We start from the raw sequence: 68,828 nt of genomic DNA, 5'->3' as shown, positions 1-68,828 counted from the left end.
AGCTGAGCAAAACTATGCAAAGCAAGCTAAGTAACTTGCTATTAGCAATTCAACTAGATAAACGAGGATTGAAAGAATTATATATTTACTTATTTGGGTTTTTTTGTTTTTCTTTTTTCTTTTTCTTTTTATTTTATTTTTTTTATTGAAAAAAAATTTTCCGCCTCCTCCCCGCCTCCCATTTCCCTCCCCCTCCTCCCGACCCCCTCCCCCTCCCCCCACTCCTCTTTTCCTCCCTCTCCAATCCGAAGAGCACTCAGCGTTCCTTGCCCTGTGGAAAGTCCAAAGTCCTCCCCGCTCCATCCAGGGCTAGGAAGGTGAACATCCAAAATGTCTAGGCTCCCACAAAGCCAGAACCTGAAGTAGGATCAAAACCCCGTGCCATTGTCCTTGGCCTCTCATCAGCTCTCATTGTTCGCCATGTTCGGAGAGTCCGGTTTTATCCCATGCTTTTTCAGTCACAGTCCAGCTGGCCTTGGTGAGCTCCCAACAGATCAGACCTACTATCTCAGTGGGTGGGTGCACCCCTCGTGGTCTTGACTTCCTTGCTCATTTTCTCCCTCCTTCTGCTCCTCGTTAGGACCTTGGGAGCTCAGTCCGGTGCTCCAGTGTGGGTCTCTGTCTCTATCTCCATCCATCGGAGCCACCTAAGGGTTGGCAAGAGACTTGAACCTGGGGTGGCTACCAGGTGCCCAGGGCAATGTCCCCAGTTAGTTCCTTGGGCAGCTGAGGATAGGGAACCTGAAATGACCCTATCCTATAGCCATGCTGATGAATATCTGGCATATTTACTTATTTGATTACTTACTTGCATGCCTGTGTATGTAAGTTTTTACATGTTTGTGTGTGTCACGTGTATGAGACTACCCATTTGTGGGCTGACAATGAGTGTGTAGGGGATTGAGCTCATGTCCTCTGGATGAGCAGAAAGCATATACAAGCCAGAATCTCAACACAAGTTGAGTTGTAGAGACCCAGTCCTAGTCAGTAAATTACACTGCCTTCCTGGCTCTAACAGCTGGCTATTCATGGTCATTGGATATTCGCCATAGGAAAAAATGCCTGCAAAATAAATGTAAATTATGAAAGCACACATACACAAACAGATCTATTTACAAACCACATAAAAATGTAAGTGATGTAGCATATGCAAAGTGGAAATGATTGTTTTCACTTAATATTCTGTCATTGTTATTTTGCTGTATCATCACAGTTGGAAATTGAATCATTTAAATTTTTACTCAGAAGGCAAAATATCATATCTGATTTTTGATTGGTTTAGTAAATATATTTTGACTCAGACTTTATGTGTGGCTTTATCTATTTTGAAAACAGGGATTTAATCTTTTATATACTTTTTAGGGGGATTCTGTGTATTCGTTACTAATTTTAAGAAATCATCATCAATTAGGAATAATGCAAACTTCTCTTGACCATATTTGCAAATATTTTCTAAAATTTAAAAGTTTAGATGATTTTTTATTGTGTATAGATACACAGCATAATGTTAGTGTGGCAGACCAGACAGCACATGTTTACAATTCTTCTACTCAGGAGGCCATGGCAGAAGGATCACATGCTGAAGACAGCCCTGCCTACACAGTGAGCTACAGATAAACCTAGGCCACAGATTTATCATACTGAGGTGACTACTGGTTATACAACCTAAGACAATGAATGTCTGTCTTCTAAAGTCTATTAGCTGCCAACAGCTCAGCAAGGAGTGGTAGGATCTAACCGCCCCCAATACATAACAAAGACAGCCTTGTATGTGTCCTGTTCAGAAACTGAAGCTGTTAAGATGATGTTGGCCAACGTGGTTTTATTCTTTGGCTATAACATTTCAAAGCCATTTTCTATATCCAAGTTCTTATATTCTTCTTCTTTTTATTATCCTCCTCCACTTTATCTATTTCTTCCTCTCTTTTTTCTTCTTCCCCCAACTCTCTATTCCCTGAACCTTACAGGAAGTAATGTATATGTTATGCTTGACACTCAAAAGTCACTATTTCACAGCAATCTGATTGGTACGAATCAGTATTCACCACAGTTTACAGCATCAAAAAGCCTCTCTGACTGAGGCTGAGACTAACATCTGTCTATGAGTATAAACACAAATATTAAGTAGGCAGTCAGACACCATAGCTAGAAATTTTCCTGTGTGGCCAATGGCTTACATATGCACAGCTTTTTGACAGGGTTTGTAGTACCAGGCATGTATTTTCTCCTGCGGATCGGCCTGAACCCCAGAGAACAGTTGATACCCTCCATAAAAGTCATGCCACTGTTACATCAGTGGGCACAGCTGACCTGGCAAGTTGGCATTGCAGTTCAAAGGTCTCACAGCTGGATGAGACCACTGCCTTTTTTATTCTTCCAGACAGCTCTTTCATATCTTCTTTATTACATAAATAGAAACTATCTCTCACACACTTAAAATAAAAAAGTGAATATAATGAAACCGTTAATAATAATGTACAATAGGTCATGCCAGCAGATTTTAACTGTTGACATTAATACATAAAGATCCTGTGGAGAGAAAAGACAGACTGCTGAAAGCTTGGATTACACTACTGAGTGCCAGAGCCAAGGAGGAAACATTTTAAGTAATGCGTTTTTTATTTGGAAGAAAATAAATTTTGGCAAACATCAGGATCACAGACTACTATTCCAATTGTCTGATTTTTAATATTGACAAAATGGTTCTTCAGAATTATCTTGTACATTAAACTAATAAGCAGGCTCATTAAATGTTATAGAGTTTGTAGAATAAAATATAGCTAGTTAAATTCATATGAACTTGCTTGCTTCCCAAACCTACATAAAGGAAAGGCGTACTGTGAGCAGCACCACAGATTTCTCGCAATGCCTTTAGTGAACTAGATGAGAGTTGGTCATGTATCACATTCAAAATGATCCTTTCTGACTAGTACTGCTAAAATCTTTAAGTAAAGAAAAATAAACATTGGCTTTCAATCATTAGAACTATAAGAAAAGTAATTCAATCTTTTGAAATATGAAAACTATGAAAAGAAAAAACAATAGCTCATTTTATTATTGAAAAATATGTTGCTCAGACGTTCTGACACAAAGTGTGTGTGTGTGTTTCCTCCCTTGATGCTCTGCAGCAGAGACAAATAACCATACATGGGTGAGCACAACAGAACCTCAGTGATAGAATTCATCTTCCTGGGCCTCTCACAGGACCCACAGACCCAAGCCCTGCTCTTCTTCCTCTTTCTCCTCATCTACCTGCTCACGGTGCTGGGAAATCTGCTGATCATTATGCTCATCCACTCAGACCCCAGACTCCACACTCCCATGTACTTCTTCCTTAGGAACCTGTCCTTTGCCGATCTCTGCTTTTCTACCACCACAGTTCCCCAGGTGCTTGTCCACTTCCTAGTGAAGAAAAAGACCATTTCTTTTGCTGGATGTTCAACACAGATTGTCGTGTTACTTCTGGTTGGATGCACAGAGTGTGCACTCCTGGCAGTGATGTCCTATGACCGGTATGTTGCTGTCTGCAAGCCTCTGCACTACCCCACCATCATGACACACTGGGTATGTGTCCAGCTGGCTGCAGGGTCCTGGGCCAGTGGTGCATTTGTGTCCATGGTAGATGCCACCTTTACTTTGCGTCTCCCTTACCAAGGAAGCAATGTCATTAACCACTTTTTCTGTGAACCTCCTGCCCTTCTGAAGCTGGCTTCAGCAGACACCTACAGCACAGAAATGGCCATCTTTGCAATGGGTGTGATAATCCTCCTAGCTCCTGTCTCCCTCATCCTCATTTCCTATTGGAACATCATCTCCACTGTGATCCAGATGCAGTCTGGGGAGGGGAGGCTAAAGGTTTTCTCCACCTGTGGTTCCCACCTCATTGTTGTTGTCCTCTTCTATGGCTCAGGAATATTTGCCTACATGAGACCAAACTCCAAGATAATGAATGAAAAAGATAAAATGATTTCAGTGTTCTATTCAGCAGTGACCCCCATGCTGAATCCTATCATTTATAGCCTGAGGAACAAGGATGTTAAAGGAGCTCTCAGGAGAATAACTGTAAAATAATAGGTTTGAAATGTGTGTCATGATTGAGTTGACCACTGTTGAAAAGTAAACAGTTCTTACAATATTTTCCTTTGTTTATCCTATTCCTCCATTACTTTCTTTTCCTCCTTTTTTCTCTACTTCGTAGCTATGTGAAAGAAATTAAATTAAGTATAAAAATAGGAAGTAAAAAGAAATCAGTGATGACCTGAGGACAAAAGAATGGTGGAAAGGCACCCACACACTGAGACAATGAGGATGTTCTATTGGGAACTCACCAAGGCCAGCTGGCCTGGGTCTGAAAAAGCATGGGATAAAACTGGACTCACTGAACATAGCAGACAATGAGGACTACTGAGAACTCAAGAACAATGGCAATGGGTTTTTGATCCTACTGCACGTACTGGCTTTGTGGGAGCCTAGGCAGTTTGGATGCTCACCTTACTAGACCTGGATGGATGTGGGTGGTCCTTGAACTTCCCACAGGCCAGGGAACCCTGATTGCTCTTTGGGCTGACGAGGGAGGGGGACTTGATGGGGGAGGGGGAGGGAAATTTGAGGCAGTGGCGGGGAAGAGGCAGAAATCTTTAAGAAATTAATTAATTAATTAATTAAAAAATAAATAAATAAATAAAAAAGAATCGTGGAAAGAAGAAACGTGGATAAGAAGGGAGATAGAGAAGTGAGAGCACAGAAGTTTCTCATCTCTTAAGCCACACAAGTCAGTACTGAACTTGGCCTAATTAGGTATATAACTATATATCCAAAACATGCACATAACAACTAAATCATCACATACATTATTAGCAACACAACCATTCTCTTCATTGTTGCATAGACTCAATAATTATAGTTTAAATATTTATTTTATTTCCCTGGGCACAGTTCTAGAATTTGGTACATTAACTTGATGATTGTGTGATACTTTAACACTCTCTGTCATTTTAAAGTAACATTTCTTGAAATTGAAAATAGATTGAATTCAATGAAAAAGAAATGGTAGAATTCTTCCTTTGACTATTTTGTCATTTTTTTCAGTTAAAAATTACATTAAGGGCATTATATTTTAAGTTAAAATACACTGAGAGCATTCCTCCCTACCCTTTTGTGTGTCTCTCTTCCCTCATATTCCCCTTAGATCTCCTAGACAGTATCATTTCCACTTTTATATATAATTTGTGTATAATATATACATATATTATACACAATTTGTGTGACTATAATACCTCAAAACAATAAATGCAAAATATTTTTGTGAAAGCAGCTTAATTTGTGTACAGTGATTGTCTTGAGTCACCCATTTTCCTCAAAATGATAAAACTTACTATTGTGTATCCACACCCCACTTTTTATTGATTCTCCTCTTTTGGGTCACCCAAGTTGGTTTGATGACTTTGTAATTGAGAACAGTGCTACAAGAAACTTTAATGAGCAAGTATCTCTGTGATGTGTTAGATTCTAGTCATTCAAGTCAAACCAGGTTTTGCTTTTAAAGTCATTTAAAAGTCTGTAACTATGTGACTGCTTTATATTGTAATCATTTTGCCTAGTTCAACAATGCCGTGAATAGCTATAGCTATTTAGACTGCCTTTTAGTTTATAATGAATTGGGGTGGCTCAGAATTCCTTCATGAAATGCATCTCCAGTTGCCACTAATGAACACTTTTGTTTAATATCTAATTTAACTCTTGCTGCACTGAGGTTAACTATTCTTCATCCCTTAGAAATATGAAAAAACCCTGCATTCTTTTTTGCACTCTTCCCTATGGTCATTCAAATATATCCTGGACTTACTTAAATAACAGTAGGACGTAATGTGCATATGCATGTGTATTTGTGTATATGTACTTTCTTTTTTGTACTTTTGATGACTTCTTTATTTATCTCATCCATTTACTATTCCCACATTTATGCCCAAATGGTTCTTAACTTCTTGCCCATTCCATGTTAGAATTAGCATCTTATATTCATTATATATTCATTGTCTTATATTCATTGGTGATGTATTACTTGGTTGATCTATTTTAAAGTAATTGCATTTCCATGGATTGGTGGTTTTGCAGTTACAACTGTATTTTACCTCCCCTCTGTGTGATACTGGGGAATACAATCTCAAGAGTATGCTATTTACTAAGGAGACACCCAAGTAAAACTGAAAGAGATGTTCAAACTAATACATGTACAATTCACAATAGAAAACACATACAATTTATCATTAGGAGTCATTTCATTATTTTGTTCATTTAGCGGATTCATAATAGTAGGTGTTCTTTAGGATCTCTGGCCTACCTAGGTCTCAGATACTTGGCTATTTGAGTAGTGCCAGATGTTGATTCTATCTCGTGGAGTGGGCCTCAAATCTCACTTTTAAAAGTGGTTGGTTACTGCCACCACATTTATGCCACTACTGTACCAATACTTTTGAAGGTTTACCAGTATTATAGTTCTTGGGTTTTATAGCTTGTGATATTGATGATTATTATTTTTCTAGTATAGGAGTACCCATTGTACCTTACAGGAACATGGATGCTAGTCAGCAGGAAAGAATCTTCCAATTGGATGCCAGCTTGATTTCTCCATGTTTAATGACATAAGTAAGTGATGTCTTCAGCAAGAAGTTCATAGCACTAAGTTGTGGAGGGTTACCAAAAACATTGGCAGTAGCCTGTAATGTTTGGAGGAATCAAGATGGACCTTTTTGTCCCATGACTTGACAAGATGTAAACCATTTCTGGTACCAGGAATTTTATATGGCAACTTAAGATGTCTAATTAGGACACTGTTTTGCACCATTATTTGGTAATTCCATGAATTTCTTTTTTATATGTACTAATTTTAGAAAACGTCTATAGTAAATGTCTTCTAATTAGTGTTTCCACCTAGTCTGCCTTTTGTTTAGGCTCCTGATTCTGACGTTTAATTATGGAGTAGGATTCCATATTACTTTTCAATGTGCATTTTGTATTCGTTGTCACTTTCCCTGTTCCCTCTTTTACCTTGACATTTCATTCTCGTCCACTTTCAATCTTTCTATTCAATTTCACCCTTATCTGTTTATAATACTAAGTTCTATTTCCTTTTCCTTGGAAGATTCACTTTTCCCTTCTCCTTTACTAGCTCCTAACTCCTGTGGTTATTAAAATAAAACACATGTATCAAAAGAGAAAACATGCAATGCTTGTCTTCCTAGGTCTGGGTTACTTCCCTCAGCATGTTTTAGTTCCCATCCATTTACCTTAAGTTTTCATAATTTTTTCTTAGCACATGAATAATATTCCCTTGTTTAAATGTACAACATTTCCACCATATATTTATCAGTTGATAAACATCTAGGCTGTTTCCCATTTCTGACAACTATGAATAGAGCAGCAATGAACATGTATGAGAAAGTATCTCTGTAAAATGTAAAGATGTAGACTTTGGGGGTATTGCCTGATATTACTATCTTTGGATATTGTGGTAGATCAATTTTCAGTTTTCTGAGGAACATCCACATTGATGTCCATAATGGCTAACCAGTATGTATTTCCAGCAGCAATGAGTAAGTGTTCCCCTTACTCCTGACCATCTGCTGTCATTTGTGTTAATCTTGGCCACTCTGACAATGATGGAATAAAATCTCAAAGTAGTTTTAATTTGCATTCCAGGATAGCTAAGTGTATAAAAGATTTTTAAAGTACTACTATAATCGTATATCAGTGAATTGCTCAACCCTCATCAGATAAACTTATTCTTGCAATAGATGCTAGCTAACACAGAGACCAATGCCTGGACAATGTGTAAGGAGTATGAGAATTTTGAGGAGCACTCAGACCTAAATGAGATGTCTTTTTCAAAACCCTCCCCTCAAGGGTCAGGATGTATACAGAAGAGCAGACAGAAAGATTTTAAGAACAAGACTTGGTGAATTTCTCAAAAGAAACAATATCTTCCAGACATGACAGAGCTGATATGCATGTGAATTTATAGAGCCCGTGACAGGAAGCACAAGGCCTGCATACATTCAAGCCATATAGAGATCTCAGAGAAGAAGTAGACACCAAATACCATCCTTACCCAAGAAGCTATATGCAATTGATAGCTACTGGGAGAGAGAAACTGGTTTTCTCCAGTAGAGTGTCACTGGGAATATCAACCATACACCAGGGCAGGGCTCATGCTCAGGAGTAGGTGGTCAACAAAATGCAGACTCCATGCTTTTCTTCAGTGAGTTTTTGTTTGGTTTTGATATATTTTATGTTTTAAGTTTTTGTTTCCTTGCTTTGATTTTTATGGGGAGTATTTGTTGAGAGACAGAGAGGGACAGACAGACACAGGTGAGAGACTGAGAGGAAGAAGGCAGAGAAAGATTCATGAGCTATCTATTTCAACTCATTGTCTATGGGGAAATACTGATCCTAACAAGCAACCAGCACCCATTTTACATTATGTTATGTGAACTCTGATCTTCTTTACAAGTTCAAGTGTCCTGCTAAGGTCAAAATAGTTTGCCAGGCTTCATTCATCTTTCAACATTATCTTCATTCTCCATCATTATTCCTGTAAATCACCCAATCTTCAGATGCTTCATACATAGAAACTAATTAGATTTTGTAGCACTGAACTCAAGGGTCTTCTTATCCAAATATCTTATTTTTAACTTTATATCTAGTCTATTAATTTACAAACATTACTGCAATTCTATAACTTGTTATATTGCTAATATGTTCTCTATCCAATTTCAGAAATTATTATGATTTGGATTAAAATCAATACCACAAATATAATATCAGTTTTCATGTCTGTTTCTCAAGCCTTATAAAAGTGCTTGCAATATAAAAATTATATTCTAAATATAACTCCCAAGTGCAGGTACAAGTGGCACATGGTAAGTAACTTCATTGACAGAAATATAATCTCCTGTTAGTGAAATATTTATCCTTTGATTTTCTTGACGGAGTCTAAGTATTTATTTTGTTTCCTTTCCATATTAACTGTATGAGTTAGAAAAGAATTGCTTTCTGGGGGCTACCAGGCATCCCTGTTTAGGTGCTGAGGAGTTCCATCTGGGTGAGTGTGTGCTATCCAGGGGCGGACTGTCCCGGAAGAGAGCACAAACCCCCCTCCCCCAGCTCCTGCTGCAGGGCCCCTTTTGTTACACACGACCCAGCCCCCCCCCCGCTCCCACCCCCCAAGCCTGCCCTGCTGTCTGCTAGGTCCTCTGCTCAAGAACAATTTTCCCGCTCCTACACTAAGGCTACCCACCTTGAGCAGTGAGTGCCTGCCTACCAGGCAGGCCTCAAGGTCCCCCGCAAGGGAGCACAGGCACCTTCAGCTTGGGCTGCAGGGTCTCCTGTGCTCTACTGGACCCCGTCCTGCCTGCCACATTCTTCCTTTTGTCCCCGGCTCATTGGGCTACCAGGTGTCCCTGTTTAGGTGCTGAAGAGTTCCATCTGGACAAGTGAGTGTGTGCTATCTGGAAGAGAGCACAAACCCCCCTCCTCCAGCTCCTGCTGCAGGACTTTCTTTCCTACACATGACCCCCCCCCCAAGCCTGCCTTGTCTGCAAGGTCCTTTGCTGAGGAACAGCTTCCTGCTCCTACAATAAGGCTACCCACCCAGAGCAGTGAGTGCCTGCCTACTGGGCAGGCCTCAAGGACCCGCAAAAGGGAGCTCAGGCACCTTCAGCTTGTGCTGCAGGGTCTCCTGTGTTCTACTCGACCCTGCCCTACCCCCCATATTCGCCCTTTTGTCTGCGGGTCATTGGACTACCAGGAGTCCATGTTTCAGTGCTGAGGAGTCCATCTGGAAGGGAACAGTTCCTGCTCCTACACTGAGGAGATACACCCATGGAGTCAGTCACAGCAAAGACTGGACCAAGACAACAGGCCTTACCTGGCTCCATTTGAAGGAAGAGATGGGCAGGCGCCAATGCAAGAATTCCTCCAACAACCTGAAAGGCAACATGACATCACCAGAATCCAGGAATCCCGTATTAGAAGAATTGTACACCCAACTTCAGAAGAATTAGAAGAAGTTGACTCAAAAATAAATTATATGAAAATAATAGAGGACCTTAAACAGGAGGTGAAAAACTGCCATAAACAATTAGAGATTACAAACAAAAAGGTAGAGGAAATGGATAAATCTCTCAAAGATACCCAAGAAAACCAAGAGAAAGAAGAAAAAGCAATCAAACAGGTAAGGGAAACGGTTGAAGACTTGAAGAATGAAATGGAAGTAATTGTAGTAATAAGAGCAGCAGGACTGCGTCCCCGGCACCCAGCCGCCCGCATGGCTAGCTTATGCCCCAAAATAATTACACGGAAACTGTATTCTTTTAAACACTGCCTGGCCCATTAGTTCTAGCCTCTTATTGGCTAGCTCTTACATATTGATCTAACCCATTTCTAATATTCTGTGTAGCACCACGAGCTGGTGGCTTACCAGGAAAGGTCTTAACCTGCATCTGTCTGAAGTGGGAGAATCATGGCGACTCACCTACTTGGCTTTTTTCTCCCAGCATCCTGTTCTGTCTACTCCGCCTACCTAATTTTCTGTCCTATTAAAGGGCTAATACAGTTTCTTTATTTAACCACGGGGAGTTCATTAGCACGTTGGGTGCCACTCTGTAGTAATAAGAGCAGCAGGACTGCGTCCCCGGCACCCAGCCGCCCGCATGGCTAGCTTATGCCCTGAAATAATTACACGGAAACTGTATTCTTTTAAACACTGCCTGGCCCATTAGTTCTAGCCTCTTATTGGCTAGCTCTTATATATTGATCTAACCCATTTCTAATATTCTGTGTAGCACCACGAGCTGGTGGCTTACCAGGAAAGGTCTTAAGCTGCATCTGTCTGGAGTGGGAGAATCATGGCGACTCACTGACTCAGCTTTTTTCTCCCAGCATCCTGTTCTGTCTACTCCGCCTACCTAATTTTCTGTCCTATTAAAGGGCTAAGACAGTTTCTTTATTTAACCAATGATATTAACTCCTCCATCAAGTAATGAAGAAAACACAAACTGAGGGAAGGATGGAGATGGAAAATCTGGGTAAATGAACAGGAACTCCAGAGACAACTACTACCAACAGATTACAAGAGATAGAAGAATCTCAGACACTGAAGATACCATAGAGAAAATAAACACACTGATCAAAGAAAACAGCAAATCCAACAAATTCTCATCACAAAACATTCAGGAAATCTGGGACACAATAAAAGGCCAAACATAAGAGTAATAGGGATAGAAGGAGAAGTACAGCTCAATGGTCCAGAAAATATATTTAATAAAATTATAGAAGAAAACTTTCCCATCCTTAAGAAAGATATTCCTTTGAAGGTTCAAGAAGCATACAGAACACCGAATAGACTGGATGAAAAAAAAAAACTCCTCGCCATATAATAATCAAAACACAAAACATACAGAACAAAGAAAGAATATTAAGAGCTGCAAAGGAAAAAGGTCAAGTTACTTATAAAGGTAAAACCATGAGACTTACACCTGACTTCTCTATGGAAGCCATGAAAGCCAGAAGGTCCTGGATAGATGTACTGCAGAAACTAAGAGACAATGGATGCAAGCCCAGACTACTATACCCAGCCAAGCTTTCATTCACTATAAATGGAGAACACAAAATTTTCCAGGATAAAAACAAATTTAAACAATACATAGCCACAAATCCAGCCTTACAGAAAGTAACTGAAGAAAAATCACAACCCAAGGAGTCCAACAATGCCCACAATAACTCAGACATCTAATGACCCTTCATCAGCACAACTCGAAGAAGGGAAACACACAAACTCTACTACCAAAAAAAAAGAAAGAAAGAAAGAAAGAAAGAAAGAAAGAAAGAAAGAAAGAAAGAAAGAAAAAATGACGGGAGTTAACAACTACTGGTCATTAATATCACTTAATATTAATGGACTCAAATCACACATAAAAAGGCACAGGCTAAGAGATTGGATACGAAAACAGGATCCAACGTTCTGCTGTTTACAAGAAACACACCTCAACCACAAAGACAGACATCTACTCAGAGTAAAGGGCTGGGAAAAGGTTTATCAAGCAAATGGACCTAAGAAACAAGCAGGTGTGGCCATACTAATTTCTAACAAAGTTGACTTCAAACTAAAATCAATCAGAGGAAATGGAAAGGGACATTTTTTACCCATAACATGAACAATTCATCAGGACAAAGTCTCAATCCTGAATATCTATGCCCCTAATATAAAAGCACCCACTTATGTAAAAGAAAGACTACTAAAACTCAAGGCAGTCATCAAACCACACACACTAATAATTAGTAGGAGACTTCAACTCCTCTCTCACCAATGGACAGGTCAATTAGACAGAAACCTAACAGAGAAATAAGAGAATTAAGGGAGGTAATGAATCAAATGGACTTAACGGACATCTTTAGAACATTCTACCCAAATAGGAAAGAATATACCTTATTCTCTGCAGCACATGGAACTTTCTCAAAAATTGACCACATACTCAGTAACAAAGCAAACTGACACAGTTACAAAAAAATATTAGTAACCACCTGTGTCTTATCATATCACCATGGATTAAAGTTAGAATTCATCAACAATGCTACCCTCAGAAAGCCTATGAACTCATGAAAAATGGACAGTCAAATACTGAACCACACCTGGATCAAGGAAGAAATAAAGAAAGAAATTAAAGTCTTTCTAGAATTCGATGAAAACAAAGACTCAACATACTCAAACCTATGGGACACTATGAAAGCAGTGCTAAGAGGAAAGTTCATAGCACTAACTGCCCACTTAAAACAGAGAAAGCACACATTGGAGACTTAACAGCCCACCTGAAAGCTCTAGAAAGAAAAAGAAGCAGACTCACGTAGGAGGAGTAGAAGACTGGAAATAATCAAACTGAGGGCAGAAATCAACAAAATAGAAACACAGAAAACAATCCAAAGAATCAATGAAACAAAAATCTGGTTCTTGGAGAAAATCAACAAGATTGATAAACCCCTATCCAAACTAATCAAACGGCAGAGAGAGAATACGCAAATTAACAAGATCAGAAACAAAAAGGGAGACATAACCACAGACACAGAGGAAATTCGGAGAATCATTAGATCTTACTACAAAAGCCTGTATGCCACAAAATTGGAAAATGTAAACGAAATGGACACTTTTTTAGATAAGTACCATATACCAAAGTTAAACCAGGACCAGGTGAACAATCTAAATAGACCTGTTAGTCGTGAAGAATTAGAAGTTGTTATTAAAAAAACCTCCCTACCAAAAAATAGCCAAGGTCCAGACGGCTTCAATGCAGAATTCTACCAGAACTTCCAAAAAGATCTAATACCTATGCTCCTTAATGAATTTCACAATATAGAAACAGAAGAGTCATTTTCAAATTCCTTTTATGAAGTTACAGTTACTCTGATACCAAAACCACACAAAGACTCAACCAAGAAAGAGAACTACAGGCAAATCTGACTCATGAACATCGATGCAAAAATCCTCAATAAAATACTGGCAAACCGAATCCAAGAGCACATGTTAAAAATTATCCATTATGATCAAGTAGGCTTCATCCCAGCGATGCAGGGCTGGTTCAACATACGAAAATCTATCAATGTAATCCATCATATAAATAAACTGAAAGAAAAAACCATATGATCATTTCATTAGATGCTGAAAAAGCATTTGACAAAATTCAACATCCCTTTATGATAAGGGTCTTGGAGAGATTAGGGATACAAGGGTCATACCTAAATATAATAAAAGCTATTTACAGCAAGCCCACAGCTAACATCAAACTAAACAAAGAGAAACTCAAAGCCACCCCACTAAAATCAGGAACATGACAAGGCTGTACACTTTCTCCATACTTCTTCAAAATAGTGCTTGAAGTTCTAGCAATAGCAATAAGAAAACATAAGGGGATCAATGGGATTAGTATTGGAAAGGAAGAAGTTAAACTTTCATCATTTGCAGATGATATGATAGTGTACTTAAGCGATCCCAAAAACTCCACCAAAAAACTCCTACAGCTGATAAACACCTTTATTAACATGGCAGGATACAAGATCAACTCCAAAAAATCAGTTGCCCTCCTATACACAAAGGATAAGGAAGCAGAGAGGGAAATCAGAGAAACATCACCTTTCACAATAGCCACAAATCACATAAAATATCTTGGGGTAACTCTAACCAAGGAAGTGAAAGATCTATTTGACAAGAACTTTAAGTCTTTGAAGAAAGAAATTGAAGAGGATACCAGAAAATGGAAGAATCTCCCTTGCTCTTGGATTGAAAGGATCAACATAGTAAAAATGGCAATTCTACCAAAGGCAATCTATAGATTCAATGCAATCCCCATCAAGGTCCCATCAAAATTCTTCACAGATCTTGAGAGGATAATAATCAACTTTATATGGAAAACCAAAAAACCCAGGATAGCCATAACAATCTTATACAATAAAGGAACTTCTGGAGGCATTACCATCCCTGACTTCAAACACTATTACAGAGCTACAGTATTAAAAACAGCTTGGTACTGGCATAAAATCAGAGAAGTTGACCAATGGAATCGAATAGAAGTCCCAGATATTAACCCACAATCCCATGAACACCTGATTTTCAATGAAGGAGCTAAAAGTGTACAAAGGAAAAAAGAAAGCATCTTCAACAAATGGTGCTGGCGTAACTGGATGTCAACCTGTAGAAGAATGAAAAAGGATCCATATCTATCACCATGCACAAAACTCAAGTCCAAATGGATTAAAGACCTCAATATCAATCTGAACAAAATGAACCTGATAGGAGAGAAAGTGGGACGTACCCTACAACATATGGGCACAGGAGATCGTTTCCTATGTATAACCCCAGTGGCACAGACATTAAGGGCAACATTGAATAAATGGAACCTCCTGAAACTGAGAAGCTTCTGTAAAGCAAAGGACACTGTCACTAAGACAAAAGGGCAATCTACTGACTGGGAGAAGATCTTCACCAACCCTGCAACAGACAAAGGTCTGATCTCCAAAACATATAAAGAACTCAAGAAACTAGACGTTAAAATGCTAATTAACCCAATTAAAAATGGGGAACTGATCTGAACAGAGAATTCTCAACAGAAGTTCAAATGGCCAAAAGACACTTAAGGTCATGCTCAACCTCCTTAGCGATCAGAGAAATGCAAATCAAGACAACTTTGAGATACTATCTTACACCTGTCAGAATGGCTAAAATCAAAAACACCAAGGATAGCCTTTGCTGGAGAGGTTGTGGAGGAAGGGGTACACTCATCCATTGCTGGTCAGAATGCAAACTTGTGCAACCACTTTGGAAAGCAGTATGGCAGTTTCTCAGGAAATTCGGGATCAACCTGTTCCAGGACCCAGCAATACCATTCTTGGGAATATACCCAAGAGATGCCCTATCATATCACAAAAGCATTTGTTCAACTATGTTCATAGCAGCATTATTTGTAATAGCCAGAACCTGGAAACAACCTGGATGTCCTTCAATGGAAGAATAGATGATGAAAGTGTGGAATATATACATATTAGAGTACTACGCAGCGGTAAAAAAAAAAAGACATTTTGAATGTTGCATGCAAATGGATTGAAATAGAAAACACTACCCTGATTGAGGTTTCCCAGACCCAAAAAGATGAACATGGGATGTACTCACTCCTAATTGGTTTCTAGCCATAAATAAAGGACATTGAGCCTTTAATTTGTGATCCTAGAGAAGCTAAATAAGAAGAACCTTCATCTGGCGATGGATTGAAATAGAGACAGAGACACACATTGGTGCACCAGACTGAGCTCCCAAGGTCCAAATGAGGAACAGAAGGAAGGGAGCATGAGCAAGGAATTCAGGACCGCGAGGGTTGCACCAACCTACTGAGACAGTGGGGCTGATATATTGGGAGCTCACCAAGGCCAGCTTAACTGGGACTGAAAAAGCATGGGATGAAACCGGACTCTCTGAACATGGCAGACAATGAGGGCTGATGAGAAGCCAAGGACAATGGCACTGGGATTTGATCCTACTGCATGTACTGGCTTTGTGGGAGCCTAGCCTGTTAGGATGCTCACCTTCCTAGAACTGGATGGAGGGGGGAGGACCTTGGACTTCCCACAGGGCAGGGAACCCTGACTGCTCTTTGAAATGGAGATGGAGGGGGAGAGGAGTGGGGGCAGGGGGAGAGGAGTGGGGGCAAGGGGAGAGGAGTGGAGGGAGGGGGAGGAAAATGGGAGGTGGAGAGGAGGCAGAAATTTTTTCAATAAAAAAAAGTAAAGGTGACACATTTGCATAGCAGAGTACTACCCAGTGTTAAAAATGGCATCTTAAAATTTGCATGCAAATATATAGAACTACCAAAAAGAAATCCCAAGTGAAGTAACCTAGACCCAGAAAGATCAATATATTATTACTTATTCATAAGAGGATACTAGCTGTAGAGCAAAGGATATTGAGCCTATAACTCATGATCCTAGAAAAGCTAAGCAACAAGGTGAACCCCAAGAAAAATATACATAGATCCACCTAGAAAGAGGAAATAGACAAGATTGATAAGATTGGGAGCATGGTGGTAGGGAAGAAGGGAGGGTGCAGAGGGAAAAGAAGAGAAGAAGGAAAGAGAGTAGAAGAACTTGAAGGAACAGGATGGTCAAGATAGAGGAAGAACTGTTGCAAGGAGAGGGCTGCTTGTTCATTCTGGCCACCCAGAACTGAAATAATTACACAGAAACTGTATTAATTAAAACACTGCTTAGCCCATTAGCACTACCTTCTTATTGGCTAACTCTTACATCTTAATTTAATCCATTTCCATTAATCGGTGTGTGGGCACATGTCTGTAGCTTGCTGGCAAGATTCGAACCAGCATCCTCTTGAGTCAGAGGACCCATGGCTTCTCCTCTGTCTCTTTCCTTCTCCCAACATTCAGTTCTGTCTTTCCCGCCTACTTAAGTTCTGCCCTCTCAACAGGCCAAGGCAGTCTCTTTATTCATTAACCAATGAAAGCAACACATAGACAGAAGGACCTCCCACACCAAAGAACAGCAAAGGAGAGCAAGGAAAGGGATATTTTGAGTGAGGGAGCCATTGTGGTGCTAGCAAGTAACTTGGCACTAGAGAAATTCCCAGGAGTCCACAAAGATGACCCCAGCTAAAACCCTGAGGAATAGAGGAGAGGGTGCTTGAACTGGCCTTGCCCTGTAGTCAGACTGATGAATATATTAAATATCACCATAGGACCTTCATCCTGTAATTGATAGAAGCAGAGCAAAGACCCAAGATCTACAGCAGAGCTCTCAAAGTCCAGTTGAAGAGTGGGAGAAGTAAGAATATGTGCAGATAGTCAAGATCATGCTGGGGACATACTTTGAAACAGTTTGCCTGAGCTAATGGGAGTACACCAACTTGAGTTGGACAGGGAAGGAACCAGCATAGGTCCAAGCTAGGCCCTTTGAATGTGGATGACAGATGTATGGCTGGGACAGACTGCAGAGATTAATCCCTACTGCTTATACTGGCTTTTTGGGAACCTAGTCTCTTTGGCTGAATACCTTGCTCAGCCTAGCTATTGTAGGGAGGTCCTTGAATATTCCCCAAAGCAATGTGCGTTACCCTCTCTGAGGAATGGGTTGGGAGGAGGTAGAAGAATGGGTGGAGAGGATGGGAGGAGGAGAGGGAGTGGGAACTGGGATTGGTACATAAAATGAAAAAGATAGTTTGTTTTCTGTTTTAACAAAAGTAAAATAAAATAAATTTATAAAAATACAGAATTGCAATTGGCTCAAATATAAAAAGATCTTCTTTGAATCTAAGTATAACGAGGCTGCCAAAGACAATACAGGGGGGAGAAGTAATCCAATGAGCAATAAGATACAAACATCACAAAAAAGTAGATCCCCGTGAGCCTATAGCAGTGATTGGTGACAATAGTTAGCAATATAGAACTCTACTTGGTCTAGGAGCATATCCCTCCTTTAATAGTAAACTCTTTACTCTGAAATCATTGCCTTATGTACTATTCACACACACACACACACACACAACCATTTCAAACAATGCTCCTTGAAGCCTGTTAGCAGACTAAGACCCCCATCTGCATCAAGCTGCATGACCACCACTCTCTGAACAATGAATTGTTTCTCCTCTTTTTAGTGACCTTCAAACACAGACACTTACCAGTTGTATGCCATTCACATACAGGTAACTGGGAAAGGGGCTAATTCAGTCTAAGCTGATTTGGGCCATTCAGATACAGGTATCTAGGAAGGGGGCTGACCCAGCCTGAACTGATGTACTCCATTCCCGTGCAGGTAGCTGGGAAGGGAACTAATCCAGCCTGAGCTTATTTGGGGTGCATGAACTATAAGGTAAACATTTTTCTACAAGTGAATTTTTAAGAAAATCTTCCATGTTCCATCTTAAGCCTCTGCTTAGTTTGAAATGGACATGATTACAATCAGATTAATATGGGAAGGGACATGAATAATGAAAAAAGGCTTACATAATCCAAATCTACCAATCAAAATAGAGACCATCTCAATTAAACAAATTTCACATTCCTTTAGCACCCATAGAAGAAACCACTGAACCTGGTGTCACTCTTGACAGCATATTTCTTTCTGATCTGTCCTATTGTTTTGGTTTTAATGCAGTTTGCTAATTACTTTGCTATCCTGTGTGCATTTGTTTTAATTCTTTGAATAAGTTCCAATGAACCTGAAAACACTCAGCAAATAAAGTGATGAAACAAAGGAAAAATGAAGGAAAGAAGGAAGGAGAGAGATGGAAAGAGAGATTACTACAAGTGAAGAATATTATATTGAATAAGCTTTCCATTGTTATGAAAACAAACTACCTGAGAAAACCAACTTGGAAGGAGGAGAATTTATTCTGGCTCAAAGTTTCAGTCCATGGTTACTGGCCCTGTTGCTCTGAACCAGTGATGATACAGTACATAATGAGGGCCCTCAGGAGCAGCTCTATCATATGCAGGTATAGTTGGCGACATAGAAGTAGAGATTACAGTAGTGCTTACCAGAATCTGGTAAGCATATAGAATAGACATATAGAAGAGCCAGTTAACACATAGAAAAATACAATTACACAGATGAAGCAAGCTCTGGGTTTATGTAGTGTTGTGAAGGGGCTACAATTAATAATTAATCATATATTTCAAAACATCTAGAAAATACTACTTTGGTCTATGGCCATACCACCCTGAACACGCCCGATCTCATCTGATCTCAGAAGCTAAGCAGGGTCTAGCCTGTTTAGTACTTGAATGGAAGACCGCCTGGGAATACCTGGTGCTGTAGGCTGAAAAAAAAAAGAAAAAATAACTAAAAAAAGGAAAATACTACTTTGGATTTTCCTCATAAAAAATGATAAAAAGTTGAGGTGATGGACATATTAATTACCTTTGTTGGGTTTTTATGTGTGTACCAGAGCATTGCATTGCATCTGATAAATGTGTATCTTTAAATTAAAAACAGGTAAAATCTAAGATAGGTGTATAAAAGTACCATATGTACCAAAATACAAAATATCACAATTTTATATTTTAATTGCCTTTAGTTGATGTAAATATACAATAAGCAGACTTAAAATATTTGACCAATATATACAAAATTGGAAATTTAGTGCAAATACAAGCGATATAATAAATATGCACTAATGATTTATTTTTTAAAAAACTTACATGTTCAATGAAACAACATAGTCTACATATTTGTCTGTCCTTGGTTTATCTGTTTATCCATCTGTTCCTTCACCTTTGGTGGTAAAAATCTTCCTTAAATATTCACCAAACCTAAAGAAATTAGAGGAAAGTTTAAGAAAAGCTAATGACTTTGACAGTTGCAATTTGAATTTCTCTAAGTAGTATTTTTCTATAACAGTAGTTGTTATTGTTAAAAGTAAAAGGAGATCTTGGACTGGAACAGGAATAAGGCAGCACATTATACCAGAGTGGGACTGAACGAGCTACCTAGGCTGGAGTGGCCTGAGGAAGCAAGATCCATAGGAACAGGAGCCTGGAGCCATTCCAGTCCAGAGACACTGACAGACAAGGACTGAACCAGAAACCTGGTCCAAAGCAGACCAGATACAGCAAACTCAACTGGAACAGGTACAGGGGAGTAACTGCTGAGTGAATGGGCCAGAGCCAGAGCCCGCTGAGGGTCTGTACATGAATCTGGGACTGTCAACAGAGTAGACATAAGCCAGGACGCTGGTGAGTCTGGGCATGAGTCTAGGACTTCTGGGTAACTAGGCCTGAGCCAGGATCTCTGCTGGTCTGGCCATGAATCTGGGACCTCCAAGGGAGTAGGCAGGAACCAGAGATCTCTGCAGGGCCAGGCATGAGTCTGGAACCTCAGAGGGAGTAGGGCTAAGCCAGGAACTCTGTAGGTCTGGACATTAGTCTGGAACATCAAAGGGAATAGGCAGGAATCTGAAACCTCTGTGGGTCCAAACATGAGTCTGGGACATCTGAGGGGTAAGCCTGAGCCACGTCATCTGTGGATCTGGGTGCACCCAAGCCTGGAAACTCCAAGGCAGAAGACCAAATCCAGAGACTTTTGCAGGACCAACTCCAAGGCAGGGACTTCTGCAAGAGGAGATCCAGATGAGGATTTAAAGAAACAGGGTAAAGCCAGTAACCTAGGCCAAAGTAGGTCTGAGACAACAAACTCTAAGGGTGCAGAGCAAAGCCCAGGAGCACTGAGCTATCTACAGGAACACACAGTAACCAATAGGGTAACTAGAACTGTGGCACTGAATGTACCACAAGGAACAATCATATGAGCTTGGATTCACTGGCACCTAGAAGATTATTAAACAGAATCTCGGACAGCCCCAATCACACCTATTAAAGGAAAGGATAAGTGGAAAAGGTAAGATCACATGCAACGCCACAATTTACTCAGGAGATCTTGTCTTTTCTACTTTCCAGGTAGATTATATCTATGTAAGTCTATCTCAGTGTCTTCATTGTTGTCTAAGTTCTCTGGAATTGATTTTGTAAGTTGGTTCTCATTGCTTTATTTTAGAAACCACTTTCATGAGGGAGACACGAGATAATTGCCTTTCTGTGACTTGGTTACCTCATTCAAAATAATGTTTTCTACCTCCATCCATTTTCCTGCAAAATTCAAGATGTTGTTATTTTTTTCTGCTGTGTAGTACTCCATTGTGTAAATGTACCATATTTTCCTTATCCATTCTTTGGTCGAGGTGCATTTAGGTTATATTCACATTCAGGCTATGACAAACAAATCTGCTATGAACATAGTTGAGCACATGTACTTGTGGCACAATTGAGCATCCTTTGGATATATACCCAAAAGTGGTATTACTGGGTCTTGAGGAAGGTTGTTTCCTAATATTCTGAGAAATCGCCACACTGATATTCAAAGGGGCTGTACCAGCTTGCATTCCCACCAGCAATGCAGAAGTGTTCCCTTAACCCCACAACCTCTCCAATATAAGTTGTCATCAGTGTTTGTGATCGTGGCCATTCTTACAGGTTTGCATTTCTCTGATGACAAATTCCTTGATGTACTTCTCACTTTCTCTTCTATAAGGTTCAGTGTGGCTGGCTTTATTTTGTATGAGAGTCTATCGGTGAAAGTACAGCCCAGTTACAGTAGGCTCTAGCATTTTGGAGATGCCGGTACCATGGGGCAACCAAGAATAGCAGCAGCAATGGGGTGGAGTTGGCCCAAGCTTAGAAGACAAGCTGTGTGTGCTGTAGAGGGCAAAGCTGGAGAAGCAACCCAAGCCCCCTTGAGGAACCCCCAGAAGGTTGTGATTGGCTCCCATAATGGGCATTGAATTGTTTACATCTTTGGAGTGTGACTTTGCTTTGTTCAGATTGTGGATGTGCCCTGGTTCTTTCTTCTTGAAGTAAGAATGCATTCATTAATTTTTGATTTTATAGGATCTCACAGTTGAAAGAATTTGAATTCAAAAAAGAGAGATTTTAAAATAGACATTGGATTTTTATAGAAATTGAGCTTTAAAATGTTTAAATTGATAAGGTCTGTGTTACATTTTTAAGTTTGTAATATATTTTATAATCATGATATTATTTAATCTGAGATCTTGGGGATGAGCCAAAACATGAAAGATTCTATTTTAAAATGTGTTGTATGTCAATTGGCAAGGAGTCAACTGTGCTGGCTAATTTTATGTTAGCTTCACACAGGCTGGAGTCATCTAAGAGGAGGGAACCCCAATTGAGAAAATCCCTCCATAAGACTACGTAAGGGTCTCTGCGAGCACCAAAGTCAGCAGAGTGTCAATCTGCTAGTGGCAAGAGGGGAGTCTTGTTTACCAGGATTCAGTAGTCAACGTTGGCTCAAACTTCAAGAGTCTAACACTGGGTGATTTTAGGAATATCCAAAAATTGGGGAAAAGTTTCCCGGTGATAATTAACTCAACCCCATGTGCACAACAAAATTTAAGGCATGTGTACATTAACACTCTTTCAAAGTACAAGTGACATCTTTCATAAAGATAGGCTCTATAGATTAATTGAGGAAGCAGGGTCAAGATAAACAAGATCATAAGGGTTTTGGGAAGGATGTCAGTATAGATTGACTGAGATAAGCAAGCCCAAGATAAGACAATGGGGAAGCTGGTGTGGCCTGACCATATAGATAACAGAGACAGATGTCACCAGGCTATTAACCGCATGGTTCCTAGCCTGCTGGGCAGAAAACAGGTTTTACAACTCTCACTTTGAAGAGACAACCCTGTGGATTTAACATTTCTGGTGTCCTAGAGCTTATCTGTAAACACAAGGACTTACATGAGTCCTACAAAGAATGGACAGTAGGTAAGCCTGTAGAGCATTTTCTCAATTAGTGGTTAATGGGGAAGGCACAGCCCACTATGGGTGGTGCCATCCCTAGACTGGTGGTCCTGGGTTCTATAAAAGTAGACTGAGCAAGCCACAAGGAAAAAGTCAGTATAGGCCTCTGCATTAGGTAGCTAGCTAGGAAACCTCTATCAATGATGGACTAAGATGTAGAAGTAATATATTGGTAGTAGTACCAAATAAACCTTTTCTCCCCTCCCCCCAAAAAAAGTAGAAGGAGAGGAAATGTATCTTGGAAGATAATTTTAAAATTGAACAGGTGTTTTTATTATTCTCAAGCTACAACAACTCTTAAAATCAGTAAGGAAAGCCTATGATTTCGTAGAAAACTATGCAAATTAAGCCGGGCGGTGGTGGCGCACGCCTTTAATCCCAGCACTTGGGAGGCAGAGGCAGGCGGATCTCTGTGAGTTCGAGACCAGCCTGGTCTACAAGAGCTAGTTCCAGGACAGGCTCCAAAACCACAGAGAAACCCTGTCTCGAAAAAAAAAAAAAGAAAACTATGCAAATTATCTAAGTCCCCACTGACAAGAATTAGGTAAGATTCGACAATGAACAAGGAACAAAGACACTCATGTTTAAACAAATAGAAAACTTATTTCCTTTTTAGATAAAAGTTAAATTGCTTTAACCTTCAGATTTGATGGACTAGAAAGATGAATGATGGTGGATTAAGGGATAAACAACCAGGCCTATCCTGAAATTGTGGATATTGGTCAGATTTTATTTTTGTCCTTACTGGGAGGATGTGAATCCTCCCTCCTCTAGTACTACAGTTTGTGTGGTTTCTAGAGGTAGAGGAGAGAGGTACTTCCCACAGCAAGTCAGTCAAATTAGATCTCTGTGACCTTCAGAAGAAAGTCACTTCTCTAAACATACACTTATTCCTGCCAGGGTTTCCTGGTTTGGGATTCCTTAGACCTTGGGCTAATGATATCCAAACCACCGCGAATATGAGTTTAGAATTCCGACCTACACTTGTAGGACTTTCCTGAGTGAAATAGTCATTTATCTCTATTGCCCGTTTTCCAATAGCACCCAACATAACAAAGGAATGTAATCAAAGTTAGTTGAGTTAATAAGTAACCATATGCATGAAAACACACACTTTCACATTCTCACTGGCAGTGAGAAAAGAGGCTGTGGGCTGCTGAGACCTGAAACGCTGGTTAGGGATTGGAAAGGTCTTGACTGAGAAACTCCCAAATCAAGAACTCACTGACAACTAGAAAACTGTGTGGTTCAGTTTGCCTGAGAACGGGGACAGGGCTGCATGTCTGTGCAAACATGTCTGCAGACTCACACAACTTCTGGGGAGATCCCAGTTTCCACGTGTGTCTCCAGGTCAGTGGATGCAGGTTGTAACTGGTCCTGCCTGCTTTGAATGGCCAAACCCAAGCAGATAAGAAGAACAAGAAAGGAACCCCTAAAAGGTTTGATCTGATACAACAAGAGACAGAAAAAATTCTTGGAGTAACTTTTAGATCGACGAAAAGGCAGTGGCTATCGACAGTCTTTATAAGTCATTATAGTCCTTCGGTTAAAAGCATAAGCAGCTCCAGAACACCTGCGGAATACAATTCCTAAAGAATGCTTATTCTCCTTAGAAGTCAGATGGGAAAGAAGGGTGGAGAGGTAAACAAATTCTTCCTCCATGAACTAAATCAAGACCAGATTCCTTGGAAAGAAGAACTTCCCCTCAGCATTTACACACTCTCACACAGAGCCCCGGCAGATGTCAGCAGAGTACAGTGAACCCAGTACTGGAGAAAGAGTGACCGATGAAGAAAAGTGCAGTTTCTTCAGCTTTGACATCCTTAGCCTACCAGGCTACCTTCATTTCTGTTTCCAAAATAAGTGGAAGCTAGGTCTCAAATGGGATGTGTGTCATACTCTAGCCTTACCTAATGAGTACTCTTTTAAGAAGAGACAGTTTGAAACCTTTTAAGAAACTACCAGTCAAGGTCTGGGGAGATTTCTCCAGGAAGTCTTCAAACCTGAGGTCTCTGAGGGCTGTTCTAATAAAAGCACTCCCTAAAGTAATCAGTGCTGTTAACTTTTCGACCTTCCAACAGTAAGAGTTCTCATGTCTGGCATGTCTAATGCCCTCAGTTCAATCTCTAACACCAAAACTAAAAATAAAATAATTATCTGAAACAAAAATATCAGAAACTCCTCTAAAGCAAAGTATTTTAATGAAGGGGTTTTAGGCTACCCTGGGGCCTCTTGAGGTTCCCAAGTCTTTGTCGCAATGTTCAAATTAGAGGATTCAGTTCTAAGGATAGTGTGCAGTGTGCCTGATAGAAGAACAGCTGTCCCTTAAAATCTGTAAAGTAATTGTTCCAGGACTGTGGATACCCAAATCATTGGACAATAAAGAAACTCATAACAATTAAATGATGTTTACACATAGCTTATATACTGTTTGTCCATATTTTCAATCATTCACAGATTAGCTATGATGCCTAAACTGTCTTAAGTTCAATAAAGACCTTTTGTTGGTTTGTTACAGAGTCTCACTCTGTAGCCTAGAATTTGCAGCTCTCCTACATAGCCTCCCAAGTACCAGAAAAATATTTTTATCAAAATATATGTATACTTTGTATTGACAACCAGTTGCATCACTGCATACAGAATACACAGATATAAAGAGCTAACTTGAGTTCTAGGAGATCTGGCACCCTCTTTAGGTCTCTGAGGGCACCAGGCACACTCATGGTACACAGATATACAGGTAGACAAAACACCTACACACCTAAAATAAAAATAAATAGTTTTTAAAACTAAAAAAAGCACTACTTTTTATGATTAAAAGAAATTATATCATAGAAAAATGGAAGTACTCACATGTATGCATGTGTGCATATATGGACTAATTTACAATATAGCAGCTTTTGCTATATTCTTTCCATAAAAGAAAGTCTACTACTACAGGAAATAATAGAAATAATTGACAACAGTTCTCTGCACTAATGTAGAGACAGTGCTGGGAAGAGGCAGCTACAGGGTGAGAGGAAAGCTGTTCACCCTTAAGCTGTGGAAGTGGTTTGCTCTGACGGCATAAGCTTTCTCAGAACAGGTTTCCTCAGTGACTCTGACTTCTTATGCACTACGTGTTCACATGGCTGCTGCTACACAATCATTGACAGTCTAAGATCTAATAGGTTCTTGGCAATGCCATTTAAACATTGCCGCTAGTCTCGTTTTTCTTAGCCTGCTGACTGCTCAATTTTCTAATCATGGTCATTCACACAGTTTTTATAAACTGTGATTTGCATACATGTCTTCATTCAAGCCTTGTGATGTCATTACTATAAATATTTTTACATTTTTAAATTAATTGTTTAATGTTAAAGTGTTAAAGCTTTATTACTATTTTATCCATACAAAATTGTTTTTGTTTATTTTGAAATATATATTATTCTCCATTGCCCTCCTTTTTCGCCCCCATTTGTCCCCTCTCCCATAATCCCCATGCTACCAATTTACTCAGAAGGTCTTATCTTTTCCTACTTCCCATGTAGATTAGATCTATGTGTGTCCCTCTTAGGGTCCTCTTTTTTGCCTAGAATCTCCAAGGTTGTGAACTGTAGGCTGGTTTTTCTTTGTTTTCTGCCTAAAAGCCGCTTATGGGAAATACACTTGAACACTTTGGCACAAGAAATAACTTCATAAATATAACCCCAGGAGGACAGACACTGAGAGAAACTGTAGTGGGAGCGCCGGCGGAGCTGCGTCCCACCACCCAGCTTACCCGAAATAATTACACGGAAACTGTATTCTTTTAAACACTGCTTGGTCCATTAGTTCCAGCCTCTTATTGGCTAGCTCTTACATATTGATCTAACCCATTTCTAATAATCTGTGTAACACCACAAGGTGGCTTACCAGGAAAGATCTTAACCTGTGTCTGTCTGGAGTGGAAGAATCATGGCAACTGCCTGACTCGGCTTCTTTCTCCCAGCATTCTGTTCTGTTTACTCCACCCACCTAAGGGTTGGCCTATCAAATGAGCCTAGGCAGTTTCTTTATTAATTAACCAATGAAAGCAACAGATTAGAAAGAAATCACTCCCACATCAAGAAACATTTAATAAATGGGACCTCCTGGAACTGAAAATCTTCTGTAAAGCAAAAGACATGGTCAACAAAACAAATAAAAAACAGCCTAGAGAATGGGAAAAGATCTTCAATCCCACATCAAACAGAGGACTGATCTCCAAAATATACGACCTCCAGAAATTGGTCAGCAAAAGAACAAATAATCCAATAAAAAAGGGGGGAGGGGTATAGACCTAAACAGTGAACTCTCAAGAGAGGAATCTAAAATGGCTGAAAAACAGTTAAGAAAATATTCAACATGGTTAGCCATCAAAGAAATGCAAATCAAAGCAACTCTGAGATTCCATATTACACCTGTCAGAATGGCCAAAATCAAAAACACTAATTACAACTTATACTGGAGAGGATGTGGGGTAAAAGGAACACTCCTCCTTTGCTGGTAGGAGTGCAAATTGGTACAGATGCTTTGGAAATCAGTATGGCAATTTCTCAGAAAATTAGAAAACAACCTACCTCAAGACAAAGCAATACCACTTTTGATTATGTACCCAAAGGATGTTTAATCATACCCCAAGGACATAAAATCAGTTTACATTCACAGCAGCATTGTTTGTCATAGCCAGAACCTGGAGACAACCTAAATGCTCCTCCACTGAAGAATGGATAGGGAAAGTGTAGTGCATTTACACAATGGAGTACTACACAGTGGAAAAAAATTAATGACATCTTGACATTTGCAGGAAAATCAATAGATCTAGAAAACATCAAATTGAGTGAGGTAGCTCAGACCCAGAAAGGCAAATATCATATGTTGTGTAATTTTTTAAATATGTCTAGTTACAAAGACGAAGGGACCAATTTGTGAAAGGAGCTAGCCCTAGTGTCACATTGATTACCACTGTGCCATATGTGTGCTTTTGAACACAAAAGCAGACATGTAAGATCAACTTGAGGAAGGGTTATTCCCATTTCTGATATCCCAGGTGTTCTTCCAATATCACCTTGGGCTGAGAACCCAGCCAACTTCCCAGTCATAAAAATGGAGAAATAAGGACATCATTCTTAGTATTTGGAAAGTTAAGCACATGGTTTATCTTGTATCTCCATTTGCCTGGGTGTGACTGCACTTTGGAATGGAGCTTGGAAAGCACTTCAGTCCACCCCTCATTGTGTTGCATATTATTTATTTCAGATACTATGATTCCTACGGGACAATCATTACCAATTTTTAAATTTCTAAATGTAGCATGTGACAAAATTGAAAACTGGGAATAACAGGATTGGTGTACTGCTCTTCGCCAGAATTTGGGGATAGGAATGTTACACATTGACTTCAATGCAAGTTTTTTGTCTGCAAGTAAATTTTTAAACTCATATTGCATAATTCTCTCCCTTGTGTTCCATATTGAACAGTTTTTATAAGATCATTGTTATCTCAAAGTTGTTTCATAGTTTTGGCTTTCCCCAACAGTGACAATCATTATAAAACCAACTGTCACCTTCTATCACTCCCCACACGCTGGGACCTTATGTGAGAGCAGTGACCAGAGAATATGGACTTGAACCAGTGTGTCTCCAGAATACATGTGTATCTTGGCTTTATACCCATCCTAATATTCATCATTAACATTTCTTTTTACATTCCTAGTTATTACCTTTGATAAAAAAAAAGTGGACAGAAACGCGAGATAGGAAGGTGCCAAGTTTTTGCTTTCATTAGAGAGTTATTTAAATCCAGAAAGAGCTAATAATAATTAAACCTATACAAGTGTTTTATAGAGGTGTTTAGGTGCTTTTGTAAAGGGTACTATGTAGAGTTAGTGCTTAGTATGTCTCCTGTATTCTCAATGAAGAGAAGGTAACAGATTAGAAGTTTAGGCAAAAGCTATCCAATACTCCAACAGATATGTTTCAAATTATTAGAAAGTCAATAAAAGCATTGCTTATTAAATGTTAAAAAGAAGGATGTTACCTAGCATTCAAATGCTTTCAGAAGGTTTTTTGGTCACTTGTGCTACCAGAAATTGAGGTCATTTCTCTGCTTGAGAACTTCGTATATACTTAGAACACGTTCTGTAAAATCCATTTCTTCCCTCCCTTCAGAGTCCTTCCATACTCTACCACAACTGTTTCCTTTAAACTTCATGTGCTCTCTTTTCTTTAAAATAAAATTTTAAAAAAAACAATAATGAGTAAACTTAGAGTTGTTCTTTTTTTTTTTTTTTTTTTTTACAGGAGTAGGAACAACTACTAGAGCATGGATAGCCATTCAGAGACCACATCTCTAAAGAAAATGCATTCTTCTGCCCCTGGGAGCCATTATGTGCCAATAGTTTGTAAGCAAGGAATGGAGTCTTGAAGTTACTGTCCCATCAATGAAAGGATTTTGGATAGATTGAACTTGCTCATACAGTTCCAGCCACAGAGGATTCATGGATATAATTTCATGTCTAGCGAACACTTTACCTACAGACATCAACTACCCCTAGCTTTTACATTCTTTTGGCCCCTCTTCTAAAATGGTACCTGAGCATTGTGGGAATGGCATATGACTAAATGTGCCATCTGTAGTAAACACTCCATACACAAATGAGTTCATTTGGAACATTTTCTCATTTGATAATTGCAGTTCTAAATTGGCACAAGATCCACTCATTCTAAAGCTATTCATAATATTTTAGAAATATCAGTATGAAATTAATTTTAATTCTTGTGTTTTAGATATATTGTTAGTTACATTTTAATAGGTTTAAATTTTTCAAGATCCTAACTGTGGGGAGTCAGACTAACCCAAGAATTTCTCAGAGACCATGATGGAAGAAAAAAAAGAAACTTAGTTCTGTGTCCTCAGCCAGTCTGAGGCTAGGGCCAAGACTAATCAAGAATAGTCAAGGTTCTGGCTTTTGTAAACCCGAATATTGCCCCTGTGCTGTCGTTATCAGTCCTAAGGCAGCTGTGTCAGAGATATCCTGTATTCTCCTCGCCAACATTCTGTGATAAAGCTCTCTACTGACCCTGGACATTTTTTTACCATGGGAATTTTCAACTGTACAAGTAAAGTATTGTATACTATACTATGATACTATAGTTATTTTTGTCATTCTGGTTTTTCATCTTTTATTTAAAATAGAGCCCTTTCTCAAACAATATATTCTGATTACAGTTTCCCTTTCCTCTACTCACCCCAGTTCCTTCCTACCTACCCTCCTACCCAAATTCACTCCTTTTTGCTTCTCCTTAGAGGAAAAGGGGCTCCTAAGAGATAAGAAAAACATAACAAAATAAAATATAAAAGAAAAATTCTCATATAAAAGTTGGACAAGGCAAATCAACACAAGAAAAAGAGCCTAAGAGAAGGCACAAGAACCAGAATGTGTTCCATCACTCAGTGGTCCCATAAAAATATTAGGCTGAAAACTATAATATTCATGCAAAAGACCTGGGACAGATCCAAGAGGCCCTGTGCTTGTTGCTTCAGTCTCTGTAAGTTCATGTGAGGCTTTCTCAGTTGATTCAGAGGACTTTGCTCTCTTGGTGTTCTCCATCCCCTTCATCTCTTACGTTTTCCACCTCCTCTTATATTGGGTTCCTTGAGCTCTGAGGTGAGATATTTGATAGAGACATCTCATTTAGAGCTGTGCATTCCAAGACACTCTCTCTCTCTCTCTCTCTCTCTCTCTCTCTCTCTCTCTCTCTCTCTCTCTCTCTCTCCATTCTGTAGAGGGAAGTTTCTCTGGTGATGATTTGGTTGAGCAAAGTACTAATTTGTGAGTATAGCAGAATATCGTTAGGAGTTGTTTTATCATTATCTTTTAAAAATCAACCGCATTTTGTTTTACTCTAGATCTCTGGGCCATCTGTCTAGTCTCTGGTTTTTGGTCGCTCTTGTAGTATCAGGTATGGGTTCCAATTCATGGAGTATACCTTAAGTCAAATCAGACATTAGTTGATTATTCCCCCAAGATTTGTGCTACATTGCCCTATCATATTTTGCAGGAGGGATGAAGCTGTAGTTCTTAATAAACTTGCTGGGCATAAGTCATTAGCTTATGCAAGATATCCTATTTGTCGGCAACAGTGGGACTAGGACATATCCTTGGTGCATGAACTGACTTTTGGAGCCGATTCCCTATGGTTGGATATCTTGCTCAACCTTGACAGGGGGAGGGACTTGCTCCTGCTTCAATTTGGTATAACAAACATTGTTGACTCCCCAGCGAGGCATTACCTCCTCTGAGGAGTGGATAAAGGAGGGATGGGGGAATGAAAGATGTGGTAATAGGGGAGAGAGAACTAAAGCTAGTATGTAAAATTTTTAAAAATTAAATAAAAAATTAAACTAGAAAAAATAAACTATATTCTCTAATGATGGTTACAGATAATGGTAGGATAATATGAGTTCGGCAAGTAGCTATGGGGTTTAAAGTAACAGAAACAGCCCTGGGTGGGAAGACATTGGGTCATGAAAGCTGAAGTTTATAGACTTTTCTCAGTATTTTAAACTGATTTTATTTTATTTTTTTTTAATGTCAGTGGGCAAATTGTCACAAATTAAGTGAGCTGCACCCATGAATAACAATCTTGCACAGCACTGCAGGAACAAGCATTCCTTGGTAAGCATGAGTGAACTTTACTCTCAGATTAGAGATAGTCCACAGTGAAAGATGTTTAAACTATTCATGAATTTCAGAATGACTTATGCCCTGATTATCTCCTATATTCTGTTATCTTATCTCTCTTTTAAATACTTAATACCATCTTCATATCCTTGTTCCTTGGGTTATAAATAAATGGGTTCAACATAGGTGTTACAATTTAGCAGAACACTGAGATTACCTTATCTCTTTCACTCATTTTCTTTGAGGTGGGCTGCATGTAGGTAAATATTGTTGAGCCATAGAAGAAGATAACAACAATGAAATGGGAATTGCAGGTGGAGAAGACCTTGAGCCTCCCCTCACCTGATTGTATTCGAACCACAGTTAAGATAATATTCCAGTAGGAGAAAAGGATGAGAGAAACGGGACCTAGAAGAATTACTACACCCATTGCAAAAATGACCATCTCAGCTGTGTAGGTCTCTTCTGAAGCCAGCTTCAAGAGTGCAGGAGGCTCACAAAAGTAATGATTGATTAGATTTGGTCCCTGGTATGACAAGCATAAAGTAAATGTGGTATCTACTACAGACACAAATATCCCACTAGCCCAGGATCCCACAACTAGCAGAACACAAACCCTATGTGTCATGATGGCAGAGTAGTGCAGGGGCTTGCAGACAGCTATGTAGCGGTCGTAAGACATGACTGTTGGAAGAGAGCTTTCTGTGCACCCCATTGAGCACCCAGAAAAAGAAATGGTCTTTTCTACAACTAAAAACTGAACTATCATCTTGGGAACAATAGTTGTAGAAAACAGAGATCATTTAATGACAGGTTTTTGAGAAAGAAGTGCATTAGTGTTTGAAGTTGAGAGTCCACATGAATGAGGAGTATGATGAGCAGATTCCCAAGCACAGTGAGCAAGTAGATGATGAGAAATACCACGAACAGCAAGATCTGAGTCTGATGATCTGAAGAAAGACCCAGCAAGATGAACTCAGTCAGATAAGTATGGTTTTCTTTGGCCATGAAGGTGTACTCCTAGAAATTAGCACACATGGAACAATGAAATGTTGACTATCATTGTCAAATCCAGAAAGTAAAAATGTGATGGGAAAAATGGGGATTAGAAAAGCAATTTAAGATGCAGGATTTTGTACTTACTGTAGCTCTGTACTGCTCCTGAAGCCAGCTGATTGATAGGTATACTGATATCATGACTATATATACCTTGCAAGCAATCCTTGATGTCAGAGTACTATTCTCTGTGGGATCATTTTTCAGCAGGTGTGTGGACAATGTCAGGAAATATTTTCAGAGCAATTCATGTTATTAATGTGACATGAAAATTAAGTGTTGTGATAAACATCAAAACTGTAAATCAGGGGTACAAATATATGAGATGGCTTTGAAAAACAATAAAGAATCCTGTCTTTGATCAAAAACTCTTAGTGGTACTCTCCAGTTCACTGATCACAGTGATTATTTTAGCCTTGATTTTATCAAATATCAGGTGCAAATGACCATCTTCTTCATTTTCTTTTCATATGATTCTCTGTCATCTCCTGTACAAAGTGGGAGGAATTACAAGGATATAACCTTGTTGCCATGTAGATACAAATGGAAGAGCTCTGACTAGACTTAGGCAGGATCATATATGAGAGGGCCTTTCTTGAGTCCACGGAAATTATCTGAAAATGACAGTCTTATGTGATCTGATTTGGGCTGCAGTTTGACAGACTGTGCAATAGACTGGATGTGTGTTTTGTCAGGAAATTAGACATTTGTGTAGTGTTGGGTAGGATGCACACTTACTATCTTTAGTTTGGTGTATATCTGAAAATACAATGTGATGACTGAATATAAGATAATGGATAAGTGACCAGAAAGGTGTAGGAAAGGTAAGTGGTAGAATATGAAACTTGAATGTTCCTAGGAATGACTGAAGCACCCATGATCTTTTGAATTAAAGTGGTGCCAGAAAAGAAAGTCAATCGTACTGGCCTGAACATATTAATATATGTTTTCATGGTCAGAAACCACAAGCATATTTGTGTTTATACATATGACCTCTGTTCAGGTGTACAGTAGGAGAAATGTGAACAGAACCACTGATCTGAGCCAATTCATGGTCATAAATTGCTAAGTGTATCTTGAATCAAGGACACAGAGGTTAGCTCTAGTTAAAGAATTGCCATGAAATATGGGTCTGAACTGTGTCTAGTCTAATATATGGAAGGTTGCAATGGTCCAGCAAGATCGTGTCAGAAAACACATCACAGAAATGAGTCCAAGTAAGAAAGATCTTGACTCTCAATTTACTTCGAGAGGACAGGAGGATCAGTGCCATCGATATCAAAATTGTCTCTTGCTATATGCCCTTTGAATTGTCATTTACAATATTATCATTGGTTATAATGTTAGTAGATTGTCATTCATATTTCTTAATTGAAATGTAAATGAAAATACTCTTTTAGAATAATATAACCATTATTTCAAAAAATGTTTGTATCAATATATGTATGCCATTTTCAGTACATAATTTTGAGCTATAATGTAATATTTCTTATTATAGTTAATACTGATAGCTAATACTGAAAGCTTTAAGAAGAATCTTGTTTTAAGTCAAAAATGCTTAAAGATATCGATGAGAACTTCAATGCTGAACCCAATTTCAAGAAGCTTTAGTAAGTGAATTTACCATGTTTTATTATGGTGAAGTTTAATGCAATGAACTTTGCCTATCTCTATGTATAGTTTGGTAAGTGTTAATATATGCATTAATTATGTATTCTTGAATATATGTGCAGAAATATCAGACCCTAACCTGACTCTATGATTTTTCAGGTTTATAACACTACCTTATTAATCCTAACATTCCATATATCTGCATCTCTCTCCTTTTTTTTTTTTTTTTTTTTTTTTTTGATTTTTCGAGACAGGGTTTCTCTGTGGTTTTGGAGCCTGTCCTGGAACTAGCTCTTGTAGACCAGGCTGATCTCGAACTCACAGAGATCCGCCTGCCTCTGCCTCCCAAGTGCTGGGATTAAAGGCGTGCGCCACCACCGCCCGGCTCTGCATCTCTTGACATGAAATAAATACTTAAAAGTAGATCCCATCACCAGCTTTTGTTGCTGTTGGCTGGTGTAGACAGGCAGTCTCTAAGCACCTACCTTCATCTCAACCCTTTTCTTGAGAGGGGCTCTTTAAATATTGAGGTCTTGAGAAAGGATGCAAGCAAGCTGTTCCCCGAGGCTCCACTTGGAAATAACAGTAATTCACTTTATTACATTTTCACACTATGAGATGCTTTGGGAAATTTTGCTTTGTTGGTTTTGTAATCATTGTTTGATATCTATGAGACTATTTTCCAACGCTTCCCTGAACAGCAAAGGAGTTTTGTATGTTCTAAGTGTCAGAATGATGCAATAGGTCTACTCTACCTGCCCTCCTCTGTGTGTGGCTGCAAAGTGAACTGTAACGTACATACAAGCAGGCATCTCAGCATCATTACTTCCATATTGACATAAAAATATAAATTTGCATTCTTTTTATTGGTTCTCTAGTAAAAATATTCAAAAGTGGTGTTTATCAGAAAAGTCTTGAATACTGTTAAATTATTTTAGCTGGTATTTAAAATTATGACAAAGAAGCCTCTGGGTTTTTTCTGGTACAATTTATTGAAATTGTCCAATTATGTGTTCATTGTAGCAATTTTATTTCTTTTAGATGAATATATATACATATATTACTTTACCACATTTATTACTAAATTTTACATATGTACCTCTTTTTAATTCTACTAGTGAAATAATTATTTGTATGAATTTTATAATTTATCATTAAAGTAATTTTAATTCTACTGACTCTTTGGTCATTATTTACAAGTTTTTTATAAAAACACTTGTAGGTGTCGATAAGTTTTAATTGAGATGAAGGATAAAGAAAATCAATCAAGAATGAAAAATCACTAGTACATGTGACAGTCACACAAATCACAGACAGGGCAAGTTTTAGCATAAGTGGCTATCATTTTGATCTCTTATTAATGAAAGGGGAACTGAAAGGCTTTTCCTATAATAGGTTAAGTGGTGTCAGGGCAATCAGAATGAAATCGTGCAGGGCTGTCTCTTGAGCTTCATCCTGTACCACTTCACCATGTATTCCACTAGCACCAAGTAGCTTTCTACAAGAGAGGTTAGGCTGTCAGGGCCGCAGGACAACAGGCTATAAAGAGTACCTTTTTTCTGACTGCTTGGTTGTATTTAGACTGAACAGGCCTGAAGAGCATAAGAGTGAATTAACGTTGATTCAATGACATAGAGTCATTTTCTTTGCTTCATTTAAAGGCTTCTTAATTTTTTACAAAGCAGATCTTTTTTAGTGATAGTCAGTAGCATAGGGCTGTCTGTTGTCAAAGTTACTTTTTGTTTAAAGCATCTTAGTCCCTGGATTAGAACCAGGAATGATCTCATTTTAACTATTAAGCTCTATATATTATGTGTATGTGTATTTTCAAGTAAAATATATAAAATGTTTCCTATCGCTTTTCAAACACTGCTATGTTACTTATCTCTTCTTTCTTCCATTCTACCTCCATCTTCAATAGCTAACTAATGTCCCTCTCCATCTCTATCTCCCCCTGCATCTCCCCACTTTCCTCCTTCATAGCACTGTGTTCTACTATTCCCCATTCGAGAGCATCGCGTGGTGGCCTCTCCCCCTCCCTAGCTTCTGAAGTCACTGCAGATTACACATTATATACACAAATCTAAAGTGCTCCTGAAGTAGCAGAGGAAGGCATAACTGAGGAATAGATATGATCAAAATACATTGTGGACATGTATGGATTTTCAAAGGATAAAACGTACACCAAACCCCAGGAATGATTACTTACATTTCAATAAAATAGCCTTAAAGTTAGAAGTATAAAATGACACAAAGCTTTTGGGTAATGAAGAGGTCATTCAATATTTGTCACAGTTATGAATTTATGTGTACTTATTTTAGAGATAAATAAATGTAAAAATAAAACATTAACAGACATGAATGGTAGGTAGGTAAAAAGCAATACAGTCCAAAAGAAACTAAACAAATATAGATAGAAGAGATATTCCCACATTTGATAAAACTCCTTCAAATGGATAAACGTAGAAACAACCTCATCAGCATTATAACACTAAATACAAAATTGTGGGGCCTGTAACAGCAGGTATATGAAGTAAAAGGCAAATCAACAGTCTAATTAAAATATTTGAAATGTGACTCCAACATGTTGGATGAAAACAATGCATCTGTCATTTTTTTAGTTAAAGCTATTCTTTATTGATTTTTATTGAGCTCTACATTTTTCTCTACTCCCCTCCCTGCCTCTATCCTCCCCCAAGGTCCCAGTGATCCCAATTTACTCAGGAGATCTTGTCTTTTTCTACTTCCCATGTAGACCAGATCTATGTAAGTCTCTCTTAGTGTCCTCATTGTTCTCTGAGTTCTCTGGAATTGTGGTTTGTAGGCTGGCTTTCTTTGTTTTATGTCTAAACACCACCTATGAGTGAGTACATATGATAATTGTCTTTCAGAGCATGGGTTACCTTATTCAAAATAATATTTTCTTTTTTTATTTTTATTTTTATTCTTTTTTAATTAAAATTTCCACCTGCTCCCCGTTTCCCATTTCCCTCCCATCCTCCCAAATATTGCCCCCTCCCCCCACTCCCCTCCTCCTATCCCCACTCCTCTTCTCCTCCCCCCCACACTATTCCCCCTCCCTCTCGATACTGAAGAGCAGTCCAAATTCCCTGCCCTGCGGGAAGACGAAGGTCTTCTATCTACGTCCAGGAAGGTGAGCGTCTAAACAAGCTAAGCTCCCACAAAGCCAGTTCATGTATTAGGATCAAAACCTAGTGCCATTGTCCTTGGCTTCTCATCAGCCTTCATTGTCCGCCATGCTCAGAGAGTCCAGTTTCAACCCATGCTTATTCAGTCCCAGAACAGCTGGCCTTGGTGGGCTCCCAATAAGTCAGTTCCACTGTCACAGTGGGTGGGTGCATCCCTCGTGGTAGTGATTTCCTTGCTCATGTTCTCCTTCTTTCTGCTCCTCATTTGGATCTTAAGAGCTCAGACCATTACTCCAAATTGAGTCTCTGTCTCTACCTCGATCCCTCGCCAGATGAAGGTTCTAAGGTGTTATGTAAGATATTCATCAGTATAGGCTAGGGTCACTTCAGGTTCCCTCTCCTCAGTTGCCCAAGGTACCAGCTGGAGACATCTCCCTGGACACCTGCGAACCCCTCTAGAGTCAAGTCTCTTGCCAAACCTAAGATGGCTCCCTTAGAGAGGATATATACTTCGCTGCTCCCGTATCCACCCTTCCTTTATCCCAACCATCCAAATCCCCCAAGCTCCTCCCATCCTCCCCTTCTCACGTTTCTCATCCCATTTCCCCTTAGCCCCATGCCACCTCACCCGCAAGTTCCCAGTTTTTGCCCTGCAATCTTGTCTACTCCCCCTATCCAGGCAGATGACTATACGATTTTCTTTGGGTTCACTTTCTTATTTAGCTTCTCTAGGATCACAAATTATATGCTCAATGTCCTTTATTTATGGCTAGAAACCGATTATGAGTGAGTACATCCCATGTTCCTCTTTTTGGGTCTGGGATACCTCACTCAGGATAGTGTTTTCTATTTCCATTCATTTGCACGCAAAATTCGAGAAGTCATTGTTTTTTACCGCTGAATAGTACTCTAATATGTATATATTCCACACTTTCTTCATCCATTCCTCCATTGAAGGGCATCTAGGTTGTTTCCAGGTTCTGGCTATTACAAACAATGCGGCTATGAACATAGGTGAACAGATACTTTTGTCATATGATAGGGCATCTCTTGGGTATATTCCCAAGAGTGGTATAACTGGATCTTGGGGTAGGTTGATCCCAAATTTCCTGAGAAATCGCCACACTGATTTCCAAAGTGGTTGCACAAGTTTGCATTCCCACCAGCAATGGATGAGTGTGCCCCTTTCTCCACAACCTCTCCAGCAAAGGCTATCGTTGGTGTTTTTGATTTTAGCCATTCTGACAGGTGTAAGATGGTATCTCAAAGTTGTTTTAATTTGCATTTCCCTTATCGCTAAGGAGGTTGAGCATGACCTTAAGTGTCTTTTGGCCATTTGAATTTCTTCTGATGAGAATTCTCTGTTCAGTTCAGTGCCCCATTTTTTTTTGATTGGGTTAATTAGCATTTTAAAGTCTAGTTTCTTGAGTTCTTTATATATTTTGGAGATCAGACCTTTGTCTGTTGCGGGGTTGGTGAAGATCTTCTCCCAGTCAGTGGGTTGCTTTTTTGTCTTAGTGACAGTGTCCTTTGCTTTACAGAAGGTACTCAGTTTCAGGAGGTCCCATTTATTCAATGTTGTCCTTAATGTCTGTGCTGCTGGGGATAAATGTAGGAAGTGATCTCCTGTACCCGTATGTTGTAGAGGACTTCCCACTTTTTCTTCTATCAGGTTCAGTGTGTTCAGACTAATATTGAGGTCTTTAATGCATTTGGACTTGAGTTTTGTGCATGGTGATAGATTTGGATATATTTTCAGTCTTCTACAGGTTGCCAAGCAGTTCTGCCAGCACCATTTGTTGAAGATGCTCTCTTTTTTCCATTGAATACTTTTAGCTCCTTTATCAAAAATCAGGTGTTCATATGTTTGTGGGTTAAAATCAGGGTCTTCTACTCGGTTCCATTGATCAACTTCTCTGTTTTTATGCCAATACCAAGCTGTTTTCAATACTGAAGCTCTGTAATAGATTTTGAAGTTAGGGATGGTAATGCCTCCAGACGATCCTTTATTGTATAAGATTGTTTTGGCTATCCTGGGTTTTTTGTTTCTCCATATAAAGTTGATTATTGTCCTCTCAAGATCTGTAAAGAATTTTGATAGGATTTTAATGGGGATTGCATTGAATCTATAAATTGCCCTTGGTAGAATTGCCATTTTTACTATGTTGATCCTCCCAATCCAAGAGCAAGGGAGATCCTTCCATTTTCTGGTATCCTCTTCAATTTCTTTCTTCATAGACTCAAAGTTCTTGTCAAATAGATCCTTCACTTCCTTGGTTAGAGTTACCCCAAGATATTTTATGCTATTTGTGGCTATCGTGAAGGGTGATGCTTCTCTGATTTCCCTCTCTGCTTCCTTATCCTTTGTGTATAGGAGGGCAACTGATTTTTTGGAATTGATCTTGTATCCTGCAACGCTACTAAAGGTGTTTATCAGCTGAAGGAGTTCTTTGCTGGAGTTTATGGGGTCGCTTATATACACTATCATATCATCTGCAAATAATGAAAGTTTAACTTCTTCCTTTCCAATTTGAATCCCTTTGATCCCTTTATGTTGTCTTATTGCTATTGCTAGAATTTCAAGCACTATATTAAAGAGGTATGGAGAGAGTGGACAACCTTGTCGTGTTCCTGATTTTAGTGGAATAGCTTTGAGTTTCTCTCCATTTAATTTGATGTTAGCTGTCGGCTTGCTATAAATAGCTTTTATTATACTTAGGTACGACCCTTGTATCCCTAATCTCTCTAAGACCTTAATCATAAAGGGATGTTGAATTTTGTCAAATGCTTTTTCAGCATCTAATGAAATGATCATATGGTTTTTTTCTTTCAGTTTATTTATATGATGCATTACATTGACAGATTTTCGTATGTTGATCCAGCCCTGCATTTCTGGGATGAAGCCTACTTGATCATAATGGATAATTTTTCTAATGTGTTCTTGGATTTGGTTTGCCAGTATGTTATTGAGTATTTTTGCGTCGATGTTCATGAGTGAGATTGGCCTGTAGTTCTCTTTCTTGGTTGTGTCTTTGTGTGGTTTTGATGTCAGAGTAACTGCAGCTTCATAAAAGGAATTTGGCAATGACTTCTCTGTTTCTATATTGTGAAATACATTAAGGAGTATAGGTATTAGGTCTTCTTGGAAGTTCTGGTAGAATTCTGCATTGAAGCCGTCTGGACCTGGGCTTATTTTGGTGGGGAGGTTTTTTATAACAGCTTCTAATTCTTCGCGACTAACAGGTCTATTTAGATTGTTCACCTGGTCCTGGTTTAACTTTGGTATATGGTACTTATCTAAAAAAGTGTCCATTTCTTTTACATTTTCCAATTTTGTGGCATACAGGTTTTTGTAGTAAGATCTAATGATTCTCTGAATTTCCTCTGTGTCTGTGGTTATGTCTCCCTTTTCGTTTCTGATTTTGTTAATTTGCGTATTCTCTCTCTGCCGTTTGATTAGTTTGGATAGGGGTTTATCAATCTTATTGATTTTCTCCAAGAACCAGCTTTTTGTTTCATTGATTCTTTCAATTGTTTTCTGTGTTTCTATTTTGTTGATTTCAGCCCTCAATTTGATTATTTCCAGTCTTCTACTTCTCCTAGGTGAGTCTGCTTCTTTTTTTTCTAAAGCTTTCAGGTGGGCTATTAAGTCTCCAATGTGTGCTTTCTCCATTTTCTTTAAGTAGGCACTTAATGCTATGAACTTTCCTCTTAGCACTGCTTTCATAGTGTCCCATAGGTTTGAGTATGTTGAGTCTTCATTTTCATTGAATTCAAGAAAGACTTTAATTTCTTTCTTTATTTCTTCCTTGATCCAGGTGTGGTTCAGTAGTTGACTGTCCAGTTTCCATGAGTTCATAGGCTTTCTGGGGATAGCATCATTGTTGAATTCTAACTTTAATCCATGTTGATCTGATAAGACACAGGTGATTACCGATTTTTTTCATTATTTTTTAATCTTTTTTAATTAAAATTTCCAACTGCTCCCCGTTTCCCATTTCCCTCCCCCTCCTCCCACATATTGCCCACTCCCCCTGCTCCCCTCCCCCTATCCCCACTCCTCTTCTCCTCCCCCCAGTCCATTCCTCCTCCCTCTCGATATTGAAGAGCAGTCCAAATTCCCTGCCCTACAGGAAGACCAAGGTCCTCCCACTTCTATCTAGGTCCAGGAAGGTGAGCATCCAAACAGGCTAAGCTCCCACAAAGCCAGTTCATGTATTAGGATCGAAAACTAGCGGCATTGTCCTTGGCTTCTCATCAGCCTTCATTGTCCGCCATGTTCAGAGAGTCCAGGTTCAACCCATGCTTTTTCGGTCCCAGTCCAGCTGGCCTTGGAGAGCTCCCAATAGATCAGTTCCACTGTCACAGTGGGTGGGTGCACGCCTCGTGGTCCTGATTTTCTTGCTCACGTTCTCCCTCCTTCTGCTCCTCAATTGGACCTTAAGAGCTCAGACCGTTGCTCCAAATTGGGTCTCTGTCTCTCTCTCAATCCATCGCCAGATGAAAGTTCTCGTGCCATTCTCCTTGGCCTCTCATCAGCTCTCATTGTCCGCCACATTCAGAGAGTCCGGTTTTATCCCATGTTTTTTCAGTAACAGTCCAGCTGGCCTTGGTGAGCTCCCAATAGATCGGCCCCACTGTCTCAGTGGTTGGGTGCACCCCTCATGGTCCTGACTTCCTTGTTCATGTTCTCTCTCCTTTTGCTCCTCATTATAACCTTGGGAGCTCAGTCCGGTGTTCCAGTGTGGGTCTCTGTCTCTATCTCCATCCATCGCTAGATGAAGGTTCTATGGCGATATGCAAGATAATCATCAGTATGATTATAGGATAGGTTCATTTCAGGTTCCCTATCCTCAGGTGCCCCAATGAACTAACTGGGGACATTGCCCTGGGCATCTGGTAGCCATTTCAAGTTCGAGTCTCTTGCCAACCCTTAGGTGGCTCCCTTAACTAAGGTATGAGTTTCCCTGCTCCCCTATCCAACCTTCCTTTATCCCCAATCACCCCGATTCCCCCAGTTCCCCTCCTCCTCTCCTTCACACTTTTCTCTCCCCATCACCCCTCATCCCCATCCCACCCCACCCCCAAGATTCCAATTTTTTGCCCATCAATCATGTCTATTTCCCATAGCTGGGAGGATATCTATATGTTTTTCCTTGGGTTTACCCACTTATTTAGCTTCTTAAGGATCACAAATTATAGACTCAGTGGCCCCTATCCATGGCTAGAAACCAATTATGAGTGAGTACATCCCATGATCTTCTTTTTGGGTCTGGGTTACCTCACTCAGGATAGTATTTTCTATTTCCATCCATTTGCATGCAAAATTCGAGAAGTCATTGTTTTTTACCGCAGAGTAGTACTCTAATGTGTATATATTCCACACTTTCTTCATCCATTCTTCCATTGAAGGGCATTTAGGTTGCTTCCAGGTTCTGGCTATTACAAATAATGCTGCTATGAACATAGTTGGACAAATGCTTTTGTCATATGATAGGGCATCTCTTGGGTATATTCCCAAGAGTGGTATTGCTGGGTCCAGGGGTAGGTTGATCCCAATTTTTATGAGAAACCACCACACTGATTTCCAAAGTGGTTGCACAAGTTTGCATTCCCACCAGCAATGGATGAGGGTACCCCTTTCTCCACAACCTCTCCAGCAAAGGCTATCCTTGGTGTTTTTGATTTTAGCCATTCTGACAGGTGTAAGATGATATCTCAAAGTTGTTTTGATTTGCATTTCTCTGATCGCTAAGGAGGTTGAGCATGACCTTAAGTATCTTTTGGCCATTTTAACTTCTTCTGTTGAGAATTCTCTGTTCAGTTCAGTGCCCCATTTTTTAATTGGGTTAATTATCCTTTTAAAGTCTAGTTTCTTGAGTTCTTTATATATTTTGGAGATCAGACCTTTGTCTGTTGCGGGGTTGGTGAAGATCTTCTCCCAGTCAGTGGGCTGCCTTTTTGTCTTAATGACAGTGTCCTTTGCTTTACAGAAGCTTCTCAGTTTCAGGAGGTCCCATTTATTCAATGTTGCCCTTAATGTCTGTGCTGCTGGGGTTATACATAGGAAGCGATCTCCTGTGCCCATATGTTGTAGGGTACTTCCCATTTTCTCTTCTATCAGGTTCAGTGTGTTCAGATTGATATTGAGGTCTTTGATCCATTTGGACTTGAGTTTTGTGCATGGTGATAGATATGGGTCTATTTTCATTCTTCTACAGGTTGACATCCAATTGTGTCAGCACCATTTGTTGAAGATGCTTTCTTTCTTCCATTGTATACTTTTAGCTCCTTTATCGAAAATCAGTTGTTCATAGGTTTGTGGGTTAAAATCTGGGTCTTCTATACGATTCCATTGGTCGACTGCTCTGTTTTTATGCCAGTACCACGCTGTTTTCATTACTGTAGCTCTGTATTAGAGTTTGAAGTCAGGGATGGTAATGCCTCCAGAAGTTCCTTTATTGTATAAGATTGTTTTGGCTATCCTGGGTTTTTTGTTTCTCCATATAAAGTTGATTATTGTCCTTTCAAGATCTGTGAAGAATTTTGATGGGATTTTAATGGGGATTGCATTGAATCTATAAATTGCCCTTGGTAGAATTGCCATTTTTACTATGTTGATCCTCCCAATCCAGGAGCAAGGGAGATCCTTCCATTTTCTGGTATCCTCTTCAATTTCTTTCTTCAATGCCTTAAAGTTCTTGTCAAATAGATCTTTCACTTCCTTGGTTAGAGTTACCCCAAGATATTTTATGCTTTTTGTGGCTATCGTGAAAGGTGATGATTCTCTTATTTCCCTCTCTGCTTCCGTATCCTTTGTGTATAAGAGGGCGACTGATTTTTTGGAGTTTATCTTGTATCCTGCCACATTACCAAAGGCGTTTATCAGCTGTAGGAGTTCTTTGGTGGAGTTTTTGGGGTCGCTCATGTACACTATCATATCATCTGCAAATAATGCAAGTTTAACTTCTTCCTTTCCAATTTGAATCCCCTTTATCCCCTTATGTTGTCTTATTGCTATTGCTAAAACTTCGAGAACTATATTGAAGAGGTATGGAGAGAGTGGACAGCCTTGGCGTGTTCCTGATTTTAGTGGGATGGCTTTAAGTTTTTCTCCATTTAATTTGATATTAGCTGTCGGCTTGCTGTATATAGCTTTAATTAAATTTAGGTATGACCCTTGTATCCATAATCTCTCCAAGACTTTTATCATAAAGGGATGTTGAATTTTGTCAAATGCTTTTTCAGCATCTAATGAAACGATCATATGGTTTTTTTCTTTCAGTTAATTTATATGATGGATTACATTGATAGATTTGCGTATGTTAAACCAGCCCTGCATCTCTGGGATGAAGCCTACTTGATCATAATGGATAATTTTTCTAATGTGTTCTTGGATTCGGTTTGCCAGAATTTTGTTGAGGATTTTTGCGTCGATGTTCATGAGTGAGATTGGCCTGTAATTCTCTTTCTTGGTTGGGTCTTTGTGTGGTTTTGGTATCAGAGTTACTGTAGCTTCATAAAAGGAATTTGGCAATGACTCTTCTGTTTCTATATTGTGAAATACATTAAGGAGTATAGGTATTAGGTCTTCTTGGAAGTTCTGGTAGAATTCCGCATTGAAACCATCTGGTCCTGGACATTTTTTGGAAGGGAGGTTTTTGATAACAGCTTCTAATTCTTCACGACTAACAGGTCTATTTAGGTTGTTCACCTGGTCCTGGTTTAACTTTGGTATATGGTATTTATCTAAAAAAGTGTCCATTTCTTTTACATTTTCCAGTTTTGTGGCATACAGGCTTTTGTAGTAAGATCTAATGATTCTCTGAATTTCCTCTGTGTCTGTGGTTATGTCTCCCTTTTCATTTCTGATCTTATTAATTTGCAAATTATCTCTCTGCCGTTTGATTAGTTTGGATAGGGGTTTATCAATCTTGTTGATTTTCTCCAGGAACCAGCTTTTTGATTCATTGATTCTTTCAATTGTTTTCTGTGTTTCTATTTTGTTGATTTCAGCCCTCAGTTTGATTATTTCCAGTCTTCTACCCCTTCTAGGTGAGTCTGCTTCTTTTTTTCTAGAGCTTTCAGATGGGCTGTTAAGTCTCCAATGTGTGCTTTCTCTGTTTTCTTTAAGTGGGCACTTAGTGCTATGAACTTTCCTCTCAGGACTGCTTTCATAGTGTCCCATAGGTTTGAGTATGTTGTTTCTTTATTTTCATTGTCTTCAAGGAAGACTTTAATTTCTTTCTTTATTTCTTCCTTAATCCAGGTATGGTTCAGTAGTTGACTGTTCAGTTTCCATGAGTTTGTAGGCTTTCTGCGGGTAGCATTGTTGCTGAATTCTAGCTTTAATCCATGGTGATCTGATAAGATACAGGTGGTTATTAATATCTTTTTTTAACTGTGGATGTTTGCTTTGTTACCGAGTATGTGGTCGATTTTTGAGAAGGTTCCATGAGCTGCAGAGAAGAAGGTATATTCTTTCCTATTTGGGTGGAATATTCTATAGATGTCTGTTAAGTCCATTTGATTCATTACCTCCATTAATTCTCTTATTTCTCTGTTAGGTTTCTGTCTAATTGACCTGTCCATTGGTGAGAGAGGAGTATTAAAGTCTCCTACTATTAATGTGTGCGGTTTGATGGCTGCCTTGAGTTTTAACAATGTTTCTTTTACGTACGTGGGTGCTTTTATATTAGGGGCATAGATATTCAGGATTGAGACTTCATCCTGATGAATTGTTCCTGTTATGAGTAGAAAATGTCCCTTTCCATCTCTTTTGATTGATTTAAGTTTGAAGTCAACTTTGTTAGAAATTAGTATGGCCACACCTGCTTGTTTCTTAGGTCCATTTACTTGATAAGCCTTATCCCAACCCTTTACTCTGAGTAGGTGCCTGTCTTTGTGGTTGAGGTGTGTTTCTTGTAAACAGCAGAATGTTGGATCCTGTTTTCGTATCCAATCTCTTAGTCTGTGCCTTTTTATAGGAGAGTTGAGTCCATTGACATTAAGTGATATTAATGACCAGTGGTTGTTAACTCCGGTCATTTTTTTAGTAGTATTTTGTGTGTTCCCCTTCTTTGTGTTGCACTGGTGAAGGGTCTCTAGTTGTCTGAGATATTGTGGTCATTGTTGGACTCCTTGGTTAGTGATTTTCCTTCTATTACTTTCTGTAAGGCTGGATTTGTGGCTACGTATTGTTTAAATTTGTTTTTATCCTGGAAAATTTTGTTTTCTCCATTTATAGTGAACGAAAGCTTGGCTGGGTATAGTAGTCTGGGCTTGCATCCATGGTCTCTTAGTTTCTGCAGTACATCTATCCAGGACCTTCTGGCTTTCATGGTTTCCATAGAGAAGTCAGGTGTAAGTCTGATAGGTTTACCTTTATAAGTAACTTGGCCTTTTTCCTTTGCTGCTCTTAGTATTCTTTCTTTATTCTGTATGCTTTGTGTTTTGATTATTATATGGCGAGAGGATGTTTTTTTTTGATCCAGCCTATTCGGTGTTCTGTATGCGTCTTGAACCTTCATAGGTGTATCTTTCTTTAGGTTGGGAAAGTTTTCTTCTATAATTTTATTAAATATATTTTCTGGACCATTGAGCTGCGCTTCTTCTCCTTCTTCTATTCCTATTATTCTTAGGTTTGGTCTTTTTATTGTGTCCCATATTTCCTGAATGTTTTGTGATGAGAATTTGTTGGCCTTGCTGTTTTCTTTGATCAGCGTGTTTATTTTCTCTATGGTATCTTCAGAATCTGAGATTCTTTCTTCTATCTCTTGTATTCTGTTGGTGATGCTTGCTTCTGTAGTCTCTAATCATTTACCTAGAATTTCCCTGTCCAGCTGGCCTTCTGTTTGTGTTTTCTTCTTTGCCTCCATTTCAGTTTTTAAGTCTTGAACTGTTTCCATTATCTGTTTGATTGTTTTTCCTTGGTTTCCTAGGGTATCATTCACTGATTTACTCAATTCTTCAAACTTTCTGTTATACTTCTCATCCATTTCTATAAGGGCATTTTTTACATGCTGTTTAAGGGCGTCAATCACTTTCATAAAGTCAGTTTTATCTACTTCTTCATGATTAGGGTGTTCATGTCCTCCTGTTGTGAGGTCGCTGGGTTCTGGTGGTTTCATATAGTTTTTCAGGTTGTTGGGTGAATTCTTGCATTGGCGCCTGCCCATCTCTTTCTCCGAATGCTCCCCTATGGATCTTCTTTTACCAGATCAGGTCTTCTTGCCTACTGTTGTACCTTCCCAGTGATGGCACTCTGCAGTGATAGCTCTCCTGGTGCTCCAGTGATGTCTCTCCTGGTACCAATATCAGATCTCCATGCAGGTTGGGTAGTTCGTAAACAAAACGCCTACCTTGCTTGCTGCAGGCAGGCCAGTGAAACGAAGGAGGTCTCCCCTGTCTACTTGCCCTGAGGATTTGCCCCCAGCGCCAGACAGACTGAGCTGGGTGGTGTTTTGTGCCCAAAGAGGAAAGGGGGCAGAAGGGAGAAGGGTTCTGGATGCAAGCGGGTGGGACAAGAGGAGAGAGGCAGTATGCGGGGTGTAGAGCCCCTGCAAGGAGCCCAGGGAGTATAGGGTGGGGGATGAGGGACTTCAGAGTTCCCTGTCCAGGGCTGCTTCCGCAGCCGGACACAAACTCACCACACTGCTGTCTCTCCTGGTGCCGAGATCAGGTCTCCGTGCAGGTTGGGTAGTTCGTAAACAAAGCGCCTACCTTACTTGCTGCAGGCAGGCCAGTGAAACAAAGGAGGTCTCCCCTGCCTACTTGCCTTGTGGATTTGCCCCCAGCGCCAGACAGACTGAGCTGGGTGGTGTTTTGTGCCCAAAGAGGAAAGGGGGCAGAAGGGAGAAGGGTTCTGGATGCAAGCGGGGTGGGACAAGAGGAGAGAGGCAGTATGCGGGGTGTAGAGCCCCTGCAAGGAGTCCAGGGAGTATAGGGTGGGGGATGAGGGACTTCAGAGTTCCCTGTCCAGGGCTGCTTCCGCAGCCGGTCACAAGCTCACCACACTGCTGTCTCTCCTGGTGCCGAGATCAGGTCTCCGTGCAGGTTGGGTAGTTCGTAAACAAAGTGCCTACCTTACTTGCTGCAAGCAGGCCAGTGAAACAAAGGAGGTCTCCCCTGCCTACTTGCCTTGTGGATTTGCCCCCAGCGCCAGACAGACTGAGCTGGGTGGTGTTATGTGCCCAAAGAGGAAAGGGGGCAGAAGGGAGAAGGGTTCTGGATGCAAGCGGGGTGGGACAAGAGGAGAGAGGCAGTATGCGGGGTGTAGAGCCCCTGCAAGGAGCCCAGGGAGTATATATCCCGATTTTTTTTGTAACTGTGTAAGTTTGCTTTGTTACCGAGTATGTGGTCTTTTTTCGAGAAGGTTCCATGAACTGCAGAGAAGAAGGTATATTCTTTCTTATTTGAGTGGAATGTTCTATAGATGTCTGTTAAGTCCATTTGATTCATTACCTCCCTTAATCCTCTTATTTCTCTGTTATGTTTCTGTCTGATTGACCTGTCCATCGGTGAGAGAGGAGTGTTGAAATCTCCTACTATTAGTGTGTGTGGTTTGATGACTGCCTTGAGTTTTAGTAACGTTTCTTTTACATAAGTGGGTGCTTTTATATTAGGGGCATAGATATTCAGGATTGAGACTTCATCCTGATGAATTGTTCCTGTTATGACTAAAAAATGTCCCTCTCCATCTCTTTTGATTGATTTTAGTTTGAAGTCAACTTTCTTAGAAATTAGTATGGCCACACCTGCTTGTTTCTTAGGTCCGTTTGCTTGATAAACCTTTTCCCAGCCCTTTACTCTGAGTAGATGTCTATCTTTGTGGTTGAGGTGTGTTTCTTGTAAGCAGCAGAATGTTGGATCCTGTTTTCGTATCCAATCTCTTAGCCTGTGCCTTTTTATAGGTGAGTTGAGTCCATTGATATTAAGTGATATTATTGACCAGTGGTTGTTAACTCCGGTCATTTTTCCTTTCTTTCTTTCTTTCTTTCTTTCTTTCTTTCTTTCTTTCTTTCTTTCTTTCTTTTTGTAGTAGAGTTTGTGTTTTTCCCTTCTTCAAGTTGTACTGGTGAAGGGTCATTGTGGGCATTGTTGGACTCCTTGGTTTGTGATTTTCCTTATATTACTTTCTGTAAGGCTGGATTTGTGGCTATGTATTGTTTAAATTTGTTTTTATTCTGGAAAATTTTGTTTTCTCCATTTATAGTGAACGAAAGCTTGGCTGGGTATAGTAGTCTGGGCTTGTATCCATGGTCTCTTAGTTTCTGCAGTACATCTACCCAGGACCTTCTGGCTTTCATGGTTTCCATAGAGAAATCAGGTGTAAGTCTGATAGGTTTACCTTTATAGGTAACTTGACCTTTTTCCTTTGCAGCTCTTAATATTCTTTCATTATTCTGTATGTTTTGTGTTTTGATTATTCTATGATGAGGAGATGGTTTTTTTTGATCCAGTCGATTTGGTGTTCTGTATGCTTCTTGGACCTTCAAAGGAATATCTTTCTTAAGGTTGGGAAAGTTTTCTTCTATAATTTTATTAAATATATTTTCTGGACCATTGAGCTGTACTTCTCCTTCTTCTATCCCTATTATTCTTAGGTTTGGTCTTTTTATTGTGTCCCAGATTTCCTGAATGTTTTGTGATGAGAATTTGTTGATTATGCTGTTTTCTTTGATCAGAGTGTTTATTTTCTCTATGGTATCTTCAGTGTCTGAGATTCTTTCTTCTATCTCTTGTAATCTGTTGGTAGTACTTGTCTCTGTAGTTCCTGTTCGTTTATCCAAATTTTCCATCTCCATCCTTCCCTCGGTTTATGTTTTCTTTATTACTTCTACTTCATTCTTCAAGTCTTGAACCGTTTCCCTTACCTGTTTGATTACTTTTTCTTGTTTCTCTTGGTTTTCTTGGGTATCTTTGAGAGATTTATTCATTTCCTCTACCTTTTTGTTTGTAATCTCTAATTGATTATGGCAGTTTTTTACCTCCTGTTTAAGGTCCTCTATTATTTTCATATAATTTACTTTTGAGTCGAATTCTTCTAATTCTTCTGGATTAGGGTGTACACTTCTTATTTCGGGATTCCTGGATTCTGGTGATGTCACGTTGCCTTTCAAGTTGTTGGGGGAATTCTTGCATTGGCGCCTGCCCATCTCTTCCTTCAAATGGAGCCAGGAGAGGCCTGGTGTCTTGGACCAGTCTTTGCTGTGACTAACTCTCTAGGTGTATCTCCTCAGTGTAGGGGCAGGAACCATTCCCTTCCAGATGAACTCCTCAACACCCAAACAGGGATGCCTGGTATTCCAATGACCCGCTGAAAAAAGGGCGAATGCAGGGGGTAGGGCGGGTTCGAGTAGAACACAGGCAACACTGCAGTACAAGCTGGAGGTGCCTGTGCTCCCTTTCGGTAATTGTTGAGGCCTGCCCGCTAGGCAGGCACTCACTGCTCTGGTTGGGTAGCCTTAGTGAAGGGGGGTTTGTGCTCTCTACCGGGACAGTCCACCCCAGGATAGCACACACTCACCCGTCCAGATGGAACTTCTCAGCACCTACACAGGGACTCCTGGTAGGCCAATGAGCCAGGGACCAAGGGAAGTAGGAGGCAGGCAGAGCGGGTCCAGGAGAGCACAGCAGACCCTGCAGCCCCAGCAGCAGGGGCCCGCGTTCCCTGGTGGGGACCTTGAGGTCTGCCCTCTAGTCAGGCACTCACTGCTCTGGGTTGGTAGCCTTAGTGAAAGGGCAGGAAGCTGTTCCACAGCAAAGGACCTTGCAGATGAGGCAGGCTTAGGGGTGGGGGTGGGGGCGCGTGTGTAGGAAAGAAAGCCCTGCAGCAGGAGCTGGGGGAGGGGCGTTTGTGCTCTCTACCGGGACAGTCCGCCCCAGGATAGCACACACTCACCTGTCCAGATGGAACTTCTCAGCACCTACACAGGGACTCCTGGTAGCCCCAATGAGCCAGGGACCAAGGGAAGTAGGAGGCAGGCAGAGCGGGTCCAGGAGAGCCTCAAAATAATATTTTCTAGCTCGATTCATTTTTTTGCAAAATTCAAGATGTCATTATTTTTTCTGCTGTGTAGTACTCCACTGTGTAAATGTACCACATTTTCCTTATTCATTCTTCTGTCAAGGGGCATTTAGGTTGTTTCCAGGTTCTGGCTATGACAAACAAAGCTGCTATGAACAAAGTTGAGCACATGTCCTTGTGGCATGATTAAGCATCCTTTGGAAATATACCCAAAAGTGGTATTACTGGGACTTGAGGAAAGTTGTTTCCTAATATACTGAGAAATCACCATACTGACATCCAAAGGGTTTGTACCAGCTTGCATTCCCACAAGCAATGCAGAAGTGTTCACTTTTCCCCACAACCTCTCCAGCATAGATTGTCATCAGTGCTTTTGATCTTGGCCATTCTTACAGGTGTAAGATGGAATCTGAGTTGTTTTGATTTGCATTTCTCTGATGACGAAGGATGGTGAACATTTTCTTAAGTGTCTTTCAGCCATTTTAGATTCCTCTGTTGATAGTTCTCTGTTTAGGTCTGTACTCCATTTTTTATTGGATTATGCATTCTTTTGGTGAGAAATTTCTTGAGTTCTTTGTATATTTTTGAGATCAGACCTCTGTCTGATGTGAGGTTAGTGAAGATTTTTCCCATTCTATATGCTGTCATTTTGTCTTGTTGACCATGTCCTTAGCTTTACAGAACCTTTTCAGTTTTAGGAGGTCCCATTTATTAATTGTTTCTCTCAGTGTCTCTACTACTGGGCTTATATTTAGGAAGGGGTCTCCTATGCCAATGCATTCAAGTGTACCTTCTACTTTCTCTTCTGTAAGATTCAGTGTGGCTGGCTTTATGTTGTGGTCTTTGATCCATTTGGACTTGAGTTTTGTACATGGTGATAGATATGGGTCTATTTTCATTCCCCTACATGTTGACATCTAGTTATGTCAGCATCATTTGTTAAAATTCTTTCTTTTTTCCATTTGATATTTTTCTCTACTTTTTCAAAAATCATGTGTTCAAAGTTGTGTGGATTAATATCCTGGTCTTCTATTCATTTCCATTAGTCCTCCTGTCTGTTCCTATGCCAATACCAGGCTGTTTTCAACACTGTAGCTCTGTAGTAGTGTTTGGAGTAAGGGGTTGTGATGCCTCCAGAAGTTCTTTTATTGTACAGGATTGTTTTTGGCTATCCTGGGTTTTTTGCTTTTCCATATGAAGTTGAGTACCATTCTTTCGAGGTCTGTGAAGGCTTTTTCTGGGATTTTGATGGGCATTACATTGAATCTGTAGATTGCTTTTGGTAAGATAGCCATTTTTACTATGTTAATTCTGCCTACCCAAGAGCATGGGAGATCTTTCCACTTTCTGGTGTCTTCTTTAATTTTTTCTTCAAGGACTTAAAGTTCTTGTTATACAAGTCTTCCACTTGTTTGGTTAGAGTTACTCCAAGATATTTTATGCTATTTGTGGCTATTGTGAAGGGTATTAATTCTCTGATTTCTTCCCCAGCCCTTTTATCATCTGTGTATAGGAGGACTACTGATTTTTTTTGAGTTAATCTTGTATCCTGCGATATTGCTGAAAGTGTTTATGAGTTGTAGAAGTTCCTTGGTAGAATTTTTGGGATCACTTATGTAAATTATCATCTCATCAGCGAACAGTGAGAATTTGACTTCTTCGCTACCAATTTGTATCCCCTTGATCTCCTTTGGTTGTCTTATTGCTGTAGCTAAGACCTCAAGAACTGTATTGAATAGATATGGAGAGAGTGCACAACCTTGTCTTGTTCCTGATTTCAGTGGAGTCACTGGGTGTTTCTCTCCCTTTAGTTTGATATGGGCTATTTGTATATTGCCTTTATAATGTTTAGGTATGTTCATTGTATCCCTGCTCTCTCTAAAGCCTTTATCATGAAGGGATTTTATATTTTGTCTAAAGCTTTTTCAGCATCTAATGAGATGATCATGTGGTTATTTTTCTGTTTGTTTATATGGTAGATTTCGTTGACAGATTTTCGTATGTTGAACCATCTGTGCATCTTTGGGATGAAACTGACTTGATCATGGTGGATGATGGTTCTGGTGTGTTCTTGGATTTGATTTGCCAGTATTTTATTAGTATTTTTGCATCAATATTCTTGAGTGAGTCTTTAATTTCTTTCTTCGTAAAGTCTTTCTGTGGTTTGGGTATCAGGGTAATTGCAGTCTCATAAAAAGAGTTTGGCAATGTTTCTTCTGTTTCTATTGCATGGAATAATTTGAGGTGTACTGGTATTAGTTCTTATTTGAAAGTCTTATAGCATTCTGAGCTGAAACCATCTAGTCCTGGGCTTTTTTGGTTGGGTGACTTTTGGTGACTGTTTCTACTTTTTGGCAGTTATAGGTCTGTTTAATTTGCTTATCTGTTCTTGATTTAATACTTCTGGTATTGATGTCTCCCACTATTAGTGTGTGGGGTTTAATGTATGATTTAACTTTAGATGTGTTTCTTTTACATATGATGGTGCTCTTGTATTTGGGACAAAGATGTTCAGTACTGAAATTTTCTCTTAATGGATTTTTCCTGTGACTAATATGAAATGATTTTCTTTGTCTCTTTTGACTGGTTTTAGCTTGAACTCAATTTTGTTAGATATTAGGATAGTTACATCTGCTTGTTTTTAGATTCATTTGATTGGTATATATTTTCCCAACCCTTTACTCTGAGTTGATGTCTGTTTTTGAGGTTGAGATTGAGATGATGTGTTTCTTGTATGCAGCAGAAGGATGTATTCTGTTTTTTTGGTTTTTTTGTGTGTTTTTTTTTTTGGATTCTGTTTTTGTATCCAATCTGTTAGTCTGTGCCTTTTTATAGGTGAGTTGAGTCCATTTACATTAAGGGATATGACCAGTGATTGATATCTCCTGTTACTTTAGTTTTTATTGTTGGTGATGTTAATTTGCCTGTTTTTCTCTTCATTGGGATTTGCTGCTATGAACAATTGTTTGTGTTCCTTGGGTTGGAGTTTTTTTCCCATATTTTGTGTAGGGCTGGGTTTGTGGATAGGTATTGGTGAAATCTAGATTTGTAATGGAATATCTTGCTTTGTTCTTCTGTGGTGATTGAAAGTTTTTCTGGGTAAACTAGTCTGGGCTGGCACCAATAGTCTCTTAATATCTGTATAACGCTTAACCATGACTTCCTAGCTTTCATTGTCTCCAATGAGAAGTCAGGTATAATTCTGATAGGTCAACCTTTATATGTTACTTGGCCTTTTTACTTTGCAGTTCTTAATATTCTTTCTTTACTTTGTATGTTTAATATTTTGATTATTATGTGGTGAGGGGTCTTTTTTTGGATCCAGTCTATTTGGTGTTCTGTAAGCTTCTTGTATCTTCATAGGCATATCTTTCTTTAGGTTGAGAAATTTTGTTAAATATATTTTTCATGCTTTTGAGTTAAACTTCTTCTTCTTCTATACCTATTATTCTTAGGTTTGGCCTTTTCATGGTGTCCCATGTTTCCTGGATATTTTGGGTTAAGCTTTTGTTAGATTTAATGTTTTCTTTGACTGATGAGTCTATTTTCTCTATTGTATCTTCAGCACTTGAGATTCCCTCTTCCATCTCTTGTATTCTGTTGTTCATGCTTGTGTTTGTGGTTCCTGATCATTTTCTCATGATTTCTGTTTCTATAATTCCCTTGGCTTGTGTTTTCCTTATTGTCTCTATTTCAGTTTTCAAGTCCTGAATAGTTTCTTTCATATTTTTTATTTCTTTTTCTTGGTTTTCTTTAAGTGATTTGCTGATATTTTCTAACTTTTTGTTTGTTTTTTCCTCCATTTTTTAAGGGAATTTCTCATTTCCTCTTTAAGAGTTTCAAAAATTATCTTGAAGTTATTTTTTTAGGTCATTTTCTTCTGCTTCATCCATATTTGGTTGTTCAGGTTTGGCCACTGTAAGGTCTTTGGGTTTTACTGGTGTTGTGTTTCTCTTCATGGTGTTGTGTGTGTTCTTACCTTTTCTACTCATCTTTTCCTCTACTAGGTGTGGTTGGGGCTGTCTGAGATTCTGTTGAATTATCTTTTAGGTGCCAGTGAATCCAAAGCTCATGGTTGTTCCTCGTGGTACAGTCAGTGTCACATTCTAGTTACCCCATTGGTTATTCCATGTCCCTAAAGATAGCTCAGCACTCCTGTGCTTTGCTCTGCCTCCTTGGAGTTTGCTGTCTCAGGCCTACTTTGGCTTCACCCTGTTTCTTTAAATCCTGGTCTGGATCCCCTCCTGCAGATGTCCCTGGCTTGGAGTTGAACCTGGAAAGGTTTCTGGCTCTGGTCTACTGCCTCAGAGATCCCAGTCTAAAGTGTGACCAGTCTCGGAGAGGACGTGCTTAACCCCTCAGGTCCCAGACTCATGCTCAGACCCGCAAAGATTTTAGGTTCCTGCCTATTCCCTTTGATGTCCCAGACCAATGCCCGGACCCACAGAGGTCCTGGCTCAGGCCTACTTTCTCTTAGGTCCCAGACTTACACCTGAGCCTGCCAAGATCTCTAGTTCCTGCCTGTTCCCTCAGAGGTCCCATGTTCTTTCACACCCACGCTGACAGAGGTCCTGTCCAGGTCTAGTTCTTGGGAGGTCCTGGACTCATACCCAGACCCACCAGGGTCCTGCCTTGGGTCTACTCCCTTGGAGGTCCAAGATTCACATCCAGATACTCAGCAGTCTCTGGCTCTGGCTCAGTCACTCAGCGGTTACTCCCCTGTATCTGTGACGGTGGAGATTGTTGACTCTGGATTTGGTCGCTGGCTAAATTCTGATCTGCCAGTGTCCTGGAACTGGGTTGGCTCCCGGGAGTGGATTTGCTCCTGGCTTCTGCTCCCAGTAGAGCTTGTTCCCTCTCTGTCCTGGATATCTGGTTCAGTCCCACGCCAGTTCTGATGGAGATGGCTGACTTTGACTCAGATCGCTAGCTCGATTCTGAACTGCCATTGTCACTGGATTGGGTTGACTCCCAGGACTGGATTGGCTCCTGGCTTCTGCTCCAGGCTGAGCTAATTTCCTCAGGCCCTCTCTGTCTTAGGTAGCTCATTCAGTCCCACTCCTATGAGATTTGTTGCCCAAGGTGGAGTTCCTTGTTTCAGGGCAACTTTGGCCTAGGTTACTAGCTTTGACCTGTATCTGTAAATCCTGTCTGGATTTCCTCCTGCCGTAGTCCCTGGGTTGGAGTTGGACCTGGAAAGGTTTCTGGCTCCAGTCTACTGCCTTGGAGGCCCCAGGCTTGAGTGCGACTGGACCGCAGAGGACCTGCTTACTCCGTCAGAGGTCCGAGACTCACACTTGGACCCGCAGAGTTCCAGGTTTCTGCCTGTTTCCTTTAATGTCCCAGACAATGCCTGGACCCACAGAGGTCCCGGCTCACGCCTCCTCCTTCTGAGATCCCAGACTCACACCTGGCCCAATTGAGATCTCTGGTTCCCACCTATTTCCTCAGAGGTCCCAGGTTCAGTCACGCTCAGACTGGCAGACGTCCTGGTTCAGGCCTAGTTCCTGGAAGGCCCTAGACTCAAGCCCAGGCTCACCGGGATCCTAGCTAAGGTCTACTCCCTTGATGATCCCAAATTCATGTCTGGACCCTCAGCAGTCTCTTGCTCTGGATCACTCACTCAGCAGTTACTCCCCTCTACCTGTACTGATGGAGATCACTGACTCTAAATTCATGTCTGGACCCTCAGCAGTCTCTTGCTCTGGATCACTCACTCAGCAGTTACTCCCCTGTACCTGTACTGATGGAGATCACTGACTCTGGATCTGGTTGTTAGCTCAATCCGGATCTGCCAGTCCATCTGTCATTTTTAAACTCTTAGAAGATCCCATTCCATGAGCTTACCAATTTATCATTCCTACTGAACCCAACAACACCCAATTCTCTTCTATTGTATCATTACTGCATGAAAGGATATTTAACTTGTTAGGATAGAATATTGACCTTTCCAAAATCAAAAGAGAAACTTATTAAAATGTGAATGTACTCTAAAAGTTGGAATATTCTTCATATCCAGGCCAAGGGGTGCCTAACCAAAAGCACTTGGTTTCACACCAATGCCAATGTTATTTCTTACCTGAAACAAAGATGCTTTAATGAATCGCCAAGCCATCTCCAACTTCCCACAGTCTGACCTTCCACTATTTCATCTACATTTCATATGTAGAAGCTCCAACTAAAGGAGATAATTAAAGTAGAAATGTGTGTGTGTGTTTATTTCCTTTATGTCATGAGAAGGTGATGCATGTACTACATTACAATATTCCTGTTACAGCTAAAAGAAAATTTATTCTCATTTTACTAAATTTTAAAACTAACCAAAATGAGTTGTGGTTGACTATAAAACCCGTCTCCAGCCCACATCGAACAATGGTACTCCATACAAAATTTTTCACAGAGTCTTTTTTTGTGTGTACCCCTGCTGAGTCAAAGACTTTTAAAACAGAATAATTCAGAATGCAATATCATTATAAACAGAACTCTAGCAACAGTTCAGTAATAGCTGATTATTTATTCAGAGTATTTCATAGGTAATGAAATTCCTTTATAATTCTTTTGCTAATGTATGTTTTTACTAAATCTGTTTCTATAAAATAGTATTTAATTAGGACCTGACAGAAAAAGAAGTTTCTTTGTGATTATTAGAATCTGTATCTTTTTCTATGTCCTTAAATTGTTCTACTAATACAGTATATATACAGTTGCAGAATTTTCTCCAATAAATGTGCTTTCTGAGGCTAAGTCAAATGATAAATATCTAAGTCACTTCAGGAAATAGAATCTCCCAAGGACAGGGCTCTGCCACTTCCTACAGCTTTCCTGATGGCATCTTTGACTTCCTTGTTCCTCAGGCAATAGATGATTGGGTTGAGCAGGGGAGTGAAGACAGCATAGATAGCTGAGATCAACTTGTTAGAATTAAATGAAGCAATGGCCCGAGGTCGGACATACATGAAGATCACAGCTGTGTAGAAAATGACCACCACTGTAAGATGAGAAGCACAGGTAGAGAAGGCCTTCCGCTGCCCAGTGGCTGAGGGTATACTCAGGATGGTAGAGACAATGAAGACATAGGAAAGGACTGTGGCTGAGAGAGGAAACACAAGGATGACTATGGCTAGGGCAAAATCTACCCTCTCGGCCATAGATAAGTCCATACAGGCCAGTTTAAGGATAGGTGACACATCACAGAAAAAATGGTTCAAGATATTATTGTCACAGAAGGCAACTCGGGAGATGAAGTATACCTTTGCCATGGAGATACTGAAACCACTCACCCAGGAACTGATGGTCAGCTGAACACAGAACCCTGTGGTCATCATGACTGGATAACGAAGAGGCCAACATATGGCTACATACCGATCATAGGCCATGGCAGCTAAAAGTACACATTCAGTACAGGCAAGAGATATGAAAAAATAGAGCTGTGTCATGCATCCCAAGAAGGAAATGGTATTGGGGTGAAATAGGAATCCAGCCAGCATCTTAGGTACAGTGACAGAAATATACCAGGCCTCCAGAAAGGACATATTACCTAGAAAATAGTACATGGGTTTGTGCAAGGACCCAGTGACCCACACAGTAAAGATGATGACCAGATTCTCCAAAAGTACAAACAAGTAAGTTATAAGGAAGATGAAAAAGAGCAGCATTTGCAGCCAGTGAGCTGTAGGGAAGCCCACGAGGATGAACTCTCTGAGGTTGGTGATGTTTCCCTTCCACATAGCTGCATTACCAAAAGATTAAAAAAATTAATGTTAATATAAGAACATTCAAGAGTGATATTCAGATGGGCAGCAGGGGCCGTTATGCTGGAGACATTTTTATTGTAAAAATATTACTCTAAATTCTTCATCTATGCTGGGTTTGATGTGGGAAACACACTCAGTCACAAGATGACTCCAGAAAAACAGAGACCACCTAAAACAGAGCACACAGCCAGGAATATTGAAATGGGATCATGAGGCCATATTTAGGGTTTTAGTCTTTGGATCTGAGTCAGGAACGGGTCTGCAGATGGCACTAGGGAATGAGAACTTTCCTGTTAGTATGCTTCCAGGTTCTAGAAGAAACTATGAGGCAGAAAACCATGTGACTGGAAAATGTTCCCAGGATGGTTCAATCAGCAGTGCCAGGAATGAGGCAAATTCAAAATCTGGATAAAATAAAAGCAGCACAACTACTAGAGAATAAACCTCCTGGTCAAGATAGCAAATCAGTTGGACATCCTTTGAAGACACTAGTGATGATTCTTTGTCCATGTTTAGAGCAGTGACTTTAAAAATAGAATAAAGAAAATTCAACACATTTTATATGACTTGTATTAATACACTATATATACTTATATAGAGAATTATATATCCATAATTATGGATATGATATGTAGTAGATATTCAAAGATTTGACTGTTATCTCCCTCCATGCACTCTGTTCCTATGCATACATGCATATACATTCACATACATGCCAAAAATTTAAATTTATACTTTAGACACAGTAAAATGTCAATAATCATGGTTAGTAATAAACTAGACAGTAACAAAAATATAGTTTTATATGGCTGAAATCTTCTCTCTTAGTTTCTTTCCCAAAATTTCTTTTCCAAAATTTGTTATTGAACCTTGGCATATAATGCTTTTTTTTCTTTTACTTACTATGTCAGGAAAATTTACTGTTTCATTTGCCATTAGTTTTACACTTTTGAGTTATTGTCACATAAAACAATGATCACTTGAACATAAGCCCTGCCATAGGAGGAACAATTAAAAGAGTAGAAGGAGGTGATGCAAAATAGGGTACCTATATTGAACACAGGGATGATTCATGTAAGAAGAGGATGAAATGGGATTCATCATGATACTTGGAGGAACATAAAATTTAAACTTGTGAATTATTGACTTCTATAATTTTCCACTTAATGCTTTAGGCAGTAATTCACAATAAGTAGCTGCAATCAAAAAAATCAAACTGTAGAGCAAAGAGAAGTATACTATATGAATATACTTACAAACATATGTGTACTAATACCATACTTCATATTATCTAATTCCAACTTTACTTATCAATCTAATCTATGCTTTCTTCAAACACATGTTAAAATTAAATATTGATGCAAATATCACTTGATCAGTTCTATCTAATTCTTGGCTGTAGACATTATGACTTTAGATACAAGCTGAAAATAAATTGCAGTAGAGGAGAATATTGAAGAAGGGAGGATTCAAGAGAGGTCCTGGCTCCCCAGGGGACAACATGGTCTAAGGACATTATTACAATTTGAATAGAGTTAGAAGCTGGCATAAAATTACAAATAAAATGTACTAAAGAGAAAAATACTTTTAAGGAAACAGAAATTAAAAAAAAAAAGACAGAACTCAGGGAACGGGAAAAAATGTGAAGTCCTCTAAATGTCCACTGATTATTTATCATTTTTACGATTTTTTAAAGACCTCACAAACTGACCATAAATTACTTGGTTATTGTATATTAGGATAATGGCTATAGTGAATTGGAATTCAAATTTGACTTCTTTCTCCACCAAAAAGGATTATCCCTTAATTAATTTTAGTTGCTTCTCTCAAGAGATTTTATACACAAGAGATATAAGAGAGGGAGGAAGCACATAGCTTAGCTCTGAACCATCATGAATAAGGTAGTAAAGGAATGTCTGTAGGTAGATGCATTTAGCGTGTCTGATTTTAACATATCATGGAACACATTACAGAAACATGACAGAAGAGTCTACAAGGAAAACAGACTCAGTGTCTAGAGAACCCAAGCAATGCAAACGCACTCACCATAGGAACATACAGATGGAAAGTCTGAACTCTAGTCCATGACGTATTGCTTCCTGACATTATAATCTGGAGCGGACCTCAACTGCCTAAGCCACTTTATTCACTAGAGGAAAGGGACTATATAGCATAATTAATGGTAAGGAGGATCTAATTATTCCTTGTTTAAGACCTGGCTTCCCCTGGATATTAAAAAAAGAAAGTAGGCATGGAGTTTGGTAGCACATACCTTTAATTTCATAGCTCAGGAAACCGAGGTAGGTAGATTTCTGTGAGTTCAAATCCAGTGGTCTACAAAGTGAGGTCCAGGAAAGCTGGTGCTAAATAGTGAGACCTAGTCTAAGGAACAAATAAAAAGAAAGAAAAAAAATGAAGTAAGATGGAAAAGGGTCAGATTCTTCTGTTTAAAGACTTGAAAGGAAAGAAACAAATCAATAAGCAATTATTGTCCAGTGACTGACAGTCACAAACATGCAGAGCCAGGTATCTCACTGGAGGAGGGCCCACCGTTCCATATACTAAATAGGACTTACTTATTTAAACCTGGATAGTTGAGCCCTGATGGTTGAAAACTCATACAAGTGAAGAAATAATACTATGATAGTTTAATAAGATTTGATAGTATGCACCAATAGGGAAATTGATACAGAATTGCTGCAAGTTTGAATCCAGGATGGTTTACATGAGTTACAAGACAGCCAGGGCTATGCAACAAGACCCTTCTAAAATGCAGACAAACATTTTTTAAAAAATGATAGCTAAAATACAGTACACTTCGGAAAAGTAATCATCTAGCTGATCTCTTTTGTACATTAAATTCATTTGTTTTACAAATGTTTACTGAGAACCTAATATGGGACACGCACTTTTTGTACATTTAAGTGGCTCAGTTAACGAGATAGATAAACCAGGCAGAGTGCTCCTCAGTAACTACATCCTAAGGAAGAAAGCAGGCAGTCAAAAAGGGAATACAGCATGTAGAAGAAATGGGAAAGTCCTATGGAGAAATTTAACCAAGACATAAAAATAAAAATAAGGAAAACATGAGTGCAGACAGTGACAATAAGTTGATATTTTAAACAGAAAGATAAGGACAGAACTCATTAAACAGTCATGAAGAACATAAAACGCATTAGCCATGCGGCATCCTGATGAAGAGGTTTTTAGACAAAAGACAGCTCTTTAGTGTGGTGAAAGCAGAGTGAGAAAAGGGAGGCATCAGGTCATAGCAGTAAAGAGCAGGAGACCTGACTGAGAGCAGATCCATTGCATCCCTTCTGATGCATGGCTCACATTTGCTATTTACTGGACTGGTTTAGGAAGGTTTTGAGCAGTTAGATAGTTAAGAATTCAGAAGCTTAGGCTGAGCGTTAGCATGTGTGAAGACATGGGTTTAATCCCCACAACTTCAAAAAAGTCTCAATAAGGTATTGTTAGCTGAATTATTTCCTACACATTTGAAAGTGAATCAATTGATCAATCGTGTCTCCCTAAAAGTGGCCATCTTGTTCTTTACTGCTCATACTTCTATGTCTGCTTTAGGACACTGGATATCTTCTAACCCCATTTGACTACCTTTACTTCTACTGCACCCTCTCTATGACAGCTACCTCTCCAGAAATAACCAAGTCTTTTCCATCTTAAATTGTAATTTTTTTTTTTTTGGTTTTTCAAGACAGGGTTTCACTGTAGCTTTGGAGTCTGTCCTGGAACTAGCTCTTGTAGACCAAGTTGGCCTCAAACTCACAAAGATCAGCCTGCCTCTGACTCCCAATCGCTGGGATTAAAGGCGTGCACCACCACTGCCCAGCGTAAATTGTCAATTTTTAACAAGTGTAGTTGCACACACCTGTAACCATAGCATTCAGTGGAAGAGGGAGAGGCATTATGAATCCAAGGCAACATGGGAAAAAATTAAATAAGATATTTTCCAGTCACTGAACTCACTTTTTACTTCCTCCTGCTATGAGTTTAGCCCAGTAATGGGAAGCAGTTGACAACTGCCAAGGCATTGCAGCTCTTTAGCAAATAATCCAAAGAAAGAAACAGTCATCTGCAATAAACATGACATTAGAATATCGAGTACACTGAGAATCCAAGATTGAGACTGATTGTTTATGTCTGGGGAGCTCAGAAAGCCTTGAAGACACAGCTTGGACTGCATGAAGTATTGAAAGGTTTAGAAAAGGGAGATGACTACCAAAGAAAGAAAATCAAAAATGTAAAAGTATAGAGTGAAGAAGTGGAATTGAACAATAGAGTTGGATTTTGATTAGAAATAATAGGGGCAGAGAGAAGAGACATGAACAAGGAGAAAACTGGAGGGTGAATTATGTAGGATTAGTTCTCTGTACACTGTCTTATGAATGAAATAAAATTAAATATACCCTAGCAATGCTGAAGCATGCATGTGCAGCCTGTATACAGTGGTTCTGTTGAACTTGTCCATATCGGGTTTCATGGTCTAAGCTGACGACGACTGACCAGGTCTCTCCCTTCAGAGGACTTCAGATCTCATTACAGATGAGTGTGAGCAACCATGTGGTGGCTGGGAATTGAAGTCAGGACGTTTGGAATAGCAAGCAGTGTTCTAATCGCTGAGCCATCTTTTCTCACTTATAACAATATATTGATAAATACCTCTTCTCACACTGGCCACATGTGGAAAAAGAGTTGAGTCTTGTTTCATAACCTCTAGTATTAGTCCATTATTGTTGAGTTACATGTTTATTTTGAAAGCATTAGTAGGACTGTATAGCTTCAAGCATTGCCTAGATTCCTATGCACCCTCCATCACTCTGATGGAGTGTTTGGCTGAGAACCACATGAGGCTACTGTCCTACATTTTCACCTTGGTGAATATTCACCATGTTTTTCTACCTTGCTTTTACCACCTTCATTTTTTATTATAGTTTTTGGTCACTCCAAAATCGTGTATCTATAGTGATAACAACAATAATAATTAATTGGATGTATCACACAGCAAAATATGAACCATTTCTTTTCTAGATGTTATATCACTTAATTCTCACCACAACATAATAAGGTGGCTATTACTGGTCCCACACTATAGGTAATAGAGTAAATATTATGGCTAAATTCACACACACTACTAGGGGACGTGATGGAATTATAATGTAAGACTGTAACTCTCCAGAACCTACAGCACTTCTATTTTGTTTTTACTATATAACGATAGTATTTATTCAAAAATTGATCTCTCTTTCAATATGTGTATGTGTGTGTGCGTATGTGTGTATGAGTGAGTGTGTGAGTGTGTATATTCTATCCCTTCTTCCATATATCTAATAATCTAATCAACTCCTCCAATAAATCTGATCACATGTTGATACTTCATTGTCCTTCACCCTGATGTTAAAATAAAGGAGATTTTTTTTCAAGTCCTTTTACACAAATTCTACATATAAAATCTAGCTCCTATGCTAAAGCTGAGCTTTTAAGTTTTCTTCTTTTTATTTATTCTGCTATTATACTGACTATAACCTCCCTCTCTCCTTCTCTCCCAGCCTTCACACACATCTCCTATCTACCCTAGATCCACTGCACTTTCCCTTCATAAAGAGAAGGCCTCCCAGTGATATCAACCAAACATGGCATAACATAATGCAATAAGACTAGGCACAAACCCTCATATCAAGGCTGGATGAGACAACCCATTAGAAGGAAAGGGATCCCAAAAGCAGATAAAAGAGTCAGAGACACCCCAGTACCACTGTTAGGAGTTCCACAAATACCCCAAGCTAAACAACCACAGTATGCATGCAGAAGATGTAGCCCAGACCCTTGCAGGTTCCGTGAACCCCAACAAGCCCTGGTTCATTGATTCTGTGAACTGTGTTCTGGTGCCCTCAAGCCCTCTGGCTTCTATAATAATTCCTCCACCTTTTCTACAGGGGTCCCAGAGCTCTGCCTAATGTTTAAGAGTGGATCTCTGCATCTGTTTCCAACAGCTGCCAGAAGAAGCCTCTCTGATGATGATTGGGCTAGGCAGAAATTTCTGGGTATAGCAGAATAAAAATTATTTCATTGACTTTCTGGGCTTTTAGGTCAGTTATATTTGGTTGTACACTAGGTCTCTAGACCATCCAGCTTCTGGTTCCTGTCCAGAGCTTCTATGATAAGTCTAAAGTTCCCTTCATCTAAAATTGTTTGTTGTGAGAAACTTTCATGTTTATAAAATATTTAAGAACTCCTAACTCCTAATGTTCTTCATTAAACACCATCTGAGTCTGTGGATGTGTGCTTCTATGGTACACAGACCTCTGATCCAGCCACAGACTAGCTATGCCCTAATTACTTCTTAACTCTTTGAAAGACTTAGTAGGATTGGAATACTGACTCAGAGAAAGTGGCTCCCCTGCTAAGTCAAAGAAAAAGAACTTAAGTAGGTAATCCAGAAGATGCTTTGGGTTTTCCAAAGAAGTTAGAGAAAGTGAGATGAGAACTAGAGGAATACTACGAAGGGGGAGTTTATTTACCTGGGGTAGAAGGCAGGATTAATAAGAAAAACAAACTTCCAAGTTTGGACCAAAAACAGTATGCAGAGAATGGCTCTGAGGCCTTAACAGGTACTGGCAGAATGTCTACTGATTATTTAAGAGAGTACTAAATGCCATTCCTATTTAGTCTGGGTTACCTTATATAAATATGAATGTGAAATGTGCATTAAACCCATCTGTTTCTTCCTATACTCCTAACATTGCTGCCTGTGTCACTAATGATCTAAGTCCTATGTTCCTCTAAATTCTAATATTCTTTCTTTGCTCGATAACAACACAAGGTTGAGCTACTCCTAAGAAGTGTGAAGTTCTTCCCTATGTCACTCTTAGCAATAGTCTAGTCATACATACTCTTTCTTGTTCCTGAAATTCTTCCTAACTCATACCCCTAGGAAAGAGCTTGTTCAAATATTATCCTCTGGCAAACCAACCATGGTCATCCACTTCCTTTCCCACACCCATCCAGCCTTCCTATTGTTTTTCATTGCAACCTCTGATTTTGTAACATTTCTCACTTTCAAATATCACATGGTAACATTTTGTTTTGCTTTCCTATCATTGTAAGATTTATGAAGACTTTGAAAATACCAATTTTATCTCATTTTTTACTTACCTTGACATCTCTATTTGCTGTCCTAGTTTCTGGTTGTGTTAGATCCTTGATAATAAAATTAGTTGTAAAATACAATTAATACTGGCTATTTCACCAAACCACATTTCATAGATCCTTTTCTTTGCTGCCCCGGTGAAGTAAGTCATGTGGTTTGAGTCTAGTTTAGAAATTTTGGTTTAGTTGTCTTCTTACCAGACTGATGAACAGGCATCCTCGTGAACACAAACTTTGTGTTTGCTCATGAAAGTGATTGGAAAACAGAAGGTGACCAAAAGAGAATAAGTGAAAGCAGCACCTTATCCTGTTTAGATCTTGGAAAGTTGTTTCTCTATAAAGTCAAAGAGTTTCACAGCTTTTTTTTCTTTTCCACAAAAAAAGACTACAAGGTCTAGAGTCCAAGAAAAAGGTAACTTATTCTGTTATTGATCCTAGGAAAATAAAACATCACTTTAATTTGCATATATCAGAAAAATTTAAATCCAAAATTTGTTCATACTTTTGGTCTTGTTTGATACCACTAGAGCCCAGTATGGGAGAGATTTTTCTGTTGATTGTGATTTTTTTCTATCACTGTTTACTGTATTTCCCAGTCCTCTCCCACTCTTGCTCTTGACCTGTTTCTCTGTCAACAATCCCAGGCTGCTTTATATGTTGGCTCCTCCCATTCTCTCTCCCAGGCAGAACCTAGAACTGGATAGGTCCCAAGCCTTCATTTTCCTCCCTCTCCGTGATAAAATAACTATGTTTCTTCAAAGTGTGACTATTACTTGAAAGAGAATGCAGATAAGGTGATCAAAGCACACACAAAAGAATTTCATAGAAGCTTTGATACATATTAGACTCTCAGTAAATGCAAAGCTCATGTCTACTTTCTTCAAAGCATTAAAAATAAATAATTGTACACAGGGCTACTAGGTAGCATAATATTGGGCCTCTTATCTTTTTAAAATAATTATCTTGGCTCTTCCACTTAGAAGCTTGGTAACAGGAATATCTGTTCTTAGAGATCCAAGAGGAAAACAAAAAGGAATCCAGAGCAAAGGAGAGTATGAAAGAGGAAAGTAGGAAAGGAAAGTATACATGGAGCAAACAGCTTAGAGTATTTCTGTTCCAATTAGTTTTCTCTCCTCTGATTTAATTTTTTCAACTCTCCTGCTATTTTCAGGATACTAAGAACTAGAAGGACAGCTATGATTAGATTTTGGATCAAAGAAAAAGAACAATAAATATGTTCAAGTCTTTCAGATTCTGAATATTAGGCCAATGGAACAGGAAATGACTTTATGTATTAGATGTGGTCCAGACCTAGTCAGAAATTATACAGTCCTGGTCATCAATGAACAAGTTAAGGACACAGATCCTCAAAACTATGTGACAAGATATGCCCTAGCCTGCAACCTTATTTCTTTTTATGTATCTCTTTGAGAACAATAAGTGACAAAAACTGAAGATTAATGCATATTATTCAGTTATTTATTTTCTCAGTCTACTAAATGTTCTTCTGTGAGATAAAACTTAGAAAAATTTTGCTGATAAAAATTAGTGGGGTCTTTATAATTGTCATGTAAACACATTTTTGTAGTAACTCTATGACTAAAAGCAAAGTTGTGAATTTATTTTCATAAAAATATAAATATATCAATTTATTCATTGAATCAAACCCTTCATTTTATAATAAGTAAAAAATTGGTAATTTAAAAGAAAATAATTTAATTGGTAATTTAAAAGAAAATAACTACTATAACCAGTTGTTAATTAGAGATGCCTATGATATTGTTCTATGTATGCTTACAGAGTTGCATACATAGGCTTACTATAGTTATTAATAACTGAAACATTACCACTCCAGGATATCTCAGATATTTCAGAAACCTTTTAATTATTATATGTGCAATTTATTTGCCATAAAATTTCTCAGACATTGAGATGAATAACATTGTCTCTATTTTAAATGTGAGCTTTCCAGTGACAAAGCCATGAAGCCACCCTGGCTTCAATATGAAACCATCCACAAGAATCAGATACTAATATTGGCACTCATATGCCTAGTCCATGGCAAAGTCTTCAGATCTATAAAAGGGAAACAAAGGTTCAGAGCAAGTAAATGATTTTCCTATGGTGCCTGCATCATCAACATTCTAATAGCAACGTCCCCTCTAAGTCAATTAAGTGAAGGGAGAGTTAATTACTTACCATATTCCCATGAAGAATGAGAAGAACACTTTGGGTTGAATTCAGAAAAATCTTTTTACTCCAGAACTCTTATCTCAGGCACAGAAGATAAAGTTGCAGTTGCTGATGAATGACGGGAGAATTATAGCTTACCTAATTCACATAAGCTAAAAAAGCCCCACAACCGACTGCCCTCTGCATGCAATCAGTGTGTGAGTCAACACCTCACACAGATTCCACATACACCTAACACCACGTAACATTTTTCGGCCT

At 39.3% G+C, this 68,828-nt stretch overlaps 2 protein-coding genes and 2 pseudogenes across 2 annotated transcripts; 2 read left to right on the top strand and 2 right to left on the bottom strand.

The window, feature by feature from the left end:
* Positions 1 to 3,147: 3,147 nt before the first annotated feature.
* Positions 3,148 to 4,071, top strand: LOC130880420 (olfactory receptor 2D3-like). Its single transcript, XM_057779438.1, has one exon. It carries the CDS (start codon positions 3,148 to 3,150, stop codon positions 4,069 to 4,071), a length of 924 nt encoding a protein of 307 aa, XP_057635421.1.
* Positions 4,072 to 19,246: 15,175 nt separating this feature from the next.
* Positions 19,247 to 19,365, top strand: LOC130880861 (5S ribosomal RNA; annotated as a pseudogene).
* Positions 19,366 to 31,729: 12,364 nt separating this feature from the next.
* LOC130879939 (olfactory receptor 2D3-like) lies at positions 31,730 to 32,616 on the bottom strand (annotated as a pseudogene).
* Positions 32,617 to 58,223: 25,607 nt separating this feature from the next.
* LOC130880337 (olfactory receptor 6) lies at positions 58,224 to 59,180 on the bottom strand. The gene has a single exon (XM_057779318.1). It carries the CDS (start codon positions 59,178 to 59,180, stop codon positions 58,224 to 58,226), a length of 957 nt encoding a protein of 318 aa, XP_057635301.1.
* Positions 59,181 to 68,828: the final 9,648 nt, after the last annotated feature.

This window comes from Chionomys nivalis, chromosome 8 (assembly GCF_950005125.1).
Source record: "Chionomys nivalis chromosome 8, mChiNiv1.1, whole genome shotgun sequence".
Classification (NCBI taxonomy): Eukaryota; Metazoa; Chordata; class Mammalia; order Rodentia; family Cricetidae; genus Chionomys; species Chionomys nivalis.
Note: the sequence above shows the minus strand (reverse complement) of the source record. Positions and strands in the feature narration are given on the sequence as shown.

Excerpts from the sequence above, each read along its gene's own strand:
- LOC130880420 (XM_057779438.1), top strand. The coding sequence starts at position 3,148 with ATGGGTGAGCACAACAGAACCTCAGTGATAGAATTCATCTTCCTGGGC.
- LOC130880337 (XM_057779318.1), bottom strand. The coding sequence starts at position 59,180 with ATGTGGAAGGGAAACATCACCAACCTCAGAGAGTTCATCCTCGTGGGC.